Genomic DNA, 72,089 nt, shown 5'->3' with positions numbered 1-72,089 from the left:
AAACACTTAAATCTGAATCTTTAGATGTCTCACGTAAGTTTCAGACTCAATTTTCTGAGTCTGTACTAGACTTATTTATCAACCTGAAAGGACATTAAGAACTCTGAACTCATATCTGCAACTATATTATTGATAGACATTCTAATTATTAAGACTGTTACTTCTATTTTCTTTAAATATCTTAACGACATCATCTTGTACCTAGACACTTAAACTTAAATTCTGAAAAACAAACGTAGCAACTTTCCTTTTCAAACCCTCCAGATTTAATCAGTCGCTAAATCCTGTTGAGTCTACCAAATCCCTCTCCTAATATTTCCACAGCTCTTGCTGTAATTTATTTGACACATTTTATTATACGAATTGTTGGTCAAGGTATTGTGCTAAGCCATGTTAAATGCCTAGAAAGAACTTAGTCTCATATAAGATGTAAATATTAAGATATTGATAAAGTACTAAATAGTGTCCAGAGTATGGAGGGACAATTTTTAGCAGAGTAAGTCAGGGACAATATAATGTTCTAACTAGCTTTTGAGTCATATTATACAAGATGGGTAGGACTTAGATATATAAAGAATGCAAGATAGGGAAAAAAAGAATATTCAAGATAAATTAAACTAATGAATGTAATTATAAAAGAAAATTGGAGTATTTAAAAATTAAATCACAGGAAGATTTGAATGTAACTAATATTTGGCCTTCCTCCAATTGCATGGGTCCAATTTTTAAAATAAAGCAGGCATACATTTCTTATTCTTCCTTTCTGAGAGGGTAGGCACAGTTGTATTAGTTTCTGTTGCATATAACAAAATACTCAGATCTGGGTTATGTATAAGAAAATGAAATCTATCACTTACAATTTTAGACGCAGGATTGTCCGAAGTCCAGGGAACACATCTGGTGAGAGCTGTCTTTGGTGGTGACTTCAGTGATGCAAGGTGTTACATTGTGAAATGGCAGAGCACAGAGAGGGCAACAGAGTAACCTCCTCACACATGCTCCTTTTAAAGCCCTCAGAACAATGACCCTGACCACCATTATTAATCCATTCACTATGGCATGGTCCTACGATCTAATCACCTCTTCAAGGCCCCACCTTTCAATTACCGTAATTCCCTACCCTCAACAGTTACAGTGGGAATTAAACTTCTAATATATGGACTTTGGGGGACACAGTTCAATCAATCCACAGCAACAGTTTATACTGAAAGTTTTAGGGTTGAGAGTCTATTGTCAAGGCCAGTGCCTGCTGCTGGTAGTGTTAGTGGTGAGTTTTTAGTAGCAGGGATGCCAATGTGTGTAAACTATAGAATTATGCATTTTATGGCATCGTGCTGCTTATGTTATTGGATTTTCAGTCACTTCGTTTCTTACTGCTTTTCTGCACCAGTTTTTAAACTTCCTAATGGTTTCATGAGCTGTTCAACATGCCTCCAATGTATCATTTTTCTACTTAAGTTAATCAGTAACAGTATTGTTTGCCTTTACTAGGTCCCTGTCCTTGGTCAGGTTCTCTAGCAGATACTGAAGTGAATGAAGGTTTCTGTGCTAGAGATTTATTAAGGAATAGACATCAAGATTTAGAGATGTGTTAAGCAGGAAAAGGAAAGGAGAGAGCAAGCATGGACATGATTTCAGGCAAAGTTCTATGGTGGGTAAGTTCAGCCGCCTCCCCAAAGGAAACTCTGGACTAAGTTACTCCTTAGAGATTGTCCTCTTCAGGGTAATGGTGTGGGCATTCTACCTCTGTGGATGTCAGTTATTGGAAAAGGCCTGCCTCATGGGTATGTATATCTCAAGGCACTTTGTCGCTTATTTAGTCAAAGTGGTCCCAGTAGTCCAATGGCAATCTTTAAGGAGAGGTATAGGTATAGGCTATAAGCAAAAATACAAAGATTCCAGAAAAGAGAGAGGCCCACAGAAATGACAAGAGAGAGAGAAGGCTTCTAGATGGAGTAATGATAAGACTTGCTATAGGGTACAACTGGTAAAAAAATAAATTATTGGGGTTTCAGATAACATATTCATGGAAAGGTTAATGCATCTTCAGTTGGCTATCTGTCCTACTTGGGAGTGCAAACAACGAAAATCTGTTAGTATCTTGCTTTGTAATTTAGAAATTGTCATATGGGAGACTATGGCTTGCACCAAGAAACAACATGGAATAATGGTTGAAACTGTGGACTATGAAACCCAATTGCTTTGATCGAATACTACCTCTGCTTCTTTCTAGAGGGTAACATTTGGTAAGTTATGTAACCATGTCTCAGTTCCTTCAGGAGTAAAATCAGGGTTAATCTTTATACCTACATCTAAGAGTTTTTGTGAGTATTGAATCAGTTAAAATTTCTAAATATTTTCCGCGATAATGCCTGGCTCATGGTAAATAGTAAAAAGAGTTTAATAAATAAACACAGTGGTGAAATAGCTAATTTAATTATTATCTGCAACTTCCTAACAATTTCTTTGCTATAGAATATGGAACAAAGCATGGATCCAAGACAGGTAGATCTAAATTCTGGGAGCTGAAGATTTTGACCATATAGAAATATATTATTTTTTAACTACCTTGCATTAAACTTTTTTTTTCCTGTTGGGGAGGAGGACACGCATTATATGGGTATTGAAGGAAGGAAGAACCTCGCCTTCTTTTTCCTTCTTTCTAATGGCTAAGATGCAGGTATATTAGCCAGGCTTACCAAACAGACACTTCCTTTCCACAACTTTAATTCTGGAGGGAGTGACTAACACTGCTGGGATAGGCAAGATCACTCATGAAGGCAGAGGTGATGTTAAAAGTCGGGGTACACCAGAAGCAGTGTTTGGAGCAGACTGCTCCCTTAAAAGGCCTTGGCTATGTTTTTAGCATCCAGATTCCCTTGATTCTTGCTCATTTTCTCATCCTGGTTCTCCAGTCTTCCCATCTGGCCTGTAATCTGCCTAAGACTCTGCAAATAAATTCCTTTTATGTTTCAGTTAGTCAGCCTTGATTCTGTTGCTGTAACCAAAAACCCACGTGTTTCACAAGCTTCGACCTGGAGAAGTATGTGGAGAGGGAAAGAATGTGAAATAAAACACAGAGACACCATGTAAGGAAAATACTTTGTCTTTGCCAGAGCTGTGTCTATGTGCATTGTTGGAATTGGGTCTTGGAATTTCTAAATTAACTCTGCTCATCAGATTCATTTTTGTAATTGCTCAATTCTTCCCTTCATAGTTGCCAATAACCAAGACAGCTCTCGGGAAAAGGTATGCATTAAATTCAATTTTTCTTTTATTACTACAAAAAAATCTAGCAGAATATTAACTCCAGGTAATTTTTTTTTCTAATCATTGGCCATAGTGAGTCATGAATTCTTGGCCATACTGCCCAGATTTAAAAGCTGGGCCATTTACTATTTCGTTAATTTTGCTAAGTCTCTGTTTGGTTTTTGGAAAAAAAAAATTATAATTGTAAATTCTTTACAGAGATGTTGGAAAGCTTAAATGAGTTATATGGAAAGAGCTTAGAATAAGGCCTGACACATAGTAAATATTATAGAAGGGGAGGATAGAAAGGGAGGTTGTTGTTACCACTTGTTAGCTAACTTCTAGCACTATATAGCAATGTCTTAAATACCTTTCCACAAACATTTTCACCAAAACTTGTGTTGCTTTATAATCTACAAGCCAGATCTCTCATTAACTTGCTATATATTTAACATAATCTTCTTGGCCTTCATATGTCGTTTTCAAAAAATCTTATGCTATACATGCAATAGTTAATATCTGGAAAATAGGCTCATATGAGTTGGGGTTAAAAATGAGCCACACACACACTCCTGCTGTATTTTTTAATACTTAAATCTGAAGCCTCATTTTTATTATGCTTAAAAATATGCCTAAATTAGTTAATGTTTAGGTATTAAGTACAGAAATGACTTGTACAATTAAATGGGATAACTCATTTTTTATTTTAGAAGTATTACATATAGCATTCTAAATTTAATAATACTTTGAGATAGGCTTTTAAGAAATTTCACTGTATTCCATTTTATAACACTGAATGTCAGGTTAACATTGCAATGTGATGTAGTTAATGTAGAGACTATTTTGACTGAGGCTGTATTATATGAAACAAGATGGAAAACTCCACATGAAATAAATTAAGTACTTTATCCAGTTGCAAGAAAGTGTCTAGGAAAACTTTAAGGTCAGAATTTACACTATTTTCCACTTCCAGCTGTCAAGTAACATTTTTAAAAACACACTCAACACCTTTTATCTGCAAGGAAACACAAATCCTAGAGAAAAAAAATATTTTCAATTTATAATTCTCTCTCAACTTCCAGGATGAACTGTTCTGGAGACTTCAGGAAATGCAAGAGTGAAATGAGAGTAGGCTCCTCAGAAATATGAACAAAATATTGTGCTTCATAAATGTGTCCTGTACCTAAAAACCCAAGAAGCAGCATTCCTCACATCTGGAGTTACTGTCATATGACTATGAGGTTTTCCATTTTGTATCTGGTGGTAGCACCAGGTTGACCTATATCATGCAAACCAAATTCAGTTTAATTTTCTAGTTACTAATGTGTGTTCAGTGGAGGAAGGGCAAAAGGTAGTAGACAACAGTATAAAGAAACTGTGACATAGTTGCTATTTCTGAATTATTTTAATACTTTCATATTTAATAAAATATATATCTGAGATTAAATTTTTACATTCAATAAAATAGAAAATTTAAAATAGGAAATGTTTTAATAGTTTCACATTGCACAACTATACAAAGAAACTGAGACATGATTTGTGTCTCTGACACATTTTAATATTTTCTCATTTACTTTCAATGCTTCTTTGAAACTTAATGGTACAGAAAGATGAACCTCAAGGGCCAGATTCAATTGAGGTTGAAGTGCCGTAACTCACATGAGTTTTGTTAGTAGCATTTTCCAAACCGCAATAATGAAATTTCAATATTAACTAAAATGTTACCATGCACATCATAGTTCTATAGACTCTGGTGATCATTATAAAAACAGCTTCTATTTAGATTACAGTGTCTAGGGTAGTGGTAGTAGATGTGATCACCCAGATCTGAGTTCAAATTTGAACTCCACCATTTCTTAGCTGATTCAATTTGCGCATATATTTAAATTTTATAATCCATAAGAATGACTATTGAAATATTGTACTGTCTGCAAATACAGATGTATATAAAACATCTATAGTACTATTCACATATGAGTCACATAATAATTTGTAGCTGCTATTATTATCATCATAATTATTGTAGAATGATTTCTGAAGAGCCTACTGGTATTTTCTTAGCATGTATATCTGATGTGAGTTTCTCCTGTTACAAAATAGATGAACTGTTTTATTATTACAAAACTGTTAAGTCAAAAATTTTTTGAAGGAAGATAATTTCCTTAGCTTGGGGAAGGAATTTTCAGTAAGCTTTTATTTAATAGTGACATAGTAAAAGCATGCCTATTGATATTTGATAAAAACAAAAATATCCACTGAAACCTTTAGTATTTTACATTTTTCTGAGGCTTCTATTAAATACATAAAGTCAACAAAAATAGATGAACTATAAAGTTGAGAAAGGAAGAAGGGACACACAGTACTTGTAGGCAATATTATTTCTGGACATTTGTTTAGGAGGGCAAGAGAATTAACTGGCAAGTGTTAGGACTTGAATTCTATCTGTCCTCACTGAGCTTGTGTTGGTTCAAAGATTGGCAAGAATTATAACCCAGCCCATGATCAATTCATCTTGATATAAATGAATGAATAGATGAAGTTCTGTTGTTCCTTACCGAGGAAATATGTTCAGAAAATAATAATTATAAAATGAAATAAATATTGCTTCATCAGAAAAACAAAAACCATAGACTTTCTAGAATAATCCTTTAAAAAAGTGCAATACCTTTTTTTTTAATACGCATTTATTCATGGGCATAAAAAGTCTATATAAGTAAAAAGATATGCCATGTTAGTATAAGGGACACTTAAATATCATCAAGAAGACAATAATTAGTTTATAAATCAAGTTAAGTTCCAGTCAAAATTCTAACAGGTTTTTGGCAGAACTTGACAAACTGGTCTTAAATCCATATGGAAAAGAGCCAATAGCTGACACCCTGCTGAAGAAGAAACAGGCAGTGGGAATTGTCCTATCATAGGTCAAGATATTACGAAGATATCATTTTTTAATAAACATATAGCATTGGCACAAGAACAGATACTGGCTCACTAGAACAGACTAGAGAGTTCATATACAGAATCATGATATGATTTATGATAAATATGGCATCTCAGGTCAGTGGAGAAAAAGTGATTCATTTAATAAATGACATTTGTATAATTTACACTAGAAAGATAAATCAATCCCTATTTCCCGTCACTCAGAAGATAGTTTTCAAATGAATTATAAACCTAAATATAAAAATGGCAAACTTATAAAAAAATTAGAAAGAACTGTAATTAATATGCATATTAATTTGGGAGCATAGAAGGGCCCTGTTTAAGTAAAACATAAAAAATCAAAGGCCAATGTTAACATAAAGAATAAAAGGCATAAAGAACAAAAGGAAACTAATGATAATTGGGACTATATAAAAATTAAAAACCAGAAACAACATCCTAAATGATGCTAAAAGACAGGTATCTAAGTGAAAGAAAAATATACATACAAATATCCAAATTTTAAAATTATAAAGAAAATTGATAAAAATATCAATCTCTGATAGAAATCTCAGAGATAGAAATATCCCTGAGAGAAAAGGGGTAGACGATATAACTGGATATTCAGAGAAAAGGAAACAAAAATGGCAAATAAATGTATGCAAGGATGTTTAATCTCACTAACAAGGACATACAAATAGTAACAATGCTATTATTTTCTCATATTAGAGTAGCAAAAATTGAAGTTTGATGATATCAAGATCTGGCAAAAAATGATAAAATGGATATTCATTGATAATTAGCTTGTACAAATGATACCGTCATATGTAACGCCAATCAATCATCATTATCTCTTTTTTAAATTTGTATTTTTGATTGACACAACAATAGCACACATTTATGCAGTACAGAATGATATTTTGATACATGTATATACTGTGTAATGGTCAATTTAGCATATCCATTACCTCAAACTTTTATTATTTCTTTGTGTTGGGAACATTCAAAACCCTCCTTTCTAGCTATTTGAAAATATACAATAAATTATTTTTAACTATAGTCACTCTACAGTGCCATAGAACACTAGAATTTATTCGTCTTATCTAGCCATAATTCTGTTTTCATTAACCAACACTTTCCTATCTTGCTGTCACCTTTACCCTTCCCAGCCTCTAATAATCACAATTCTACTCTCTTCTCTTATGAGCTCCCACGGATGAGTGAGAAGATGTAATATTTATCTTTCTGTGCTCGACTTATTTCATTTAACAGGAAGTACTCCAGGCTCATTCATGTTGCTGCAAATTACAGGATTTTATTCCTTTTATAGCTGAATAGTATTTCATATATATATCACATTTTCTTTTTCCATTTTACTGTTGATGGCCACTGAAGTTGATTCTATATCCTGGCTATTGTGAATAGTACTATAACAAATATGGGCTGCAGATAGCTCTTCAATATATTGATTTCTTTTTCTTTAGATCAATAAATACCCAGTAGTGCTGGACTGCTGAATCCTATGGTAATTCTTATTTTTAGGTTTTGAGGAGCTTCCAATCTGTTTTCCATAGTGGGTGTGCTAATTCACATTCCCACCCATGTAAGAGTTTCCTTTTGTCCACTTCCTCACCAGCATTTATTTATTTTCTTTTTGATACTATCAATACTAACTGGGGTGAGATAGTATCTCATTGTGGTTTTGATTTGCATTTCCATTACGATTAGTGATGTTGAGTATTTTTCACTATTTGTTGGCCATTTGTATGTCTTCTTTTGAGAAATGTCTGTTCAGATTCCTTGTCCATTTTTTAACTGAATTGTTTCTGGGGTTTTTTTTTTCTGTTGATTTGTTTGAGTTTCTTGTATATTCTGGATATTAAGCCCTTGTTGTATGAATTGTATGCAAATATCCATCATTATCTTTTAACACCCAAAGTACATGCATTCTATTACTCAGCAATTCCTCTTCTCAGCATATACCTTAAAGGAACACTTGCTGTTTTCGGCAAGAAGGAAGTTCATTGCAGTATTGTTTCCACAAAATGAGGTTAATAGCAAAACCTGGAAATGACTTGAAAGACATCAATATGGAAATGGCCAAATAAATTATGGTTTATCCATTCTGTGGATTACTATGCACAAACTTAGAAGAATGATGAAAGTCTCTATATACCAATGTAGATGAATAGCAAAAGCACATAATTTAAAAGAATTAAGCAAAAGATGGATATACATAGTATGATGGATCTTATACAAAACAATTCAAACAAACAAAAGCCACAAAAGGTACTATATATTTTTTGTAGTGAAATGTGTGTGTGTGTGTGTGTGTGTGTGTGTGTGTGTGTGTGTGTGTGTACGTGTGTGTGTCTGAAGAGAACTTAGAGCTTTTTGAAATTATTTGTATTATTTCAATGAAAATAATCATGTATTATTTAGGTCAAGTTAAGTTATTATTTTTTTTTTTTAATTTTATTTTGTCGATATACATTGTAGCTGATTAATGCTCCCCATCACCAAAACCTCCCTCCCTTCTCCCTCCCCCCCTCCCCCCCAACAATGTCCTTTCTGTTTGTTTGTTGTATCAACTTCAAATAATTGTGGTTGTTATTTCTTCTTCCCCCCCCCCCGGTTTGTGTGTGTGTGTGTGTATGTGTGTGTGTGAATTTATATATTAATTTTTAGCTCCCTCCAATAAGTGAGAACATGTGGTATTTCTCTTTCTGTGCCTGACTTGTTTCACTTAATATAATTCTCTCAAGGTCCATCCATGTTGTTGCAAATGGCAGTATTTCATTCGTTTTTATAGCTGAGTAGTATTCCATTGTGTAGATGTACCACATTTTCCGTATCCACTCATCTGATGATGGGCATTTGGGCTGGTTCCAACTCTTGGCTATTGTAAAGAGTGCTGCGATGAACATTGGGGAACAGGTATACCTTCGACTTGATGATTTCCATTCCTCTGGGTATATTCCCAACAGTGGGATGGCTGGGTCGTATGGTAGATCTATTTGCAATTGTTTAAGGAACCTCCATACCATTTTCCATAGAGGCTGCACCATTTTGCAGTCCCACCAACAATGCATGAGAGTTCCTTTTTCTCCGCAGCCTCGCCAGCATTTATCGTTCATAGTCTTTTGGATTTTAGCCATCCTAACTGGGGTTAGATGGTATCTCAATGTGGTTTTGATTTGCATTTCCCGGATGCTGAGTGATGTTGAGCATTTTTTCATATGTCTGTTGGCCATTTGGATATCTTCCTTAGAGAAATGCCTACTTAGCTCTTTTGCCCATTTTTTAATTGGGTTGCTTGTTTTCTTCTTGTAAAGTTGTTTGAGTTCCTTATATATTCTGGATATTAATCCTTTGTCAGATGTATATTTTGCAAATATTTTCTCCCACTCTGTTGGTTGTCTTTTAACTCTTTTAATTGTTTCTTTTGCTGTGCAGAAGCTTTTTAGTTTGATATAATCCCATTTGTTTATTTTTCCTTTGGTTGCCCGTGCTTTTGGGGTCGTATTCATGAAGTCTGTGTCCAGTCCTATTTCCTGAAGTGTTTCCCCTATGTTTTCTTTAAGAAGTTTTATTGTCTCAGGGTGTATATTTAAATCCTTAATCCATTTTGAGTTGATTTTAGTATACGGCGAGAGGTATGGATCTAGTTTCATTCTCCTGCATATCGATATCCAGTTATCCCAGCACCACTTGCTGAAGAGGCAATCCCTTCCCCAGTGAATAGGCTTGGTGCCTTTGTCAAAGATCAGATGGCAGTAAGTGTGTGGGTTGATTTCTGGATTCTCTATTCTATTCCATTGGTCAGTGTGTCTGTTTTTATGCCAGTACCATACTGTTTTGGTTATTATAGCTTTGTAGTATAGCTTAAAGTCAGGTAGTGTTATGCCTCCAGCTTTATTTTTTTTGCTGAGCATTGCTTTGGCTATTCGTGGTCTTTTATTGTTCCATATAAATGTCTGAATAGTTTTTTCCATTTCTGAGAAAAATGTCTTTGGAATTTTGATGGGGATTGCATTGAATTTGTATATCACTTTGGGTAGTATGGACATTTTCACTATGTTGATTCTTCCAATCCAAGAGCATGGAATATCTTTCCATCTTCTTGTATCCTCTCTAATTTCTCTCAGCAGTGGTTTGTAGTTCTCATTATAGAGATTTTTAACCTCCTTGGTTAACTCAATTCCTAAGTATTTTATTTTTTTGGTGGCTATTGTAAATGGGCAGGCTTTCTTGATTTCTCCTTCTGCATGTTCACTATTGGAGAAAAGAAATGCTACTGATTTTTGTGTGTTGATTTTGTATCCTGCTACTGTGCTGAAATCATTTATCAATTCCAACAGTTTTTTTGTAGAGGTTTTAGGCTGTTCGATATATAGGATCATGTCATCTGCAAACAGGGACAGTTTGACTTCATCTTTTCCAATCTGAATGCCCTTTATTTCCTTCTCTTCTCTGATTGCTCTGGCTAGTACTTCCAACACTATGTTGAATAGGAGTGGTGAGAGTGGGCATCCTTGTCTAGTGCCTGTTCTTAAAGGAAAAGCTTTCAGCTTTTCCCCATTGAGGATGATATTGGCAGTGGGTTTGTCATATATGGCTTTAATTATGTTGAGATACTTTCCTTCTATACCTAACTTATAGAGGGTCTTTGTCATGAATGAGTGCTGAACTTTATCAAATGCTTTTTCAGCATCTATAGAGATGATCATATGGTCCTTGTGTTTGAGTTTATTAATATGGTGTATCACATTTATTGATTTGCGTATGTTGAACCAACCTTGCATCCCTGGGATGAATCCCACTTGATCATGATGAATAATTTTTCGTATGTGTTGCTGTATTCTGTTTGCTAGTATTTTAGTGAGGATTTTTGCATCTATATTCATCAAGGATATCGGCCTGTAGTTTTCTTTTTTGGTTATATCTTTACCTGGTTTTGGTATCAGGATGATGTTTGCTTCATAGAATGAGTTTGGGAGATTTGCGTCCGTTTCAATCTTTTGGAATAGTTTGTAAAGAATCGGTGTCAATTCCTCTTTGAATGTTTGGTAAAATTCTGCTGTGAATCCATCTGGTCCTGGGCTTTTCTTTGTTGGGAGCCTTCTGATAACAGCTTCAATCTCCTTTATTGTTATTGGTCTGTTCAAATTTTCTACGTCTTCACGGTTCAGTTTTGGGAGCTTGTGTGTGTCCAGAAATTTATCCATTTCCTCCAGATTTTCAAATTTGTTGGCGTATAGTTGTTTATAGTAGTCTCGAATGATTCCTTGTATTTCAGATGAATCAGTTGTAATATCGCCTTTTTCATTTCTAATTTTTGTTATTTGAGTCTTCTCTCTTCTTTTTTTTGTTAGCCATGCTAATGGTTTGTCAATTTTATTTATCTTTTCAAAAAACCAACTTTTTGATTCGTTGATCTTTTGAATTGTTTTTTGGTTGTCAATTTCATTCAGTTCTGCTCTGATCTTAATGATTTCTTTCCGTCTGCTAACTTTAGGATTGGATTGTTCTTGTTTTTCTAGTTCTTTAAGGTGAAGTGTTAGGTTTTTCACTTGCCATCTTTCCATTCTTCTGAAGTGAGCATTTAATGCAATAAATTTTCCCCTCAATACTGCTTTTGCAGTATCCCACAGGTTTTGGTATGATGTATCATTGTTTTCATTAGTTTCAATAAACTTTTTGATTTCCTGCTTGATTTCTTCTTGGACCCATATGTCATTAAGTAGAATGCTGTTTAATTTCCATGTGTTTGTATAGTTTCCAGAGTTTTGTTTGTTATTAATTTCTAGTTTTAATCCATTATGGTCTGAGAAGATACATGGGATAATTCCAATTTTTTTGAATTTATTGAGACTTGATTTGTGACCTAATATGTGATCTATCCTGGAGAATGATCCATGTGCTGATGAGAAGAATGAATATTCTGAGGTTGTTGGGTGGAATGTTCTGTAGATATCTGCCAATTCCAATTGGTCTAGAGTCTTGTTTAGATCTTGTGTTTCTCTACTGATTCTTTGCCTAGATGATCTGTCTAATATTGACAGTGGGGTGTTCAGGTCCCCTGCTATAATGGTATTAGTGTCTATTTCCTTCTTTAGGTCTAATAGAGTTTGTTTTATAAATCTGGCTGCTCCAACATTGGGTGCGTACATATTTATGATTGTTATGTCTTCTTGATGGATCAGTCCTTTTATCATTAAGTAGTGTCCCTCATTGTCTCTTTTTATGGTTTTTAGTTTAAAGTCTATTTTGTCAGTTATAAGAATAGCCACTCCAGCTCGTTTTTCTTTTCTGTTTGCATGGTAAATCTTTTTCCATCCTTTCACTCTTAGTCTGTGTGAATCTTTATGGGTGAGGTGGGTCTCTTGTAGGCAGCATATAGTTGGGTCCTGCTTTTTGATCCAGTCAGCCAGTCTGTGTCTTTTAATTGGGAAATTTAAGCCTTTAACATTAAGAGTTGTTATTGAAAGGTGTTGATTTATTCCTAGCATTTTATTGGTTGTTTGGTTGTCTTAGGTGTCTTTTGTTCCTTGCTTTCTGATTTACTGTTTGGTTTCTTTGTTTGTTGGTTCCTTAGGTTGTAGATAGTTTTTTTGTTAGCTTGTTTTCTCTTCATGAATGCCATTTTTATTGTACTAGCGGGTTTAGATTTTTCTTAGGTTTTTATGGCAGTGGTAGTTATTTTTCAGGAACCAAACCCAGTACTCCCTTGAGGATTTCTTGTAAGGGTGGTCTTGTGGTAGTGAACTCCCGCAGTTTTTGTTTGTCTGAGAAATATACTATTTGCCCCTCATTTCAGAAGGATAGCCTTGCAGGGTAGAGTATTCTTGGCTGGCAATCTTTGTCTTTTAGTATTTTGAAAATATCATCCCATTCCTTTCTAGCTTTTAGGGTTTGTGATGAAAAGTCTGATGTTAACCTGATTGGGGCTCCCTTATAGGTGATTTGACGCTTCTCTCTTGCAGCTTTTAAGATTCTCTCTTTGTCTCTGAGTTTTGCCAATTTGACTATGACATGTCTTGGAGAAGGCCTTTTTGGGTTGAATACGTTTGGAGATCGTTGAGCTTCCTGGATCTGAAGATCTGTGATTTTTCCTATACCTGGGAAGTTTTCTGCCACTATTTTGTTGAATATGTTTTCAATGGAATCTCCATTTTCCTCCCCTTCTGGAATACCCATGACTCGTATATTTGAGCGCTTGAGGTTGTCTGATATCTCTCTCAGATTTTCTTCCATGACCTTGATTCTTTTTTCTTTCTTTTTGTCTGCTTGTGTTATTTCAAACAGCCCATCTTCAAGTTCAGAGGTTCTCTCTTCAACTTCGACAAGCCTGCTGGTTAAACTCTCCGTTGTGTTTTTTATTTCGCTGAATAACTTCTTCAGTTCAGCAAGTTCTGCTACATTTTTTTTCAGGACATTGATTTCCTTGTATATTTCCTCTTTCAGATCCTGTATACTTTTCCTCATTTCATCATGATGTCTAGCTGAGTTTTCTTGTATCTCATTCAGTTTCCTTAGAATTATCACTCGAAATTCCTTGTCAGTTATTTCAAGGGCTTCTTGTTCTATAGGATCTAGAGTATGAAATTTATTATCTTTTGGTGGTGTACTTTCTTGATTTTTTGTATTTCTGGTGTCTTTTTTTTGGTGTTTATTCATTGTGGCAGGGGGTTTCACAGTCCACTGGTTTGAGACTAATGACTAACTAGGATGTTGCTGTGGTTGCCAATTTGGTATGGCTCCCGCCGTGACTGCTCAGTTGGCCTCTAGTGTCTTGTGTGTGTGGTTGCCTCGGGTCTTGGGCTTCTCCGGGGATCCACCTTTCTGGTCTGCTTGTACTCTGCTGGGCTGGTGGATCACGTACCACAGGGTGTGTGATCTCTGTTGAGCTTTCACTTTCTGTACAGGACTTCTCCCCGTTCCGTGTGCTCTGGCCCAGGCTGTTAGATCGTGCAGTGGCGACCCCACTGGGTGTGTGGTTTCTGTCGAGTCTCCGCCTCCCTGGCCGCACGTCTCCCCCCTCTGTGCACACTGTGCTGGGCTGGGGCGTGTCTTCTGCACCCCTCGTCTATCAGCTGGGCCTTCAAGACCCTGCTCAGCACCGCCTCGCCCAGGAAGTCTACCAGGTTTCTGCTAGGCACAGACGACCGGTCTCTCTGGGTGCCTTTGTAGCACTGTGTAGATCTTTCTCGGGTCTTGTTCACCTTTGTATCCCCCCGGTATAAACCGAGTCTATTGCCCGCCTGCAGCCTGCTCTCCGGCAGGTTCAAGCGGACCTGGGAACTCTCCTACCACACTATTCCCAACCAGAAATTCGTTAGGCTTTTTTCCAAACTGGTGGTCGCAGAGATGTTATCTGCCTCCCAGTAACAGGAAGTTTACCGGGGCCGGAGTCCAGGGTGTGGTGGAGTGACAGTCGGCCCGCCCATACTTTCTAGCCCTCCCAACACTGGTCGGGACGCCCCACACCCCCAGCCCCGCCAGAGAACCGCGGAGGGAGTGGGAGAGGAGGCCGGCCCGCAGGGTCCGGAAAGCCCCGCGCCAGGCCAAGCAAATGGGCTCAATGATGGCCGAGCAGGGCGGAGCTGCCCGCACCTGGGAAAATGGGGGCAGCACCGTGGCAGTGAGTGGCCTGGTGGTGCAGGCGGGAGCCGCGTGGTCATCCACCCCCCGAACAGAGCTGTGCCAGGGATCACTCACAGTGCTGTGCCAGGTCGGGCGCTCACTCTGTCTCTGGTTTGTTGCCTTCCGTGTTCTCGGCGCTGCCGCCTCGGGCTGTTCAGTCGCGGCGCCGCTCGGGCGCTCCCAGGAATCTTCTTTAATGCCGGCCTGAAACCTCGAATCCTGAATAGGGCAGCTGGCCGCCTTCAGTGCGGCCCCAGCCTCCGGGATCCTGGCTGCATCCACAGCAGCCCTGGCGCCGTGTTCCCTGTTTCGAGACTCGCTTTTGCAGCTAAGAATCAGTTCTTTTCCTGCTCCACACTTCAAAGCTGTTGCCTGTAAATGAGGCAGCCTCTCCTGCCGGGGGCAAAGTGGCGTTGAGTCCCCACGACCGGCCAGCAGCAGCAGTCCTCCCTTAAGAGATGGCCAGAGGAAGGTCCACAAGTTTCCCGGCTGCCTGAGGCCCAGTGGCCACCTTTTCCACCTCAGCTACTCCGCGCTAGCCGCCGCAGCCGCCGCCATCTTGTTCCCCCCAAGTTAAGTTATTTTTAAAAGAACATAAAATGATAACATCCTACCTCAAAGGGTAGTTTTTAAGATTAAATTAGCCATAGTAATTATCATAGTCATGAGTACAGAGTGTTGGTTGTTTATTCAATGGCAACTCCTTTCACCCATATACGAGTATAACTGAATACATAAAAGTTCTTTAAATTCTTATTTTTTATGACATTTATCATTTGACAGAAATTAAGCCAATAGTGATTATAATGGAGAACATGGATTTAGGAAATATTCCCATGTCTGCCATTAATTGATTTGGTTTTGACTATTTGCCTAGGTCTAAAAATCTTACCTAATTTGAAGAACTGTGGTAATTAAAAATAATTAATTGGCTGAGAGAAAAAAAGGAAAATTGTTTTCAGTATTAATTACAATTTTACAGTACATATAAATTATATGCAGTTACATATAATGTAAAATTATATGTTTTTATATGCATGGAATTAGTGTACTATGAATAATCTTCAATGAATTGGATGCATATTCAGTTCCTAAGTGCTGGTAACTGCAGGTGACTATGCAGTACAGTTTCAGGTTGTCATTCATCATTATTTGCAATAGTTCTCAACCTAGATTGCACAAAGAATTATTTGGTGACTTTAAAAAAGAAAAAACACTGATGCCCCTATTTCACACCCAATAATCTGACTCATGCCCACAAAAATGATAGTTTGAAAAGATACAAGAGGTTTCTTTTGTTTGTTTTTGGCTGCTGGCCATTTTGGGGATCTGAACCAGAAGATTTTACTGTGGGGCCAGTGTGAAGAATCAAGAAATCTGTGCAGGATTTTAAAGAGTATATACATGTTAACCTATTGTAAACTCTTTCCTTAATGAGGGCACTTTAATTAAATGTGTGACTAAAGCCTCCATTTTTTTAGTTGATTATCTCTGAGTCATCAATAATAATAAATTCATTTGGTTTCCAGTTGATCTTTTCCTCAGGATCATTGAATGACAATATATCATATAAAAATGACTTTATCTAAAATTTAAGAATGAAATAAAGCTTTAAAAGTTGTCTGATTGCCAAGCATGAATACAATTATAATGAATGTATACTACTAAATCTGATGTGAAAAATTTTTATTTCTTAGCATAGAAATATCATTATTTCCTAATCGCAAATTTAAATTTCCATCTTAAGGTGAAAATATTTTCAATCAATTGGCTTTATAATTATTTTAATTGAATAAATTAAACACATTTGCACAAATGACTATGAGGTATTATGTATGTTTTACAGCAAATGAACTCTAAGGTAACATATAAAATAACTATAGTAGAAATATTAAGTTGGAATATTTTAATGTCTTTTTAAGTGTAGCAATGTACTATAAGCACAAAGTGGCTAATACTATCACCATTATTTCCAATTAAAATATAAAGTTAGCTACAGCCAATAAAATAATACTTAAAGTTTAAAAGGAAATTTTTTCTTATTGTTTTTAAAGGGTGTCAGCAATACAGCTGAGATTACAGAAACAAGAAACAGAATGCTGATTTGATTTTAAGAGACCACTTATGCTTGTTCTGTGGTGCTCAAATAATTACCTGAATTCATATATTCCATATAGACACAATTTGAGTTTCCAGTGGCAATGTCTTTTAAAATCCCTGTTATTCTCATAATCAAATTATTTCTTTACCACAGACAAATCTTATATCTAAGACAACAAACTTGTAAAAAATAATTTTATCTTTGTAGAGCTTTTTATTCCACAATAAAACCCCATATGGCTGTTATATAGATAGAATAATGGTGCCACAAAGATACCAATATCCTAATCTTCAGAATCTATGAATATGTTGTCTTACGTGGCAAAAGGGATTTTGCTGATGTGATTAAGTAAAGGGTCTTTAGACAAGAAGATTATTCTGGGGCTTCCAGGTGGGTTCAGTATAACTGCAAGGGTTCCTGAAAGGAAGAAGCAAGGTCAAAGTCTAGGAAGGAGATAACAGAAGGAGAAGTTGGAGTGTTGCTCTTTGAAAACTTACGTTGCCTAAATTGCACTTTGTATTTTATTATTGTCCAACAGAAAATTAACCTAATAGTATCAAAAATTTGGAAACTAGAAAAAAGTAGAAAATGTTTGTTTTCTCTAAGTTTTTAGAAATCAGTATAATGCCTCATATATTAATTAGAATATTTCTATGTGCTTATAATCATATTGTATATATAATTTTGTTTTTTTAAAGGTCAGTAATGATTTATTTTTATTTATTTATTTTTTGTTTAAGTTTTTTTTTCTTTTTTAAGACTAAGGTCATAGAAAATATGTTTTCTGACTACAATAACAGAAGGGAATTTAGAAAACTCACAAATGTGTGGAAATTAAACAACTCTCTCCTAAATAAACAATGGGTAAAAAGAAACATCACAGGGAAATTAGAGAGTACTTTGAGACAAAGATCAAAGCACAACATATCCAAATTTGTGAATCCAGTGCTCGTACAGTGCTTAGAGGAAAATTTATACTTGTAAACATCTATATTAAAAATAAGAAAACTCTCAAATCACTAAACTTCTACCTTAAGAAAATAGAAAAAGTAGAGCAAACTAAATCAAAAGCTAATATAAGTAGGAAATAAAGATTACAACAGAAATATATGAAATAGGAAATTAAAAAGCAATAGAGAAAATCAACAAAACTAAAAGTTGATTCTCTGAAAAGATCAACGAAATTTGCAAACCTTTATCTAGACTGACCAAGAAAAAGGAGAGAAGAACGAAGTTACTAAAATCAGATATAAAGCAGGGGCTTCATTACATTGTCACTATGGCTTCTTGTGGTGGTAAGATTTTGTTTCTTTTCATTTGCATTTTTGTTCTTCCAGTGGATTTTGTTCTTTCTTGTGTATTCATGGTAGTGACTATCGTTTTTCAGATTCTAGATGCAGGACTTCCTTGAGGATTTCTTGTAGGTTTCGGTGTGTGGTAGTGACCACCCACAGGTTTAATTAGTCTGGAAAATACACTATGTTTTCCTTCTTTTCTGAAGTATAGTCTTGCTGGGTGTAGTATTCTTGGCTAGCCATTTTTTTTTAGTGTTTTGAATATATCATCCCAATTTCTTCTAGCCTGTAGAGTTTCTGTTGAAAAGAGGCTCACTTATAGGTGACTTGATGTTTTTATCTTGCTTCTTTTAAGATCTTCTCTTTGTCTCTGAGCTTTGCCAGTTTGACTATAACGTGTCTTGGAAAGGGTCTTTTTGGGTTGAATCTGTGGGGATCTTTGAGCCTCCTGGATGTGAAGGTCCATGTCTCTCCCTAAAACTGGGAAGTTTCCTGTTATTATTTCAGTGAATAGGTTTTCCATGTCTTTTCCTTTTTCCTTACCTTCCAGAACGCTCATGACTCAAATGTTTATGAGCTTGTCTGCTAGCTCTCTTACATTTTCTTCATTTTTAAAAATCTTTTTTCCTTTTTTTGGTCTGCCTGGGTTATTTCAAAAAGACTATCTTTAAGATCAGAAATTCTCTTGTCTGCTTGTTGTAGCCTGCTGCTTAAGCTATTGGTTGTGTTTTTTATTTGCTTGAGTGAATCTTTCAGTTCCATGAATTATGCTACATTCTTTTTAAAGATATTAATCTTTTTGTACATTTTCTCCTTCATATCCTGGATTGTTTTTCACATTTCATTGTGTTGTGTAACTGAGTCTTCTTGTAGCTCAGTGGGTTTCCTTGAGATGATTGCTCAGAATTCCTTTTCAGTCATTTAAAGATTTCTTGCTGTATAGGGTGGTATTTGAGAATTACTGTATTCTTTTGGAGGTGTCATATTTTCTTGTGTTTTAATATTTCTAGTATCTCTATGTTGATATTTGGTCATCTGTAGAACAGTTGCTTCTCCTATTTCTCTAAAGTGGGCTTTGAGGAGAGAGACATGCTCTTCTTTTTCCAGTCTCTGCTGGTGACTCCTTCTGTCAACGCAGTCACATGTCTAGGGGAGCCACCTTCATGGTGGCTGTGGCTGCTGCTGTGGCATCAAGCCACTTTTAAGGCAGCCATGGCTGTGACAGTGGCTGGGGTGGGTTTTGGTGTGTTTGGAAACACAGAAGTGTTGTTTTCGGTGTGCTCTCTTGCCTGCTTTCAGGTAGGGGGTACTACCCTAGGCTCCTATCTAGGACCCTGGGCATGGGCATCCTCTGTTGCCTCCTTCTGAGCAGAGGGGGCTGCAACCTTCAGTTCCTTGCTTAGGACCCCAGGTATGCTCTCTTGCCTCTGTATATATAATTTCATATTCCACTTTTAGCACTTAATATTTTCATAGTTGTTGTATAGTATCCATAACTATTATTTAAAATTCCCACATAATATATTCTTGAATGGATACAATATCTTAACTATTTTTCTTCTATTGGGCATTTACATGGTATCCAAGTTTTAACTATTATTAAAAATGCCAAAATGCCTATGAGGCTACTTCAAAAAGTTCATGGAAGAATTCATATTATATTTTAATTTGATTGTTCCACAAACTTTTTGAAGTATCTTCATATTTGCCTTTGATTTCTGTATAAAAAAAGTGATTTAAATTCTGTAAGACCTTTTGGTAAAATAAGATGTCTGGGTCAAACAAAAATATTAATACTATAATTGTTTCTTCATAAACTCAATAAATATGTATTAATATGTATATAATTAATATAAAGCATAATGTACCAAACAGTGTGCAAGGTGATAGGTACAGATTTATGAACAAAACAGGCATATTCTCTGCTTCCCTTGAATATTCAAGCTATGGCAGATCACATGATAATTAAACATAATTAAGCACCTAAGACATATTTTAATATGTTATTATTTAACATATATGACTTATATTACTTGGCTTTTCTAATAGAGTATGACTCTGAAATAGGTCCAAAAACTATTCACTTCAGTCTTTGAGTGTTTACTATATACTAAAAGCATAGTACATCTAATTAATATGTATTTACATTGGCTATTTAAATTCATCATCTGTTAGACAGATGTTACTATACACATTATTTAGATCAGAAAGTTTAGGATCAGTAGTGTCAAGCAAATTACTCAAGGTCACATAGTTATTAGGTAGAAAGCTTAAATTTAAATCCAGTGCCTGGCTCTAAATCCATGTTGTCTATACCTGGCACTACTATGTATCAGGAGTTTTGATAATTTTACATACCTATTTACTGATGACTCCCTCCAGGTTTTGCCTCCCTACCCCCAGCTCTTGGTGTAAAATTCTTGCCTGCAAGAAGAAAAGGGTGGCACTATATTTCAAACCTGTGACTATAAACTTGACTTCATTAGCTCCAGATCTTGCCTTCTGACCAACTGATTTAATAAATCTAGAAAATGATGATTTTAAGTTTGTACACTACTTACTCATAAAAATCAGAGCACTTTTAGGTCCTGGAAAGCTTTTACCTAACTTCCAATCAGTCTAGGAAGATTTTGTGGCAGAGATTGGATTTCAGTAAATCAAAAGGAGCACCTTGGTGCCGTGAATGGACAAGTGGAGTAGGAAGGGAATGCCAGGACAAGAAGGCTTTTTGATATTTGTCTGAAGGCAGAGGTAGAATAACCAAAGAAGATGAAAATTCAGGGTGAGGTAAAGAGCTTTGAAAAGGAGAAAATTTTACATCTCATCCCCAGTGCACTTGGAAATTATCATAAGTTCTCAAGTCTATGGAAAGAGCAATTAACAAATTAAGTTATTGAGTTAGGCAGCAGCAATCTTGAGTGTATGGTGCCTGAGAGAGGGTGGCCCCCCAGAAAGCATTTGTAGAAATTTTGATTAAACTAGTATATGAATCACAGTAATAAGTAAATACAAAAAGCCATTTTGATAAACAGGTATAAATATTTGACAATGCATATGCATGAGGAATAAGATACTGTAGATGAGGAGTAAGATACAGTTATTTTAAGGGGTATGGCTTAATGAGTCACATTCATGGTGATGTAGAATATTTGAATAAGGCTGAATGTTAGAGAAAATTTCTCATCAGTGCTGTTGTGAATTAGCAATTGTCAAGTACCCTGAAGCTAGGTAGGGAAGAGAGTTCCAGTAAATATGGTTTTAATACAAATCCTTCACAGAAAATAAAAGTATCAGGGGACTCCAGATGCCTCAGATAGTGAATATCTCATGTCTTTTTTTCTTAAGGAGGCTAAAGACTTAAAATAATAATTAATGTTCTGAATAGCAAGCAAAAGAATCAACAAGGTTAGAAGCTCCAAAGTGCTGACCTGGTTCTTTGATAACACAACTGCTCACTGGCCAGTTCAGACTCTATACACTCAACAGGGACACACAGCTTAATCTGTAGTGGTAACCTACACTGATGGCTTACAATGATCTCGGTCTTCTGATATTCACACCCTAGTGTAGTCTCCTTCTACACTGTACCAGGGTTGGTGTGACTAACCAGTAGAATATGGTGGAAGTGATGGGATACAATTCCCAAGTTTAGGTTATAAAAGACTGTGGCCTCCCTCTTGGATGCTCTCTTGCTCCTTTGTGATCACTCTTGGATCACTCACTTTGGGGGAAGCCAGCTGTCATGTCATGTGAACACTCAAGCAGAATAGAGAGAGCACACTTGGCAAAAAATGGTGGTATCTGGCTAATGGCTAGCAATGGCCTGCCAACAAACATGTGAATAAGTGTGGAAGTGGATTCTCCAGCCTAATCAAGCCTTGAGACAACTGTAGCCCTGGTCAACAGCTCAACTGCAACTTTGTGAGAGAACCTAAGTCAGAACTACCCAGCAATGCTACTAAAAGATTCCCGAGCCATAGAAACTGTGCAGATAATAAACGGTTTTATTTCATGCTGCTAAGTTTTACTATAATTTGTTAGGCAGCTATAAATTACTAATACACCTGCTGTCACTGCTGTCTCTGGTACCCAGATACTAAGGGAAGAATAAACTGGACTCTGCATCGGAGGAGCTGGAGAGTCGAAGAGTAGGGTTTTATCAGGTAAGGAAAGGAAAAGGAAGAAAGATAGGTTTTCAGCCAGTGGTGGCATTTTCACATGTGTCTTCTACTCTCTTTAACCTAATTTGTGTTTAAGCAAATGAAATAATATAACTTTTTCCCAAATAGACCTGCTGTGTTCTTGCTCATACTGTGCTTTTCGTTAGAGTTTCACTGTCCCACATAGATGCCTCTTCATTCTTAAACCTTTCTTCTGCTACTTTCTGCTCAGAGACCCACTTATTCTGTGAATCAATGATTCATGTATAACATCTCCATTGGAAGTCATGTTTTTTTCATTTTTTCTATCAAAGCACTCTATCACATCTTCTCTTTTCATCTTTGGCCTTGTTTTATCATGATTGAGTGCAGTTTTTCTCAGTCAGATTTTAAACTCTCTGAGAAGCATCTATGAATGGCTTGCTTATTTTCTCATACCCATGACTTGTGTTGTGTGGAGTTGAAGTAAAACAATCTCTGGACATAAAAAATCATATAGTTTTCTATGCTAAAATGTTGTTACACTATTGTATTTCATCATGTTTAATATAATGTAGAGGAGAAACTCACACTTGGCTTTGGAATCAAAAGGACATAATCTCACTTGGAATGATCAGATGGTAAATTATATAGTCTTGGGATCATTTTTCTTTTCTTTTTTTTTTATACTTAAAAAAACTCCCTGACCTATTTTTTTCATACACAAGATAATATTAAACTCTCTTGAGCAGAATTGTAAATATTAAGTAATTTAGATATAAAATCATCTTGTTCAATTTATGCATGTTTTAGAGAGTCAATGCAATATAGGAAAAAGAATCAGCATTCTAGTCTAATTTCAGAATTGTAGATATAAACAAGATAGGATAACTCTTTGGGATTGTCATATTAGAATCCTGTCTGGAATCTGCACCAAGTCAGCCAGTCAGTTAGCATTTAATTCTTAGGCAAAACAAAATTTAGCACTTATTCATTTTCAAGTACGTATTAGAGCATAAGAAAAAGTCACATTTCATGTGGTATTCACAGGCTGAATTGCTAGGGTTTGAGGTTAATAGACCTACTGATTCACTAAGTGGAACTTATAGACAATGAAAGATAAATGCTTAAAATGGCCAATGAGTTCTGGCTTGTATCAATTAATTTCTCAGATGACATTTTTTTTCCCTTAAACAAAACATCATGAATGCACAGCTGCAGAATATGTGAAAAACAATTTAATGATACACTCTTCAATCAATGAGGCATTTAAAAATGTACATAGCATTGTTTCAGCAAATGGTCTGCACATAAAATTTTAGAATTTGGATTAATTTCAGTAGTCTCAGAGATTGAAAGAAAACCAGCCATACCTATGGGAGTTTGTTTACAGACACTCACATAATGAAGGGCAATCTGCCCTATTCTTGGGGTCTGTGGGCCACTATGAAAGAAAAAGGCAATGTTCTGAGTATCTAAACAAAAGCCCTTGTAGATACGTCAAAATTTACATTTGGAGCAAAATAAATAGTGATATATTATAATACTCATTTTTTAAAAAATAAAGTGCTCTACAAGGAGATACAGAGCAAGCTATGCATCTTTAGAAATACTAATTGTTAATGAATATTCATCTCTTAGAGGAGCTTATATTATGTGGAAATTAAATTCAAAGCATGCTTGTACGTACCTTGAGAGTCTGTTAAAAAGAAAAAAAAAGAAGCAACATGGTGATATAAATTATGTTGGCAGCATTTTTTTTTTGGTTTATATTGTTCTTTAGACTATATCAGCTTTGCCACTTTCTCTTTTTCTAAGTGATCTTTTCTCTTCCTTTCTGAAAATGAAACACATCTGAAATAAGACGATTCCACAAAGTCTTGCATTGCAGCCAACTGCCAAACGTAGTCTTTGTCTCTGTCCACAGCACAGAGAGGGCCCCTGCTGAGGGGAGAGCAACATGCTAGACTTGACTTGCTACTTCTAAGCCCAGCAAGTCCATTTTTACACATCTTCTGGTTTTGGCTCTGACTTTTGGGAGCTCTCTGACCCTCTGACCCAGATATTCACTTTTTCTGTCAGAGTCTCTTTACATATATGGTGACAATAATATCAGAAATATTTAGGGGCTGGCCAGGTAGCTCAGTTGGTTAGAGTGTGGTGCTGCTAATCAGCACCAAGGTCTAGAGCTCAATCCCTGTACTGGCCCACCACCAAACAACAGCCACCACCACCACAACAAAAATACTTGTTGGAATACAACGTGCAGGCACCCTGCTCGGTGCTTATTCAAACCAAGTTTGAATAAAACAGGCTTAAAAGCCACCCATGTGGGGCATATGGACTAATGGGTAAGTGAGACGATTCAATACAATCTAGCTGTAATTGCAATATAACAACCACTAGAGAATTACGTGTTACTCTGGGCACACAGGCTTAACACAAAGCCAAACGAAAGGGAGGCCATCCCACAGGGAGTGCCACTTAAGCTGCGACCGGAGGTACGAGATAATATGAGTAAAGTGAAATGCAGACATAAACCATTATTGTTATTTGGCAAATTGGCTTCATTTTAGAAGCCAAAAAATGACCATTTAATCCACAGGTCTGTTTTTTGGGCTGAATTATTTGCACCAGCAGTTAGAAATGGTTAAATCTATTTGATTTTATAGGAGGAAACTTTACTATTACTGGTGAAAGAGCATTTTCCCACCTACCTAAGTGCAATGGGGACAGGTTAGACGCCTCTTTTGTTCTATACAGTGAATACATTTCTCTTATTTTGTTAATCCAAATTTACATAATAATAATTTGTAAGGTATTTGAAATTATTTCTAACTGGGAAATCCTTGATAAAGAAAACAATGGTTTTAACGAAGCTTTAATGTATCATTTGTTAAAGTAGTATTTGTGGTCTTCTCTTTTAATATGCAAAATCCAGTGTTGTTGCATATTTTAACTTTAAGCAATAACTTCACTGGAAAACTAATAACTCTCCTTCTCCCCTCTCTCTCATACCTTATCAACAGACAGAGATATCAGAGGCTTTCTGAAGAGAAAATAGAAATGTTGCATCTTGTACCACAGTACTACAGTGAAATGAAGATCTCACACAACCATAACAGTTTAAATTTGTAACAAATAAGCAGAGAGGAAAAAAAAAAGGAAATGCATTGTGAGGACAATAGTCCCAGGATAACTGTCTTTTGGACGCAGTGGAGTAGAGGGACAGGGCTGCCCCAGGAGAGAAAATTCTTAAATTAAGACTCCCTGAGAGACTTGAGAACGTGTATGATTAGTTCAGCATGGCTTTCATTCTCCACTTCCCCCTTCCATGATAGACCTCAGTTTTAATAATGATTAAAGAATAATGCCTGAATCCCATCTGAATGGCTTTTGAGATTTAACTCACTGAATCTATTCACAGCACTGAGTTTGTAAGGGGGACCGAACGGATCTGCACAACTAATCATGGAATATTACACTGATACTTCATCTCCCACATCAATACCAATTATGGATGCACAGAAAGCATTGCATATTATTTTAATAGGATAGGAATTTTTAATCAAGTCAGGTAGTTCTAGATGAATGTCTTTGTATGTCTGTCATTAAAATTTGGTGGCTCATGCTGCTCCAGACAGACACATTTTGAATGTTTAAAATTTCCACAGATGTTATTTATCCATCAGAATGGAAAATTTCCTGCTCTCTACCATATAGATTCTGCTCATTAACATAAATAAAAAATAAAGCATAACAACACCAATCTTGCTTAATGTGTACACACAGAAATATTGTCATAGGCATCTGGCAATCAGTAGGAAACGGTGAAAACTGCTAAATGAAAGTGGCAGAATTAGCAGGAGTATGAGATCCCTTTCTGGAGAAGAAGCTCACTGTTAAAGATTTCATCTCATTCTTTTGCTTTTTATTTTCAAGGCATTGAATTCATCATGGACATTCAGATAAAAGATACCTTTACTAATTATTTGAGCTACCAACATTAAAAAAAATCCTTCTCTTAATTGAGAAGTAAAGATGAATTTCTCTTAAAGCCATTCAATTAAACAAAATCATAAAGAATGTTAACTTTCTAACATCAGGATCAAAGTACCACAATATCTCACAGGCGTGGCTTGAGATCGTGATCATAAAAAAAATCTGGTTTATTGGATGATGCCAGCATATTGCAAGCCATATATCCTTTGCTACATTCAAGAAATTATCATTATAGAAGTCTGATTATTATTTCTGAAATTCCTTTTTCTGTCCAGTAAGCGATATTTTCTGAATTTCAAAAATGTCAGGAATGTCATAGTAAGACAGTTTTGGTTTGGACCTGAAGACGAGTGTGTAAAAAAAACTAATGGGGAGCATCTTCCACTATCTTTCTTTAGACATTGTTTGCCAACTTGCTGCTTCATGTTAACATTTTTATGTCTGTCTTTCCAGCTAGGCAGAAAGCTTTCTTGAGGGCAAAGACCATGCCTTACTTATCATAGCATGTGATAAGACATGTAGTGATGGACACAGAGGAGGCATGCTATGTATTTTGTTTTGTTTTGTTTTTTTGAATGAGTAAATGAAAACTCTGTTTTTTGACCTGGGGTAAATTATATCTAAATTATATCTTCGAATTGGAAAGAAGTATCCTGTGCTTTTTCTGTGGGACCATTCCATTCAGGAACAAAGTGCCATGATTCCAATCTTGTGTGTATTTACTAACTCTTCCCTGAGGTTTGTGTGTGTTGGGTATTGTGGTGTTTTAGATCACTGAGTGTACAGAAGAGAGAGAATTCAAGTGCAATATTGCTGTTCTTCAATTTTGTTTGTGGAATTTGAAATTACTAAAATTTAAAGGATATTACTGGACTGTGGAATAAAAGATTAAAATCAAGATATGAAATCTGTTACAAAATCTATGATTCTAAAAGCATTATGTCACACAAACATGGGATAGTTTTCTATCCAAAAAACTAAAATGTCAAATATATTAGCAATGAACAAGCAGAATTTGAAATGAAAAACACATTAACATTTACATTAGTACTTCCAAAAATGAAATACTAAGGTATAAATCTAACAAAATACATACAAGGTCTGTATGAGGAAAACTAAAAAACTCTGATAAAAGATATCTAAGAATGAATAAATAAAAAGAGCTACTCCATGTTCATGGATAGAGAGACTCAAAATTTTGAAAATGTCAGTTCTTCCCAACTTGATCTATGGATTTGATGCAGTCCCAGTTAAAATCCCAGCAAATAATTTTGTGGATATCAACCAAACCAATTCTCAAGTTTATGTGGAGAGGCAAAAGACCCATCATAGCCAACTCAAGGAGAAAAAAGTGAGAGAACTAACACTACCTGACTTGAAAACATTTTATAAAGTTACAGTAATAATGACAGTGTGGTATTGGCAAAATAATAGACAAATCAATGAAACAGAATAGAGAGCCCAGAAATAGACCTGCATTTAAACAAAGGAAAAAAGGCAATGAAATGGAACAAAGACAGTCTTTTTAATAAACAATGATGGAACAACTGGATATTCAAATACAAAGATAAATAAATGAATAAATAGATAAGGAATCTAGACACAGACCTTATTCCCCTCATGAAAATTAACTCAACATACATCATAGACCTAAATGTAAAATTCAAAACTATAAAACTCCTAGAAGATAACATAGGAGAAAATCTAGATGACCTTGGATATGATGACCTTTCAAATGCAACACCAGAGGCACAATCAATGAAAGAAATAATTGATAAGCTGGACTTCACTGAAAATAAAAACTTCTGCTCTGTGAGAGACAACGTCAAGAGAATAAGACAAGCTACAGATGCGGAAAATATTTGCAAAAGACATATCTAACAAAGGACTATTATTCAAAATATATAAAGAAATCTTAAAGATCAATAATAAAAAAGTGAACAAACTGATTAAAACATGGGCAAGAGACCTGAAACATGGGCACACACTTCAACAAAGAGATAGACAGATGGCAAGTCGACATATTTAAAGATACTCAACATCCTTTGTCATTAGGTGATTGCAAATTAAAACAACAATAAGATACAGCTACACACCTATTATAATGGCCCAAATCCAGACTGCTGACAACACGAAATGCTGGCCTAGGTGAGGAACAACAGAAACTCTCATTCTTAGCCAGTGGAATGAGAAATGGTACAGCTTCTTTGGAAAACAGTTCGGTAGTTTCTTATAAAACGAAGCATTCTCTTACCATACAATTCAGGAACGGAGGATGAGTTGAAAACGTATGTCCACACAAAAACCTGCACACAAATGCTTATATTAGCTTTATTCATAATTGCTGAAAGTTGGAAGCCACTAAGATGTGGGATGTGTATAGCGGAAAGGTTGTACATGTGTGGGGATGGAGTTATATGGAAACTCTATGGTTTTTGTTCAATTTTTTGGTGAACTTAAAACTTCTTTGAAATAATGTTATTAAAGAAATGAAATAAATTTGTCAAGTCAGAAAAATAAATTGGAACATCAACCAAGTCATAAAAATTAATATTTTACATCACTCACTCATTTTTATTTTTCCTGATAGTTAAAGATTCAAGTTTTGATTGAAAAAGAAAGTGACTTTGGTAAGTATTTCAGTTTTTTGTTGTATTGTGTAGTGTTATGTCAAGGCATCTTTAATTCTTTCTTTGCTTTATAAAGGATATATGGCAGACTTTCTTTATTTGCATGTAATCTTAAGTGCTGACTGCATCATTCAGGGTGCTGTTTCCAAACAATAGAAACCAGCTCTTGGTAGTGTAAGGAGAAAATGAACTTCTGAAAAAAGTATTACGAAGCTCACAGAATTTTTGAGAGTTCTAAAAATCTGGATGTGGAAGCTACACAGCCAGAAGTAGTGCCTCAGATCTTTCTGTGGACCTGGTTCTGCAAATACACCCTGGCAACTGCCTCTGGCTGTAGACCCTACAATTTGCATTTCCAATACCGCCAGCTTTGGACACACAGGTCCTGTTCTTAAATGGCAGCCTTCGATGCCTCTAGAAATTGGATGAACTGTACTTGTTCTCACATCTGCCATTCCTGCAAGAATTGGTCCTGCTCAGATTCCGCTGCTTTTTTTTATCATTAGTTTTCATTTGAGTTCTTGGAGAAGTAAGCCCCAGAGGATATGTTTGTGGAGGCTATGACATACTTTTCCCAGATGCAAGAAAGTTTAGGAAAGTGACGCTCTTGCATTTTCTATTTCTCTTTGGAAAGCAGTTCACATCCTGGCCACTCAAAAAGCAAAACACAAATCTCCTACACAATTACATGTATATATACTGTCAGTTAAGTAAATAATACATGAATTTTTAACTGTGAAAATATATTGCTACATCCTTGGTTCCCTTTGTGTTGCTATGCTGACCTACTTTTTTTTTTTATGATGATATTGATGTTGTGGTTTCATCCTCATTTTGTTTTAATGGGCAAATGAGTGATGACAAAGGGCTGCTTTGTCAGTAGTGTATACTACACATTGTAGGAATGAGAAACTGATGGCTGGAGAAATAGAATTAGATTGTTAATAGTGAGAACAGATGTAATGTCTCAGACACTTATTTAGTTAGTTAGTTCAGAACCCCTCGAGAATTTGTGGAATGCTTGGACATTGATTCCAGAGAATGTACATGCTTACAAAATTATGCAAACCATGTTAGGGAAATAGCCTGAATCAGAAGAACTTGAGTTTGTCAACTACTTAGATGTGGAAAGTGAGAAAACTGGAAAAGTCACTGATGTATTTGAATGTTTCAAACCTGGGTGATGAGAGTAAGTAAGAAAGTGATAAAGAGGTTTTTACTGAGTGGATGATATATTTAGTTTAAAATATTATTGATAGTTTTCTTTAAATTAAAATCTAAAATATATGTCTTTAATTTTATTGTGCTGAGAAGTTGGAGGCTGCAAAAATGCCTGTTTGGGGGCAAAGCATTTTAACTTTTGGATGGAATATTGTGCAGAGCAGACTTTGGAAGGATATGGCAAGGCATTGGGGCATTGGTCATTAGCCTTTTAGAGTGAAGAGAATAAAAGGAAAAGCATATGAAATATGCTGAAGCTTTCATCACTTACAGTCTTGGTTGTACTATAGTCAACCCTGATTTTTAGTAAAAGTGGTATCTCTTTGGCCTTTAAAGTGTTTCAATGTTATTTCCTAGAAGCAAATTAAGCACTATTGAAAATGTGATTTTTTTTTTCTATGTAGAAATAACCTCTCTCATTGTTGAAGGAGGGTAAATTTGCATAGTTCCAGCCATGACTAGATTTTTATCATACTGGTTATCAAGAAAAGAAATGGAATAATCTTGTCTCAAGGTCATTTACAATAGGACAAGATACCATCAATTTAGATAGTTTAGTTGCCAGTCTTATTATAAGTTGAAAGAGACAAGCTGACCTCTCAAGCTACTCCTCAAGATAAATTCATAAGCTGTTATGAGCTAGCCATCCCCCAAACTCATTACCTAGGACTGATGCCCTAGTCTTACTTTGTTTCTTATTAGAATATGGTAGAAAACTAGCCACCTACATATTATTTTCTCCCTTCTGCTGAGATTGGAATTGGAAAATGACACAGAGAAATGAAAACTGAAAATCACAGTATGTTCACAAATAAGATGGGACCATAATTTGATTGATATCTGTATAATTTTGCATCTCCAGCTTCATTCGTGTTTAGAGCCAAATAGATTGAATTCAAGATATGCAATTCATCTATTATGTTTTCTTGAGATAAAGATGATTATTTATTGTGTTACTTCAGATTTATTTAAAATTTAGTTAGATGTACCATTAGCAACCATTTTGAAATATGTAGTATGAATACAATTTTTTTTGGCATTATCTAGAATTTGTTAATTATAGAAAAATCAAAATTTTCAAGTTAATATTAGTTTATATATTTATAAGAAGCATTAATAATTGATCTTAAATATATAAATAAAAATAATAATATAATAGATTATACATATATGTGCACATATTATCTTTATAATCTATACATTATCTATATTCATGCATATATATTAAACTTTACATATCTATTTATATTTTGTACACTCCAAATGATGTGTTTATATTTAGTAACAAAGCCCATTTCTGTAACATAGGTTTTTTTGAAAGAAAAATATTAATCACTTTATTGAATTATTGAATTTTAAGTCAATTCTTTCATACATGAAGTATACAGTGAAGTCCTCAAACCCTACTTGTTTTAGTCCATTTCTGTTGCTTATAACAAAATACTTGGAACTGATGCCAGAGGAGAAGGGGTCTGGGAAGGCCCAAGAGTTGGCCTTAACCCACCTCATCCTCTTACCTAGTTTTTGATTCTGCCACAGGAAAAAATTCAAGAGCAGAGTCACAGTAGAAAGGGAGAGCAGGTTTAATGTGACGAATAAGAGATACAGATTTCACAGAGATAGTGTGGCCTAGCTATAGATACCCAAGATTTAATACAAAAGTAAGAAATACCTGCTTAGAGTCTAGTACAGAGTGCGGGCTGGTTCAAGAGAATGAATAGCTGCTTAAAGAAAGTAAGTTTGATATGAAAGAAAGCATACACACCTCAGCCAGGGAATGAGTGACAACCCAGCCTTCTGCGGGGATTTGGGTTTTATAGTTTTATTATCTAATACATATTTATGATATCTAGTGAATATAAATTCCACTTTACTGAGCAAGCTTGACTATGATTATATAATCCTTTTCTACTGAGCATGCCCAGCCACTGGAATTGCATTAAGTCAGACACTTGAGGTCTCATGTTGTTGCCAAAAATAGATTCATCCTGCCACAGTAACTCTTAGAGGAAGGGCCTGAGTCCTTGGGGTGTGGCCTGAAACTCAGCAGTGTGGCCTGAAACCTGAACCCAGGGAAAGTGAGCACCTGCTATCTTAGAACTGGGTGATTTAGAAAGAAAGCAACATGTATGGCTTACACTTTCTGAGGCTGGGAAGTCCAAAGTCCAGGGAGCACATCTGGTGAGGGCCTTCTTTGGTGGTGGCTTTACACAATGCAGGGGTCTTACATGGTAGAAAATGGCAGAGCAGAGAGAGATAGCTCCTCATGCACACTCCTTTTAAAGCCCTCAGAACCATGCCATGACCATCATTTTTAATTCATTCACTATGGCATGGTCCTACAATCTAATCACCTCTTCAAGGTCCTACTTTTCAATTACCGTAACAGGATTTCCCACCCTCAGCAGTTACAGTGGGGATTAAGCCTCAGTGAGGGGCATCCAATCTATAGCACTACTTTTTACAGATGATATCAAGAGAAATAAAAAGACTTGCCCAATGTCATAAAGTTGGTGACCAGAAGGGGATCAAACTCATTTTCTGGTTCAGAGTTCAGTCTGTTTCCCACTATAGCGGCTGAAACGATCTGTTTTTATCTCTCAAGAAAAGAAGAGAAATCAGCTGTTGTGGTCTAGGAAATTCTTGCCTATTTTCTACTCTGGAGTTCTTTGATTAATAGAAACCATGATGGTAGTAATCTACATTAACCCATGGACCATTACAGTAGAGTCTTAATTTACATGGAAGTTGGATGCAAATTTCTGTTGTTCTAGTCGTTTATTAAATAAGCATAATAATAATTTCAGTTTGTCACTTTTCTTTCTCTGGTTGTGTTCACTTCAATTCGTAGATATCTTCTATTGGACCAGAGTAGGAAGTCTCAGTCTCCACAGGTATTAAGTTTCTTAGCCATAGAAACTTTACATAACAATGTGTTCTCTCTATACATGTATTCTACTGAGGTTTCATGATGTACCTCTACACGGACTACCTTCACTATCCTCATCCTACTCACTGTCCTTGAACTTGTCGTAGCCCTAATTCAAGCCTACATATTCACTCTCCTAGTAAGCCTTTACTTACATGACAACACCTGATGACTCAACAAACCCACGCTGATCATATAGTAAACCCTAGCCCCTTACAACTCACAGGAGCCCTATCCACCCTACTCATACCATCCGGCCTAACAATATGATTTCACTTCAACTCAAATACTCTACTAACACGAGGCCTACTAACGAACCTACTAACCATGTATCGATGGTGATGAGATGTGGCACGAGAAAGTACCTATCAAGGCCATCATACAACCGTTGTTCAAATAGGCCTGCGATATGGAATAATCCTGTTCATCGTATCAGAAGTTTTCTTCTTTGCTGGATTCTTCTGAGCCATTTACCACTTGAGCCTGGCCCCAACTCCTGAACTAGGAGGCTGCTGACCACCAACAGGACTAATGACATAGGCTTTCGAAGTGGTCATGTTTCTCTTTTTGGCATCAAAACCAAACACCAAATGTCTCACTGGCCTCTTGTTTATATTATGCACTTTAATAGTTAATTGCATAATAGTGTTTCTGGAATTGCTATAGAATCATGTACTATTAACTACTTAAAGGCTTAAATACAGCCTTGTTCAAATAAATATATCCTTATGTTCCTGAGATGGTTGTTAAAACAATTTAATTCCCCTACCTAGTGACTTTTATAGAAGTTAGTAAGTCTGGACAGGACTATTAAGTTATAAAAGTTACTCATCACACTGATTTACTTTCATTTAATAGCTATTTCTAAAAAATTGAAATGACTATATTGCACTTATTAAAAATGAGAAAAATATTTTACTATAAAAAGTCATTTATCAAAGGACTAGTCCATTGGGTTAAGTCCAGATCCACAAAGAGGTAATGTTTGTATGTGAGTCATAGCTACAACTGAAGAGAGGAAAAAAAACAAAAAAACAGGAAAAAAATACCAATTAAAGCAAATTGCTATTTGGAAAAATAGAATGATTCATCTAATTTAGAACATAATTGACATGTATTAAAACATAAAAGTGATTTTTGAATTGGTGGAAAACCAAAATACAAAAATAAGTAATACAATCTAGCATTAGAAAAAATTTTATTTTCAATTTCTGTATTAACTTTTTGTGTTCAACTTTATATTTTTCCTATATGTTGTCTGAATATACTATTTTAAATGTGTATTAATTACAAGGTGAAAATTCCAAAATTTTTATTGAATCAAGAGAAAGCCTGTGACATTAATTTTTTTCAGCTAGTACAAATAATTCTTTTTTATACATTTAAAGTTATCACAGTGTTCAGTGTTGTTGAGATGGATACAGAAGCACCCACTGTTTTTTTTTTCCCAAGAAATAAAACAAAACTAGTTAAAATATTATTTAACATTTTCCCATTCTCTGATCTTACATTACCTCATCTTTTTAGCATTCTGATTTAAAAAGTCTGAGATTCTTGGTATTTATGGATCAAATCATCTTTAAATGTATTGAGAGGTTCTGATGTAAAATATTATTTTTTCAAGAAGACAACATAAAGATTAATATTCCAGCTCTGATGCCAGAATGCTAGAGTGCTAATCCCTGCCCCATTTCTTACAATGTGAAAGAACTTAAACCAGTTTCTAAACTCTCCCTGACTGTTTCCTTAACTAAAAATTGGGAATGAACATAGACCCTACCTCCTTGGCTTTATGTGTAAGGGTTAAATCTGACAAAGCACGTATAGCATGTTGGTTTGTATTGATATCTAGGAAACACTCAGTAAATATACATTCTCTTATCAGGCAAGTCTAGTTCTATTTTTATGAGAAGGAATCCCCCTTGAAAATGGGCAGTCAAGTGTATTTTATTTTATTCTGTGCATTTTATTAATATTGTAGTCTCTATTTGGAAGGGAGCAGAAATTTGAATAAAATAATTTATATTCAACATATAGTTTATTTCTGAGGAATCCTATGGATTCTACAAGGACCAGAAATTAATTCTGACCTGAAACAATTGACTCATTTATTAGAGAATATATCTTCTCTGAAGTGCATGGGATCTTTTAATCTCTATGAGAGCTATATATTAAATTGAAGACATAAAAATCTATTGAAGATTCCATTATTAAACTCAAATTATAAGTCCAAATCCTAGTGAAATTATCCTCCTCACTCTAGATTTTCTGGAAACTATGATTCATGGAATAGAGACATGATTCTCATCCTCATTTTGAAGGGAAATTAGACTTAAAAATACAAGCTCTCAGTGGTGTCTTTGCATGGCCACCATTTAATGACTGCCTGGGCAAAGGCATTCTTTCTTTGTTGCATACACACCCTGCAGCAATATTTGGTCTATCTTCCTTATTCACACTAGTACCAGTTACACACACCACACATATGTATAGAAATAGTCTATAGTTAATTTTAAGGCTTCTAAATAGGTGAAAAACTGGGTGAAGAATATCTCCAGATGTAGAAATGAGAATGGAGACAAAGTTTTTTCCGTCAGTGTCTGAGAAACACCCATTTCTTGATGTGGAAGGGTTATTTCAAATTTTTGCATCTTTCAATCAATAAAACAACGATGTCTTCACATTGCTTGAAGACATCAGATACCACTAAATCTATAGTAGATGCTGTTATTCATCAATTTCTTTAATCTGGGGAATATTCCTGGAGAAAGAATAGACAGTGAGTGTGACATCAAGACTGAAAGAAGTGAGATTCTGCTAACCCACACAGTTTAGTACTGGTTAAAATGAAAATGTTAATGTTTTATGCCACATGTTCTCTTCAAATTCCAGCTGCTTTGCTTGTTGAAACAGCTGAACGTATGAAGTAAAAATGTTTACAAATATTCAAGAAATATATCTGCTTGAAATGTAACTGTATGGATTACTCATAGGTTTTGTGTGATTTGTTACCTTCAGAAAATTCATTAATGAGTGATGAGTGTTCATGACTGTTCTTTATAGGTTAGATAAAAATCTAAAATTTAAATTCTCACACAGTAAAAACAAAATGACCCACCCCAACCTGTAGAAAGATCTCTAGCGAGATAATATCCCAGTTCTTAGGATTCATTTTATGAGACAGAGGCTGTGTCTCTGAGAGTTTAACATTTCAACACATTGTTCAGAAAAATAAAAATACCCTAAGATTTATCTCCCATTCCAAATGTGACAATAAAATTTACAGTTCTGTGATTATTTGCAATTTCTTATTAGTATATACTTTTTCCATAATCACTTTAAAGTGAATTAATAAATTCTTGATCTTATTTTGTATATGATTAAGTATATCAATATATACTTGGAGTTGTCGTTCAGTTCCTACAGGTAAACAAAACAGCATTGCCTGCAATTGAAATGGGGAAATTTTCTCTAATATTTGATAAATATTTTGACACAGTTCTCCATAAGTAGAAGGGATACCAGATTTTCAGCAACACTCTTATTTTATAGATGATACTTAAAATACGACCTACTTACAATCACATACATAGTTAATGGCCTAACTGAGACTAGATCCCAAGTCTCTAGTCCTAATTCACTTGTCTACTTACCACAAAAATTGCAATGAAAGTTCGTAAATGGATAGAGGTTTTATGTACTTCAGTTTATAAATAACTGGTCTGTAACTCTCTAAGTTTTAAAATTGCCAAAATTTGATTTGGTTTGAGAATATGAATATATACATATATACACACACATACGTAAACATATGATAGAAATAGAAAAAGTTCTAAGGTAATAATGTCTTAAAAAGTAAAATAGTACATCATATTAAGGCTTATTGTGTACTATTTAGAACCTCACCATTGCTTGGAGACTGTATTGACTAAGTTTAGGGAAATGGTTTAGAAATATGTTCATTGGTTTTAGTCTTTTATGGTACACATTTTTGTTGTTGTTGGAGTGCTAATTTGCCCTAATGTCTACTAAGTAAGGACCCTGTTCATTAATTAATGTGCCCTACTATAGTTACTTACAGAAAGTTAAACTTTCCTTTGTAAATGAAGAGTATATCGATTGACCTCAGTCTGAGAGTTTGATATGTGCATTTGTAAATCATCATACCAGAATTCTTAATTCAACATTTCTGGCATCATTGAAACTGATGTTTAGTCTTGAGAGGTATTTTTGTGAGTAGAAAATGAGAACACAAAACCTAGTTCAAGCTGAAAATTAAACTGCATTTTCAAATATTTTAATATAAGGAAGTCAGTTTATTGCTTTTCAAAATGTCTGGCTATTTTGCTTAATGAGGAATTCACTTAGTTTTTGTAATATACTAGATTTAAATTCTCCTGATTTAATGGGAATAAGTACATGATGCCAGTGCAATGTCTTTTGTTTTCCTTTACATTTGAAAGATCTCCTTAGAGATGATAAAACTATGCCAGGATGGATTTCTGCTGTTCTTCTGATTCTCAATAAATGTAGGAGATTGAATGTAAATTGAACAGGAAATGGTGAACATTGTGGTTTTCAGAGTGTATGTGTGTCCTCTGAATCTGAATTTTGGAAAAGAGGCACTGAAGTTTGCATACCTCTTGATTCACATTTTGTTTTTTAAATTTTAAAATCCAAATCATAGAGCTTTTTCTATAGGGACAACGTGATAATTGGTGGGTTCAGATTCCTAATTTAATTACGCTAATTAATCCTGGTAGTATGATGCTGAGTGTGGTTTATTTCATAATAAATACATTTTTAAACTCTTTGATATCTTGAAGACAATTTTTCTTAGAGCTATAGACGATGGTTTACAGCAACACTACCCAAGCTTTGACTATGAGAATAGAATATTTTTAATAGTTTGGTTGCATATATTAAACTGCAAGACATTCTAACACCATCTCAAGAGTCAGAGATATTGTGACAAATTCATCAGAATATGGAGAAAACTTTATTTGCAAAATCTTCTGCAATTGAATATGATTCTCTGTTTATAAAAATCTGCATCATATTAGAAAATGAAAGTGGTCACCACTAACAAATAGTCAAATTCAAGAGGCTCCATGAACTGAGAAAATGAGAATGTTGATGGAGAACTAGGTTTAATCAAACTAAGGCTAAGGCAATGTTAGAGGCGAGTGGGAAAAAAGAGGAGTTAAATTATTTGTTTTCCTGTTCCTTGCAAGCATTATTATATTAACTAATGGTTGTGATTTTAAATGGGGGAGAATAGGCTTTATGAATTAGATCTCAAAAGCACAGGCAACAAAAGGAAAAATACACAAATGGAATTATATCAAACTAAAAAGCTTCTGCCCAGCAAAGGACACAATCAATAGGGTGAAAAGACAACCTACAGAATGAGAGAAAATATTTGCCAACTATACAACTGACAAAGGTTTAATGTCCAGAATGAACAAAGAACTCAAAACAACTTAACAGTAAAAGACACTAATAATCTGATTAAAAAATGGGGAAAGGAGCTGAATAGACATTTCTCAAAAAAAGACATACAAATGGCCAACAAGTATATGAAAAATGCTCAACATCACTAATCCTCAGGGAAATGCAGATCAAAACCACATTGAGATATGATCTCACTGCACTTAGAATGGCTATTATAAAAAAGACAGAGAATAACAAATTCTGGTGAGGATGTGGAGAAAGGAGAACCCTTCTATACTATTGGTGGGACTATAAATTAGTACAACCATTATGGAGAACAATATGGAAGTTCCTCAAACAAGTACAGACAGAACTGCCATATGACCCACTACTGGGTATTTACCCAAAGGAATGGAAATCGTTATGTTGAAGGGATGTTTACTACACTCCCATGTTTACTTCAGCTCTATTAACAATAGTCAAGATATGGAACTAACATAAGTGTCCATTGATGGATACTGGATAAGGAAAATGTGGTGTATATGCACAATGGAATACTACTTAGCCATAAAAAAAAAAAAATGAAATTCTGCCATTTGCAGCAACATGGATGAGCTTTGAGAAAATTATGTTAAGTGAAACAAGCCAGACAGAGAAAGAGAAATACTATAATATCCTCACTCAAAACTAGGAGAAGAAAGAAAGAAAGAAAGAGAGAGAGAGAGAGAGAGAGAGAGAGAGAGAGAGAGAGAGAGACAAAGAAAGAAAGAAAGAAAGAAAGAAAGAAAGAAAGAAAGAAAGAAAGAAAGAAAGAAAGAAAGAAAGAAAGAAAGAAAGAAAGAAAGAAAGAAAGAAAGAAAGAAAAAGAAAGAAAGAATCAAAATAATGCATTGAACTTTCAGGAGAGAACAGAACTGTGGTTACTAGAGGTGGGAAAGGGGGAGGAGGAGGGAAATTAACAAGAAATTCGTTAATGGACACAAGGAATATTTACATTTTATACTGATGAACATGCTAACTATCCTGATTTGATCATCGTATACTGTCCACAGGTATTGATACTCAACTGTGTACCCAATAAATATGTTTAATCAATTATTTTTCAATAAAACAATGAAAAATAAAAAGGGCTTTGAATCTGCTTCAAGGAGAGGATTAGGATTGCTCTCACTATAATGTTTCATGGACAGAGAACCTCAAATAACCAGCGAGCAGCACAAATCTACACCTTTTAAAATGACAGCTGTAGAGGATGCCAAGTCTTCTCCTTCAGGGCCTCCCCAACCCACATGTGCCATATATTATCACCCCCCCCCACCATATATTCTAAATCAGTGTAGTGGGTTGAATATGCCCTCAAAAGACATTCGCACATCAAATTCCTGGAACTTGAAAATACCTTATATTTGGAAAAAGAGTCTTCACAGATTTAATTAAATTAAGGATCTTTAAGTGAAGAGATGATCCTGGATTATCTGTGGGGGCCCTAAATGCAGCAAGTGTCTTTGAAAGAGACACACCAGGGAGATTGTCCAGAGAGAAGAGGAGAAAGAGATGTGGAGAGAGAGAAAAGATTAGAGTGATGTGGCCACAGTCAAGGCAGCCAAGGAATGCCAGCAGCTACCAGAATCTGGAAGCGACAAAGGGGGATTTCAGACTTCTGGCCTCCAGAACTCCAAAGGAATGGAAATCGTCATGTATGGATAGCCTCCAGATTTTAGACTTCTGGCCTCCAGAATAAATTTATGTTGTTTTAAGCTACCCAGTTTGTGCTACTTTGTTAACGGCAGCCCTAGGAAACTAGTACAATCAGTGAGTAAACCCAACAAAATATTTTTTTTTTTTTTGTCGTTTTTTCGTGACCGGCACTCAGCCAGTGAGTGCACCGGTCATTCCTATATAGGATCCGAACCCACGGCGGGAGCGTCGCTGCACTCCCAGCGCAGCACTCTACCGAGTGCGCCACGGGCTCGGCCCCCAACAAAATATTTTGAACAACTCTTTCCCTTTCAAATAAAATGGACAAGGGATTAATAAATGCAACCATTAGAATGCTGACGCTTCATCTCAGAGCTAACGAATTAGTTCCAGCAGAACCTCCTGATTGGACTAACTCAATCACTGTAGGACCAGGTCTTTCATGTTCCTGAACATATTCCATGATTTTAAAGTAATCTCTGTCTCCTTTCACAAAAATTAAACATTGTCTTTTTGAACATGATGAGAAAGAGAAGCAAATATGACACACCTTAAGATACATTTGGCTTTGGCTTTGCTTATAAGAATGGCTATTATCAAACTATTTCCTCCATATCCAGATTTGCACACTCTTTTTGTGATTCAGATGCAAATTAGTAACTGCTAGTGGTTAGAATCATGTCTTCAGTAACCTAGAAGACATACCCATTTTTATTTACTAATCATCACAATGACAGTTGCATAGCTAATTCACAAGTGTATGTCTCTATGTATGTGTGTACATGTATGCATATTATTATGTATATAAACCCTATCATCCCTATGTACCAAATCTACCTGTCTACCTATCATCATCTATCTATGCATATATGTGTAATTCCTATGTACCAAGGCATATTATGAATCTGATGTAATTTCTATCACATTTGACAGTGTCTAAAAAGAGATAAGAAAAGGAAGCAAATGCAAAATATATATATGGCTTTTCTTTCCCAAGGCATTATCAACCTTCATTCTCCTTAAGCATTGGGGGGAAAAAGTGGCAGTAGCCTTGGTCACCTAGCCACCCAGTTACGTCCTGGCAATCACTCCACCCATCTCCCCTTCCAGTGGGTGTGCACTATTACAAAGTACCTGTTCTGACCATTGCTCCCCCAGAGTTTGGTGTAGCCTTGTCTTAATTGTTGTTTAAGGGTGTTCTGGCTGTTTATTAGGTAATACTGGAATCTTTTACAATTTATCTTAGGAGTAGGCTGACATCTTGATATTCTTGAAGCAGGCAAGGAACAGGCCTGAATGATGCCTTTTTTTACGGGTGTTTATCCTCACTACAATGGGATGCCAGTGATATTTTCTCAAACTAAAGAGTTAAAGAGCTTGTCAAGATCATCTGTTACAAGAGTACTATGGAACGAGATCATTCTATCTGTGATTATCAACACAGTTAATCTTCTAACAGATTTCCTGCTATTTTTTTTTAAGTAAAATAGTGAAAATATGTAGTCTATTAGGTAATGGAGAAGTCATATAATAAGGTGATGGTCTGGAGGCAGACTGAAAGGGTTCACAATCTAATTGGACTATTTATTAACAGTGTGACCATGGAAACATTACTTAACCTCTATCAGCCACCTACAAAAAGGTGATATTGATTTCATAAGATTGCTGTGCAGATTACATGAGATAATCAACATCAGGTACTGAACATAGTGTCTATCACCTAGGAAGGGTTCAATAAACCAATATTACAGTCATACAAAGGAAAGTTTCTCTGAGTAAATCACGTGAGATGCAATGGAAGTGTATAAATCTTATAAATATAGAATAATATATGAGACTGTGTATGACTATATGTATGTCTTTCTAAATTGTTCAATTTCTTGCATTCATAAGTAAGCTATTCAATTTTTTCTTTTACTTTTTCTAAACAATTTGGGATTTCAAGTCTTTTTTTCAACATTGAACCACTGTCTTGAAATTATCTTGCATTACAAATGAAAGAGGCCTGAAAAGAAGGATTATTGTATACTTTCTATTATGAAGATTAACAATGGACAGTTTCCACATGTCAATTTGTTTTCATTGTATAAAGAATTTTCTTCAGAAGTATTCTCAGTAACCAGCCACAAGCCTTATAGTTAAGCTTGTTTTCTTTTCATTATGTTTTTACTGTGTCCTCTAATTTTATTCTTCTAGAACATTTATAGTTTTCTCACAATAAATATTAGTTCTTTAGGACTGCAATAGGAGAATATGCAAGTGTTAATAATGAATTGCCAGTGGCTAATCTTAAGTCTTCCTTAGTTTGCAACAAGCATTGGATACCTGCCGGGGAGGTGCCAGTGGAGGCTGTGCTGAGACAACGGCTTGCTGACAGTCCTTTCAGATATACACTAATTCCACTGTGCCATGTGATTAAGGAAAGAAAAGACAGGTTCATGACTCAAAAAATTTAGGTAAAGCCTTTTTCCTCTTCTGCTTAAAAACAAGTAACAAAGCTCATAAAAATGACTCACTTGAACACTATTACTCTCCTATTTAGATTTTAGTAATATGCACCTCTGCAGCCAGGAGGGAAACAGAGCTCTGACATGACTTAGCTTGTATAAATCTTTTGAGCATTTCTGCAAATACTTGAAGGCATATATTAGTGAAAATAAATCATTTGGGTTGGTGAGTAAGGTGCAATAACAACTGCAAGAAAAATTAACTAAACAGCCTGGGAAGTAATAAAAGAGAAATGGACATGGTAGGAATCCAGTGGATGGAGCTGACAGAGCCACCCTACTTCAAGTAGGAGAAACTATATGAACCCTAGTGCTAGTTTAACATCTGTGCATAAATTCTGATCTGTAAACTGGAAAGTCTAGCTTGCTGTTCATTTAATGATGTTTAATACACGAATGCCAAACAAGTACCTAGTCCTGGGACTCCCCAGTACCAACCAAATTCCTTTTGATTATCAAACATTTCGGGTATTTTGGATGTATTTCTAAACTGTTCATACAAACTTACCAAGGTGAAAAGAACTAAGAAAAATACCGAGATAAGCAAAGGCATCTCAGGAAAGCAAGCCCACTCCAGCAGTGATATATGACATGTATTAGATATGCCACTGACCTCTCGTTAAAAGGCTAAAAACTAGCACACATGAACTAATGGCTTAATAATTGAGAGTCAGTAAGGATGGGATCTTTTCAGCTAGCTCTGTAATGAAGAAAGATGCTGTAGCACTAAAACAAAAACAAGAATAAATATTATCACCCATTTCACAGTGTATCTGTGAGAATTTCTCATTCAACAATTTGGAAAAACCAATTTTCATAGATTTTTATGGGGAACTGGAAATGCTTTGAAGATAGATAACTGATAGTTTGAGGTTGACATCATGGAGGAAAGGAGAGTGTTTCTACAAACCTTATGCTGGTACCAAACATACACATTGTATACAGAGATGTAAAGCACACATTTGACTAGATTATAACTTTTCTTATTATGGTTACAGCTTGGGGAATTTGAAAAGTACAGGTAATATAGGTGGAAAGGGTAAGGTCTGAAAATAAATATTGTTGCCTGAAAATTTTAGTTTTGTCAGCTATCTGTCAATAGTTTTCATAGGCTCACTCCCATTCCCTTCCTTCATCCTCTATCTTTCCATCCTCTGTCCCTCCCTCCACACATCCTCCTTTCTTTTTGATTAGATCTACATCTCCATTCAGTTATTTAAACCTGGAATGCCTTAATTAAATTTTGAGCTGGGTTTTACCGCTGAAGCATCAAGTTGCTTGGTTTCTCTATAAATGATTAAAAGATGACTGGTCCAGAGCATCATGGTTCCAAAGACTGAATCTGAAGAGAACAGCAAATGCTGTGCTTCTCATGTCACTTTCTATCACTGCAGTATGCACGGTAGATGCTTCATTACTAGCATTCTCTTCTCTTTTTCACTGATGAAGTTGAGCAGCAGTAGCCAAGCATGACATATTAGCTCTCTTTAAACAAACACATCAATCTCGTATTTTCATGTTCTCAGTTCGTTATTGGAGTGACGGAGTGAAATCACAGCTTTATTGTGGGGTTAGGATTCAAATGAGACCCAAAGTGAATGACATTTTGTTGCTGCAACTATTTTTGGAGAATGAATAATTACAGAGATATGTAGAGCTAGAGTTCCTAGTTGAAAATTAAAATTGTTATGCTTCTAAATAGGGTATAAAATAAAATATTATTAGTTGTAACAATTCTGGACATTGAATTGTCATTATTGTCATTCTGTTGGTTTTTTTTCCTAATGTTTTTATCATAATAAAATACACACATATCTTTTAAAAGAGAGCCGGTAATTTTAAAAATTCAGAATGGATTAAAGAGGAGAATAAAAACTACTCATCATTTTTTAATTTAGAGATAACTATTGTTATCATTTTGATACTTACTCCTTTTGTAACTTCCTTTTTATAGTACAGTATTTGTCATGCTACATAGCATGCTATGTAGCATGATGTATACTCTATTTCAAAAATTCATGGAAAAATTGAATTAAAAGATAATACAAAGCCTTTCGTAAACTTTTTGAAGACCCTTGTATATAATTTAGCATTTTCATATATTTGGTTTTCATTTGAGGTCATAGTGTATTTTTACTGTTATTAAAAACTCATAAAAATTTATATACTTGCATAATTTAAAAAAATATATCTACAGATAATTAGCTTACTAAATTTTATATTCTTAACATTCAGTTAATACTGATTTTGATATTATAATGGCTATAATCATGCATACAAATATATTTATGATTATTTTCTTAAATAAATTTTCAAGCTTTTCATACATATTATTGAATTGCTTTCTCTCTCTCACACACACACATGCACACAAATGCATCAATTAACTCTCCTACAGGTAATGTATATTGCATGATGCACATGCCTGGATTTAAAATTACCATTAAAAAGTAAAACAAAAAAGGAAGAAATATAACAACAACTAAAAAAACTTTTCGTAATTTGATAACTCACAAAACCACATTTTAATACACCTATTTTAATTTTTTATATTAAACTTTTACTAATCTTTCTTTCAACTGGATTTACTTCTCTTTTTAAAAAATAAGAACCTGGAATGCCTTAATCAGAGTTTGGGTTGGGTTCTGGTACTGGGGAATCCAAGCCACAAATACACAATTTTCATGTTGTGAATAATTGTGCTCACTACACATAGGACATTGTGAAGCTGTAGAGCAACTATGATAAAAATGTATAAAGGGAAAAATCTTGCATTACAGTTCATTCTCATGGTCATTACAGAAGTCACTCAAGAGTTTTCTGTGTGGTAAAAATAAAGGCATGGCAAAGTCCTTTAATGAGATCCATCTCATAAATTTGCATTCCCAGATGCTTAAGTAGTTCCTTTTCTGGCAAACTGATTAATTCCTCTGAAGACATCTTTAAATAGAATTATTGTTACAAAAATTTGCTATGAAATTATACATGGAAGTCCTAAAGGAATGCTAATTTTGATGGCACCTGTCAAGACAGTGTGACCATAACTTGAAATAAAGCATATATCCAGAAAGTCATGAAAGAGGAATATGAAAGCCAAGATGAAATAATTAAAACAAAGCTTAAGCAAATAAAGTTTACAATTATATCTTAGGGCACTGTGAGTACATTTAAATAAGATTAGTGAAGCACTGACAATGACTTTAGAGGGATATAGGGACTGGGACAGATTCCAGAAGATGGGCAATAAACCAAGTTGAATAACCAGAAAACAGAGTTCACTATAGAAAATCACAGGCTGATGAGCTTGAAGTCAATATAAGAGAAGAATTTAGAAGACATTGTTAAAAGAATGCTTTAGGATAATGTAAAAAATGAATCAGTGATAAGAACGCTCCATGTGTGTGTTTGCAAAGAACAAGCCATTTTAGTCTCATTGTCTTAATATCATATACAATTTATATATTATTTGATTTACATATTAGTAGATTAGAAATGTGGTAAGAAAATAATGTCTCAACACTAGTCAGGGATTTGAGACAACTTCTTAAAATATGTATATGGACAATATGGAAAAAAAAGCAAACAGATGGTATAAAAATTAGATCATTGCATAAATCCATGCTCACTACATGTGAGGTGTTTTAAAGCAACATGGGAAATGTGATGGGACTATCTAAAGGGAAGACCGTGTTTTAAATTTTATTAGATAAGTGTTAATGTGATGGAAAAAGAAGGAGCCTTACAAAAGATAGTCATAAATATCAATATTTTGTCTGTGATGTGGACTGCAACATGTTAGGCAGATAATACTGACGGATGGAAGTACTTTAAAAGTATGGTCATCAAACATGCTGATTATGTGCAAGTGAAAATGATATTCATTTATTGGTTGAAAAATTATGAACTAGAGGATAATGATAGGCTAAAGAAAGGATTAATCCCAAAATAATGATTTTTTAAATTAAACTGTTGCTATTGGTTAAGCTGTCTGGTAGGCCAAGACTGGTCTTACTTGGCTTAATTCATTAAAGTTTTTAATTTTATTCCAAAACTTGCCTTAAGCTAATCCTCTAGAAGCTAATCTGCCAAAATAAAGTTAATCAGTTTCTCCACATTACCTTGAGCACGTTATTGGTGTAATGGTTTCAGTTTCATTTGATTTATAAATAAATTGTGGAGAAATTGACAGCTTTATAATATTAAGTCCAGAACATGTCGTATTTTTCTCTTTATGAAAGTTGTTTTGTGCATAAGTACAATTTTGTAGTTCTTTTGATATAAATTTTTGTATTTTAAAATTTCTTTCTAAACTAACTATATTCTTCATTCATATAATGAGTGAGATATTCTTTCATTGTATTTCACAATCAATTTTTTTATGATATAGGGAAATATATTGGGCTTGAGTATTATCCAATTGGCTTATCATCTAATTAGTCCAAACACATTTTAAGTTGATTATCTTAGATTTTTTTAAGTCCTAATTCTATATTCAAGATGAAACTCCACAATGTCCTGCAATTAAACCTAGTTTAGCAGTTGAAAGAACTATATAGGTTACAAATAGCAGCAATTATAAAAAGGAATTTATTACTTTAGTCACTATTAATTATCATTTACTAAGCATTACTAATAAAGGGCACCATTCTAACAGTTAGAGATACAGCCGTGAACAAACTGACAAACATTTTCACCCGCATAGAGCTTATATTTTAATGGCAATGGATAATCCAAATCCACACTCAAGTGAGAAGAAAAGCCATTGGAAGGATTGAAGCAGATGAGGGACATGATATGCCCTTTTTTAAAAGGCTCACTTTAACACTTTAGCATCATATGGAGAATTGACTATGATGGGCAAGATTTTAAACAAAGAGGTGAGTTGGAAGATAATTATAATGGTCTGGGTGACCGATGATGGTAGTTTGAACCAATATGAGAGGTTCAGTTTCTCACCATTAAACCATAGTGAGTAATTGCTGTGGATTTTGGATTTATTTGAAGGAAAAGCTAATAGGACTTGTTGATTAGGTGAATATAGGTGTCAAAAATATAATAAAGAGGTCTGATATAAATTTGAGAGTCTGACATATGTAAGTAAAAGGTAACCACTCTTACTTAGATTGCATTCTAACACATCTTCAGTGTGAGGGTCATACTAACACCTGGAATATTACATTCATTTTTGGACATCATAATTTAGAAGGATTGTAGACTAATTGAAATCTGCTCAGGGGAGTCTCTTCATGATGGTGGAAGGCACTGGAATCATATAAAGTACACTTTAAGAAGTGATTGATGTTTAACTTAATGACTAGAAGAGTCAGGCGAGAAATACTAGCTTTTTCAAATATATTGTGACATGCAGAAGAAACATTTAGCTTTTTAAAAATGGTCCCCAAGGGGAGAAATAGTATTTGATGAGTGGAAGTTAGAAGGGCAAAGATTTTTGTTCACTGTATATTTGAATTGTTAATGTCAGGCTTGGTTTAAATGTAATCACCTGTCTTGGGACATGAAATTTGTCAGTTCAAGGTATTCAGGCTCAGTTTAGAAGACAGCTTGGTAGAGATACTATGGAAGGATTCTAAAGTTAATTGAATGACTCTTTCAATCTGAAAGTATAGATTATTCTACAAAATTGTTTGCTTATTCCATTTTCATTTCTAGAATAGTTAGAGTAGGCTTCTAAAATAATTATTTAGGGGTATTTTGAAAGTTAGTTATCTTGACAAACTCTAGATAAACTAATCATTCTAAATTGCCTTTTTTTCTTTAAAAAGTAGAACTAGCAGTACAATTGCCTCAGGTAATATTTATTATGCTTTACTCCAAATATTTATTTTGTTCCCCCCTCCCAGATACTGAGGCTTATCTAAACTAGGCCTCGTTTTAAAATTATTATGTGCAACAGTAGTCTGCCTCCAAATAAGAATAGTGATAATTTCTAGTGTGTTCATCTCACTCCAATCAAAATAAAAAATGCCTACAGACTTTTTATTTTCTTTTACTTTTCTTTTAGTAGTTGGATTCAACTATAATATTTATTAGATTATAGCAATGGAAGTGATATAGTAATTATCTAAGACAAAAAAATTTATAAATCAAATTTTAAATGTTGGTTTTATGAAGTACTCAAATATCCAACTTGATTTTAAAAAGTTAAAAGTTCTTGTCAAACTTGAAGAATTTTGATATTTACAGTGTTTTATAAAATTAATATATTATATGAATATTAATATGAAACTTAGTTCTAGATTGCATTTGAAAAATATCATGCCTTTATTTTGGAAGAGAAGAAAAAGGCTGCATCTATTGCAGTAAGTGCATAGTTTAGTGGGTTAATCATTTATGGTTCAAATAATCTTAAGGCTCCAATTCATTCATTTTCTGAAACTAAAAATTGGTTTGACTGAATCCCAAAGTGCATACTTAGTTCTAACAGTGATTGAGAAAAATATTTGACTAAAACACTACTGCCTCAAGTATTCTACTATTTGTTTTGCTTTGCCTAGTGTTCCTGTCTGAAACAGTATCAGGTTTCTGCCTCCAAGCTTTTCCCCCTCGAATCCTATTTTTTTGTTGTTGTTAATAAGCCCTCCTTTGGGGATGGAGTAAAGTTTAGGCATATCAACTATTTACGTTTGAAGCAGTGATACCCAGCAGAGACCAATCCTAATGGATCAAGATTTCAATCTGCAGAAGGAGAAGGAAGGCATAATTATGGAGATGTGTTATTAGTGGGGATTATAGGAGCTCTATTTTATAGAGAACTGGATCCATGAGGCTCAAGGGAGAGAGAGAGAAAGGGAAATGTGAGAATGTGGAGAAAAAATGAATAAGTGGAAATTCTGCCTATCTATATGGTGTGTTAATTTTTGTGGGAGCGAAGATTACAGGTAATGGGATCTAATTTAATATAATTTAATATAATCACCTTTTGTCCTGAAAAGCGGAGTGAGTCATCAACTAGTATACAGGTTCTCAGGGAGGAGTAAACTATTCTTAAGGGTCTTTATGTTGAAAAGGCAAGGTCAAACCAATGATTACAGGTGACAAGTCACATCTTATGAAAATATACTGCTTGCTTCTGAGAAAGGTTAATCCGCATCTTTACCATGTACTTGTTTTCTATATAAATTAATGAAAATTAGCCAAAGTTCTTCTTGTACTGGAATTTGAGAAGGCTCATTAGTCTCTTTCATGGAAGTCTGAGGCACTCAAGTGTACAAAGTGTAGACAAAGAATAAAATAAGGACTGGGGAAAGGACTGGATGGGAAGGATCTCTATGTTTTGGGGGTAGGGACACCGTACTGGCACACTTAGAGTAAAATGTTTCAATAAAAGGAGAGGGCACTAAAATGAGAAAGATGGAATTAAAAGCCACATCTTACTTTCTCAGATGTGTATCCCTCGTAAAAGATAAACATTACAAAAATCTGTTGTTCCTACCTTTTATGTATTGTTCTTTTGAAATTCACAATACCCTTAAATCTATAAAAGAGTTTTGATTCATGGAAGACCAGGAAATGTCCTAATTTCCAGTCTTATTGTGGGGGATCGTTTGTTTCTGTTGCAATTTACTTTTATGTTTAATTGGCATTTTTTATTGATATAATCGTAGGTTATATTAGTTGCAAAGAATAATGCAGAGATATCCTGCACACTCTGCACTTGGTTTACCCCAATGTTAAAATTTTGCAAAATTATGGTACAATATCAAAACCGGAATATTAACATTGATGGAGTGCACATCTTATCCACATCTCCCCTGCTTATGTGTATATAAGTGATAACAGTTTTATATCAATTTGGGTTTGTGCATCCATTGCCACAATCAAGAAACTGAACAGTTTCATCACCACAAGGATCCTTCCTGTGGCCCATTTACAACCACACCCACCTCCCTCCATCCTGTACCCATCTCTGGCCTAACCACTGACAACTAATAATATGTTCTCCATTTCTAATATTTTGTCACTTCAATATACTACATAAATAGAAAAATATACTATAACCCTTGCAGATTAGCTTTTTTTCCCACTCAGAATAATCTCTGGAGATTCAACAGTCTTTGCATGTCACATGTATCAATAGTTTGTTCCTTTTTATTGTTGAACAGTATTCTATGGTATGGATGCCTCAGAGTTTGATTTTTCACCTACTGAAGGACTTCTAGGCTGTCTGCAGTTTGGTACCTTTATAAATAAAACTGCTATGAATAGTCATGTATAAGTTTTTGTGTGAACATAAATTTGTATTTCTCAGAGATAAGTGCAAGAGTGCAACTGTTGGGTCATGTTGTAATTAACATGTTTAATTTCTAAAGAAACTGCCATATTGTTTTCCAAAGTGACTATGTCATTTGCATTCCAACTAGCAGTGCAGAAAGTGTCCAGTTTCTCTACATCCTCAATAACATTAAGTGTTGTCACTATTTTTTACTTTACTCATTCTGATTGGTGTATATTGGTTGCTCATTGTGGTTTTAGTTTGTATTACTCTGATGACTAGTAAAACTAAACATCTTTTCAAGTGCTCATTTGCCATCGTATATCCTCTTCAATGAAATTAATGTTTATGTCTTTTGCCTATTTTCTTATGGAATTTACTTTTTTACTACTGAATTTTGAGAGTTATTTATATATTCCAGATACTAGTCACTTGTAAGATATGTGATTGAAATATTTTCTTTCAATCTGTAGCTTGTGTTTCCAGGTGTTTATGAGGTGTTGCAGAACAAAAGATTTTAATTTTGATTAGATCCAATTTGTCAAGTTATCATTTTATGGACCATGCTTTTTGCATCAAGTCTCAAAACACATTGCTGAAAAATCCTGAAGATTTTCTTTCTTTTTTTCCTAAAAGTTTTATAGTTTTATTTTTTACCTGTAAAATCGTGATCCATTTTGAATTTTTTTTTTTAACTAAGTTATAAGGTTTAAATTGAGGCCCATTTATTGACTGTGTATGCCCAGCTGTCGCAGTACCATTTATTGAAAAGACGATCTTTCCTTCATTGAATTGCCTTTTATCATTGTAAAAAAATCAGTTAAGCCTGTCTATGTGGGCCTATTTCTGGGTTTTCAATTCTATTAAATGGATCTATATATTTATTCTTCTTTCAGAAGCAGAATGTCTTGATTACTATAGCTACATAGGAGTCCATAATTATTAAGTAAAGTGACTGCTCCATTTTATTATTTCAAGATTATTAGAGCTATTCTAGAACCTTTAATTTTCCATATAAGTTTTAGATTTGTCTATATCTACAAAAATCTTTGTAGGCATTTTTTAAGATTGCATTAAGTGGATAGATCCATTTGGGGAGAACCTTTATATACTGAGTCTCTCAATTCATGAACATGTTATCTCTCTCCATTTATTCAGGTTTTATTTTTTATCAACATTTTGTAATTTTTTTTTTTTTTTGTCATTTTCGTGACCGGCACTCAGCCAGTGAGTGCACAGACCATTCCTATATAGGATCCGAACCCGCGACGGAAGCGTTGCCGCGCTCCCAGCGCCGCACTCTCCCGAGTGCGCCACGGTCTCGGCCCGACATTTTGTAATTTTAATATAGATATTCTGTACATAATTTATTAAATGTATACCTACATTTTCCATTATGTTTGGAATAACTGTAACTGCTATTGTGCTTTTAATTGCTGTTTTCCCATATTCTTTGTGAACATATAGAAATTTAATTGATTTTCAGCACATTAATTTTACATACTGTGATGTTTCTTATTCTAGGAATATTTTTATAGATTCCTTGTGGTTTTCTACATAAACAATTATGCCACCTATAATTAAACAGATAATTTTATTTCTGTCTTTCCAATAGGTAGGCTTTTTATTACTTTTTTCTTGCCTTCAGTGACTACAACTTCAGTATTATATTGAAAAAGAGGATTGAGGTTGACATCTTTGCCTTGTTCCTGATTTTAGGGAGACAGCATTTCTACTTTCACCAGTAAGTATGTTGTCAGTTGTAGGTTTTTAATGTCTTTATCAAGTTGAGGGTTTATCATGAATGGGTGTTAGATGGGTTAAGAATATTGTACAGTCTTCTCTGCTCTTACTTAAGCATCCATTTCTCTGATTTCAGCTTTTGAGATCTTCGTCCCACTGATAATGAGTGGAACACCCTACTCCCTGTCCTGATTACAGAGATACTGTGCCTGCTCTGGGAGTGTTATTTTCCTTGATCTCTCATTTAAGGGCCCTGTGAAAGTACCTAGTCATGAGAGAAAAAACTTCAAAATTGTGGAAAAAGTTTGGGACTGTTTTTATGCATCTTTTGTAATAAATGTTCGTATTTAGCAGGAAGTTGTCAAATATTTATTTTTATTGTAGTATTTCTCTTTATTGTTGGGATAAGACGTAAAGCCCTCACTTATTTCTAACCTCTGAAGGCCACCCGAATTTTTCAAAACTTTTTTGGCTGAATAGTGGCATAGCACTCACACACATGGCTTTGCAGAGATGGGACTGTGAATTACTTGGCAGATGATACCCCACTGATCTCCATTCTTGTGAAACCAGAGGAAGAAGTCATATCCAAACTCAGGACCAAATAAGAGCCAATTTCCGTGGTCAACATCTCACCATGGGTAAACGTTTTGGAAAGAAGGAAGTTTCCTTGCCACAATAAGGCAGCCTCTTTTGTGGTTCCCCTTAAGTTCTGGTGAGAGGGCTGAAGCAATACTGAAAATATGTTGCGTGAGTTTCTGTAAGAATATGATCCATAGCAAATAAATCTACGTGTCGTCATAGTCACAATAAAGACTGAGAGGAAGGAGAGGATAGATATGCTGAGTGAAAACAAATGATCCATGTTCCTCCCGACAGTCCTAATGCACAAGTCACCTCCACCTTCTTCTTTCTGTAGTCACCAACTCTTCTCTTGCCCTCAGAAGGAATGTGGAGAACCCTAGTGGTTTATTAAAAAAAAAGAGTGTGCTTCAAACTCCTTTGGGGTGAATTGTTAATAGCTACCCTAAGAAATTCATTTCTGGACTAAAGCTAAGGCCTTTAGTTGAAAACCTTAGTCATTTCTCAGGTTTAATGTCTACTTGGAAGCAAACTAAAAATAATTGGTTTTGTCATACATTCAGCAGATATTTATTGAATACTTAATATATGTAATAATTATGACTGAGTAAAATTGAGCTACTAACCAACCCTGTCACAAATATTATCAAAAAGTACTCAATTCTGAATATTTCTTTAAGGAAAAAAATTGCTATTGAGTATATTTGAAAAAAAAACCTCTCTGAGCATTTTAGAAGTTCGACTAAGTTTTTTTCTGAGTAAACTCTTTCCATTTATATCACTGTGAATAACTATATGATCTCAGCTTATCCTTGAATTTATCAAGTGTCTTGAAATCCACTAGAACGAACCTGACCAATGACCATAGTTAGAAAAGAAGACTGATGGCAACTTCTTAGAATAGAACCATTTGCTTAACAACTTCCTTCCACTAATCTATTTCCATCTGATCCGTGGCCACATATAGTTCTTTCTTTCTTTAACTCTTCTTCATCTTGAGTTTTGGAACAAATGCAGTATATTTATATCTCTCTCAGATTGTCAGCATTATTTTCAACATTCCAGTTGATAAGGTATTTACTTTATGAACTTTGTGTTTACTTATTTATTTTAAACCAATTTGGTATGCTTATGTAGCCTCAAGATCACAAGGCTCATTAACCAAGAGATATAAATAGGGTCATATTAATGTTAATATGGAAATTCTGCTGAGTGGTTCTCTTCCACTTGCACAACTGCAGAATCCTCTGAAAAGATTCTAGATACTGGGGATCCTCCTTATAGGGTGTTTTACATTTGTTCAGTACTGATTTTACACATCTAGGTATTATATTATTGCTTTCCCCCCAACCCATGTCTCCACTGTTTATCAACTGGTCTTTCATCATAACTGCTATATTTTCTCTGATTGTGGCATCACAATGCAACCTAAAACCAGCCAGAATGTAAAAATCATTGCTTTTCTTCCCAACATTAAAATGACCTTCATGAAGAAACCAGACTCAAAGGTCTACTATATAATTCAATTTATATGACATTCTAGAAAAGGCAAAACTATAGGGACAGAGAACAGATAAATAATTGCCAGGGCCTCAGGGTGAGGAGAGGGCTGTTTACGAAGGACCCCAAAGGACATTTCTGGTAGCAATGGAACTATATCTTGATTGTGGCTGTGAATACTCAACTGCAGGTATTTGTCAAAAATCAGATAACTGTATAGTATAATGGGTCCACTTTACGGCATGTGATTTATACCTCAACTTGAAAAATATTTGTCATAAAAAGATTTTCCGTTATCTTCTGCCTACCTCCATAGTGGAGTACCAACAATCCTTATAGCTAAATTGGATGCTGGAGAATGGCACATATCATGATCTCTTCCTCATCTTTTTGGCCTCACTGCATGCACCTCTTGCCCTCTTCTTTAGCCAAAACAAAAGTCTTTCTGTAAATTTATTTATAGCAGTAGACTGCTAGACACAACAATTCCAACTCTAAATATACAATAAAAACAAGTACTCAAATTTTCATAAATTCAATTGAAAATAACCCTAGCTTTCACTGCAAAAATTGTTGACTAACAATGTCAACTTTTAACCAGTGGGCTGTGTAATAATTTTATGTTTGAAAAAGACACATTTGATGACTCAATGTATGAATTTTGCAACAGATGGATAGTCCAAAACTAAACAAATGCCTGCATTCCACAGTAACATTTCTTCCATCTTCATCATACAGTCTTTGCTTTGAACACTCCTCAAGAGATACTTTTTCCATCTTTATGGAGTTATGAACATTAAAATGGTCTTTATATACAACAGAAATCCCTCCAGTTGAACCCACTTACTCTGGTTCTCCTCTTTCTACAGTTTCAAACAGTCCTTATCTCCTTCCATAAGAAAAGTGTGAAACAACTAATATGTCTTTCCTGAATCTTTTCTCATTCAGCCTATCTCCCTAATATAATATGATTTTTATTTTCCTCTAGCAACTTGATTCTCTTTTCTGGTCCAGTTTATTATTATCGCCATTATTATTATTACTTGTATTTATTTATTTTTAATGTTTTCTTAAATTTTACTGATCAAAACTGAACACAGTTCGTCAGATGAAAAGAGATTAGATTACCTTTCATTGTAGATATTATGTTTCTATTTATGTAATCCGTGTTCTGATTGGCTTTTTTTGACACTTGTGTGGTTTAATTTTTGGTAGATTCTAGTTTAATTTGTCCTTTTATCCCAGCTTCATATTACTTAGAAATTTCATTAACATGCATTAAAGATTCTCATTTAAGTCACTGAATAAAGTGTTGTCTTAAAGCTCATGATGAAAGATAATACTCCCTAAGATCGATGTGATCCATTAATTGGAAACCTCTGGGTGTAGCTGTCCAATCAGATATGAATTCACCAAATTGTGTAATTATTCAACTCTCATTTGTCCACCTTACTTATAAAGATAACGTGAGGACTTTTAAATATCCTATTGAAATCTACTTTTAAGTATTGTACTGAAGTCTTGATATTACTTGTCTGCTGCATTTTCCTGATTTTCTAGAGTAGTAAGCCTGTCCAAAAAAAAAAAAAAAAAAAAAAAAGTTAGCCAAACAGGGCTTACTCTTAATCAACCCATGGTAGTAATTACTACTTTCTTTTATAGTTGCTTGCATCCCATCCTTGTAACAATCAATTCTGAATTCTTACCTGAAATTAATATGAAACTTTCTGATTTTCAACATTTAAATATTTTTTCTTTTCAAAAATCAAAATTGTAATTTTACAGCTACAGTCTTATGGAATCTTTTGCTGTAGTCAATGAATCCTGAAACATTTCTCTCTCTTCAAGCAATATTCCACAGTGAAAATAAGTTTAATAAGGAAATGAGCATTACTTCACCAGTCTAATAATTCCTATTAAATAAGTCATAAAAATCAATAAGAAAGTGACAAATGCCCACTGAAAAAAATATGCAAAGAATGTGAACATTTCCCAAATAAAATAAAAATAAATGTTTTTAATTAATATGAAATCACACTTTTAAACAACAAACTAGAGTTTCTTACCTATAAAGTTGCCAAAGATTCATTTATTTCTTTCAATTGTCAAAAAAGTTTGATGTATATACTTTATACTAGGTTCTATTCTAGATATTGGGGATTCAGTGGTATGAAATATAGACATTTTCTTGCCTTCCTGGCATTCAAATTATCATTCAAAGCTGAGGAAAAATGAAACCATGGATTTTATATATTAGGTTATTTATAATAGTGATACGAGCTATGGAAAAGTCACAGTGTGAGACAGAGAGACTGGAAAGGCTGATTTACTTTTCTTAGGCCTTTCCTAGAAATGCATAATTTAGGGCCGGGCCCGTGGCGCACTTGGTAGAGTGCTGCGCTGGGAGCGCGGCGACGCTCCCGCCGCGGGTTCGGATCCTATATAGGGCTGACCCGTGCACTCCCTGGCTGAGTGCCGGTCACGAAAAAACGACAAAAAAAAAAAAAAAAAAAAAGAAATGCATAATTTAGCTAAGATTCCAGTGATGTGAAGGAGGCAAACACATGGAGATTCAGGGGAAGGAACCATACTAGTATTGTCAGAAAGAAATGGTTAAAAGCCCTCGAGCCCAGAAGATATCTACAGATTCAATGCAATCCCTACCAAAATACCAATGATATTCTTCACAGAAAGAAAAAGAAATTCTAACATTCATATGGAAAAACAAAAAACCCACAAATAATCAAAACAATCCTGAGCAAAAAATAAATAAAGCTGAAGGCATAACACTACCTGGTTTCAAATTATTCTACAAAACTATAGTAACCAAAACAGCATGGTTGGTACTGGCATAAAAACAGACACTGAGACTGATGGAACAGAATAGAGAACCCAGAAATCAACCCACGTACTTGCAGCCAACTAATCTTTCACAAAGGCAACAAGAACATACATTGGAGAAAAGACTGCCTCTTCAATAAAGGGTGCTGGGAAAACTAGACATCCATATGGAGAAGAATGAAACTAGACCTGTACCTCTCTATGGTATATGATTGGTTTATGATTTTGCTGTATATCAAAATCAATTCAAAATAGATTAAAGACTTAGGTATAAGACCCCAAACCATAAAATTACTAAGAGAAAACATAGAGGAAATACTTCAGGAAGTAGGACTGGGCAAAGATTTTATGAATAAGACCCTAAATTTATAAGCAACAAAAGAAAAAATAAACAAAAAGGACTATATGAAACTAAACATCTTCTGCCCAGCAAAGGAAACAGTCAACAGAGTGGAAAGACAACCTTCAGAATGGGAGAAAATATTTGCAAATGATATACCTGACAGGGGATTAATATCCAGAATATGTAAGGAACTCAAACATATTCACAGTAAAAAATCAAATAATCCAATTAAAAAATGGGCAAAGGAGATGAATAGACATTTTTCAAAGGAATACATACAAATGGCCAACAGGTACATGAAAAAATGCTCAACATCACTAATCATCAGGGAAATACAAATCAAAACCACACTGAGATATCATCTCACCCTAGTTAGACTGATCATTATTAAAAAGAGTGAGAGTAACAAATGTAGGTAAGGATGTGGAGAAAGGGGAATACTGCTACACTGTTGGTGGGATTTTAAAATGGTATAGCCATTATGGAAAACAGTATGGAGGTTTCTCAGACAATTATAGGTAGAACTACCATATGATCCTCAATCCCACCTGTGGGTATATACCAGAAGGTATGGAAATCATCATGTCTAAGGGATACCTGTACTCCCATGTTCATCACAGATCTATTTACAATAGCCAAGCTATAGAACCAACATAAATGTCCATTGACTGATGACTGCATAAGGAAAATGTGGTGTGTATATATATATATATATATATATATATATATATATATATATACACAAAATAGAATTCCACTCATTCATAAAAAAGAGTGAAATTCTGCCATTAGCAGCAACCTGGATGAGCTAGGAGAAAATTATGTTAAGTGAAATAAGCCAGGCAAAAAAAGAGAAATAAAGCCAGGTACAGAAAGAGAAATAGTGCATGTCCTCACTCATAAGTGGGTGCTAAGAAAGAAGGAAAGAAAAAAGACTACAATAATACATTAACTTTCGGAAGGAGAGAACAAATCTGTGGTTACTAGATGTGGGAAAGGGAGAGTACCAGGGGGGTTAGGGAGAAATTGGGTAAGACGCACAAAGAATAATTACAATTTGTAATAATGATTATGCTGATAATATTGATTTGATCATCATATATTGTACACAAGTAATGACAGTAAACACTGTACCCCCAAAATATGTATAATCAATTATTCTTCAGTAAATAAAATAAATAAATAAATAAAATAAAGCCTTTGAGACAAGGGACCGGAAGAAGATCACAGTGACTGATGCACAGTGAATGCTGAGGAGAGGGGTAAGGACAAATTCTGAAAGAGGCAGGGACCATCTTCTAAGGTCACTATAATGATGAAGCATAGGAGGATGCCATTTGAGTGTAAACAGCTGGGGAGTTGTGTTAGTCCATTTCCGTTGCTTATAACAAAATACTTGGAACTGGGTAACTTATAAAGAAAATCAAATTTATTGCTTACAGTTTCTGAGGCTGGAAAGTCTGAAGTCCATCTGGTGGTGGTGACAGTGACCCAGGGGTCTCACATTGCAAGAGGGTGGCAACAGTGAGAGCAGAGAGAGAGAAAAATACAGGCTCTCCTCTCTTTTTAAAGTCCTCAGAACCACACCCCTGTAGAGTTAGGGCTAGAGCTCACAGACCCCTCCAGCCCCTTGTACACACTGGGTCACAAACCGTCCACATGGAGGTCTTCGAGCCAGGTAACAGGAAAAGATTCTGGGAGCCGTGGGTGAAGAAGTAATAGGCTTTATTCAGAGCTAGGAGCAGCCGCCCTAGTGGCCACGGGGTGGGCCCAAGAAGCTTTTCTTTTCAGAGCCGTTAGTCCTTTTTACTCAAGTCCACAATCCAAAACACTGGAAATTTATTCATCTTTTGTTGCCCTTGTAAACCAACAGCACACACTGGCAGCATAGCTTCAGGAATGCGCAATCCAGCCTCCAGATCTGAGGAGCAGCCTGGAATCGTCCCACCGTCTGAAATTTCCACACAGAAGGCGGCAGACTGAGTGGAACTGCACATGCGCAATCACATTAGGCAAGAAAAAGGAACACCTGGGAGCACGTGCATACTCACATCAGACATTCTGCAAGATTCCAAACATAGGAGGGGCTCTGACCATTTTTCTATATATTCCCAACAACCCCTGACCACCATTTTCAATCCATTCACTCCTGCAGGATCCTACAATCCAATCACCTCTTCAAGGCTCCACCTTTCAATTACCATAATAGGATTTCCCACCCTCTTCACAGTCACAGTGGGGGCTAAGTTTCTAATACATAGAACTTGGGAGACAATTCAAGCCTCAGTGAGTATTGGGGTGACATGATTCAATCTGCCTGAGAAGTGTTATGATCTGATTTACCCTTTGAAAAACAATCACTTTACTGCTCTGTTGAGAATTGACAGTAGTAGTCAAGTGTAGAAACAGGGAGAATAGCAGGATGCTCTTGTAGTAACCAAGGCAGGAGATCATATGTTGTCCTGGACTATTGTGATAACATTGGAAGTAGTGCTAAATGGCTGGATCTTGATACATTTTGGAGGAAGAGCCAACAGCTCTTTTCTGAAGGACTGGATGTGGACTGTGAGGTAAACAAAAGAATGAAGCCATGAGCTACTGGGTAGATGGTAGGGACATTAACTTAGAAAGGAGTGGGCCTACCCGGTGGCGCACTCAGAATGTTGCGGGGCTGGGAGCGCAGTAATGGGTGCGGCGCTGGGAGCGCAGTAGCGCTCCCGCCGCGGTTTCCGCCGGTCACAAAAAAGACAAAAAAAAAAAAAAAAGGAGTGATTAGCTAGGTCATATGGTAAATCTATCTGTAATTGTTTGAGGAACCTCCAAACCATTTTCCATAAAGCCTGCACCATTTTGCAGTCCAACACACAGTGTAGTAGGGTTCCTTTTTCTCCACAGTCTCACCAACATTTATCATTCTCAGTCTTTTTTGAGTATTAGCCATCCTAACTGATGTGAGATGGTATCTCAGTGTGGTTTTGATTTGCATTTCCCAAATGCTGAGTGGTGTTGAGCATTTTTTCATGTGTCTGTTGGCCATTGGTACATGTTTCTTTGAGAAATGCCTATTCATCTCTTTTACCCGTTTTTTAATTGGGTTACTTGTTTTTTTGCTGTAAAGTTGTTTGAGTTCCTTGTGTGTTTTGGATATTAATCCTTTGTCAGTTGTATATTTTGCAAATATTTTCTTCAATTCTATTGGTTGTCTTTTTCTCTGTTAATTGTTTCTTTTGCTGTGCAGAAGCTTTTTAGTTTGATATAATCCCATTTGTTTATTTTTCCTTTGGTTGCCTATGCTTTGGGGGTCATATTCATGAAGTCTGTGTCCAGTCCTACTTCCTGGAGTGTTTCCCCTATGTTTTCTTTAAGGAGTTTTATTGTTTCAGGGTGTATATTTAATTCTTTAATCCATTTTGAGTTGAATTTGGTATATGGTGAGAAGTGAATGTCCATCATCAGATGAGCGGATACGGAAAGTGTGGTACATCTACGCAATGGAATTCTACTCTGCTTTAAAAAAGAATGAAATACTGCCATTTGCACCAACATGAATGGACTTAGGAAAAATTATGTTAAGTGAAATAAGTCAGTCACAGAAAGAGGAGTACCACATGTTCTCACTTATTTGTGGGAGCTAAAATAAATAAATAAATACACAAATGGAGGCGGGGTGGGGAAGAAGATACAACAGTCACAGTTCCTTGACTTTGTCAAGACAAGTGAATAGATATGATGTTGTTGGGTGGAAGGGAGGAAAAGGAGGGGGGAGGGAGGAATTGGTAAAGGGACACAAAAATCAAATATATTGTATATTAATGAAGTTAAAAAAAAAAAAAGAAAGGAGTGATTAGGGCAATGTCGGATCAATTTTCCATGTCTTTTTGTTTTAATTTTTGCTTTTTGTTTCTGAATGGTTTCATTTGTGTAACAGCCTATTATTGTTTTTTAAAAGAAATATTCTCCAATTCTGAGATATTAATTATAGTGCTTTTAAAGTTTTCTTCTCTTTGTACTATTAACCCTGATGCCTTTGGTCTTTTTTCTATAATGTGCTGTGCTTAGCGTTGTCATGACTCAAATGTTTAGTGATTCTTGATTGTAGGATCTTTATGTAATATTGAGATTTTCTATTGACCTACGAATTACACCAATAGTGACTGTGAATGAAGAAAGACCCTGCTTGTGGGAAATGTGGATCAGTGGTCTCCTAGGAATGAGGGTTCCTGGAATTTGCAAGCAACTCGCGGCTCTGCCCTCATATGTGTTATGATTGTCCATACTTAACACCTTTGCCTGTGAGCAGTTGCCGCTGCTGCTTAAAACCTGATCTAGTCATCCCAGGTTTTGGTTTTGTTTTCCAACAACATTGGTTGGTTTCCCTAAGTCTGGCATAACCCACTGTGCCAAGGAGAAGCACTGTCCAATTCTCAGCTTTCTGTGGTATCCTCAGCATGAGCGTGGACCTTCTATTTCATCTCTAATTTTTGAGCATGTTGGTTTTTAGATGCAAAATGAAAATAAGGAAACCCAAAGGTTTAACAATATGTGGTTTCCATCCATCTTTTATCCTCCCTTTATCCTCTAGGCCATGCTGAAAGGTCTTCTTTCTCTAATTATAGGTTGCAAGTGGAGTTATAACTGAGGTGCTAAGATTTCTCTACTTAGTTGAAAAAAGCTTGTGCTAATCATCTTTGTCATTTTTCGTTTTAGTCTTGGAGTTGAAATTCAGGGCATATAAATGTAGGCAGTCTCTAGCACTCACTCCGATTGTTTCCTTTTTGGTTATTTGGAAGTTCTTAGAGAAAGAGAGGAAGAGGAGAAACAGCAACACTTTGTGCCTTGATCATTGTATAGGGACGGCACCTATAATGCTTAAAAATCTTATGCTTGGAGGTTTTCACATTTTAACATGCAATTTTGTTACATTCTTTTCTTCTTTGTTGTAATAATTTTTAAACACAGAGTTAGGATTCTTTTTTTGGAGCTTTGAAATCTCTTTGGAAAATTTTCTTTCTGATGTATTATGAAAAAATTATTTGTTTTATCCACAATTGTTAATTTTTAACATAATAAAGTTTTTATCTTAAAATTTATTTTTAATTATAAAACATAACATACTAATTACAAAATGCTTGGAGAATATGTATACATATATATGTCTATATATATATGTCTGTCTCTATACATGTTTGTATGTATATATGTCCACAATATCCATTATAAAGAAAATCAAAAGTACAGGAACTTCTGATAAGCCAGCCACTTTCTTTTTTCCTTCTACCTTTTATTTTGCTTATTTAAGAAAGATGCCAATTTGTCTTAGAATTAAATTAAAATATTAACAAATCAAAATCAAAATTTTTCCAGTTTCATCATATTAATATTTTACTTTATGCCTGTTACATTGTGAGTGAGCATATTCAATTCTTACACATTTAAAATACTATTACTATTAGACATTTATATTTTGCATTTTCGATTGAAATTATGCCGTATATATTATCCCATATTGCTTTTCTTTTCTTTAAATTCCTGTACTCTGTCTTCTCTCTCCTCTTCCAGTTAAATCAATGTTAGTAGTCTGGTACACATTACACTTCTGATTTTTCAAATCTTTTAAAAATATTACAAACATGGAAGCATACATTTCTCTGAAATTCGCTTTTTCTTGCTAAAATATATCACATCCTTCTATCTAAATTGATGCATACAACCCTAACTTATTCTTTTTAATAGCTGCAGAATATGACATAGTAATGTATACATACCTATGTATTTTATCCTTTCCTTATTTGTGAAGAAGCAGACAGTACTGCAATAAATATCTTTGTAGATATGCTGATACGTTCATTTCCATAAGACAGATTCCCAGAAGTGGGGTGGCTAGATCAAAGTGTAAGTGCATTGAAAATATATTACTAAATATTTCCTGATTATTTTTTCTTTCACTCCAACAGTGTATGAAAGGATCCTTCTCTCTACATCCACTACAAACACTATTACATTTTTCACAATCTAATGAAAATGGTTATATCACATGTACTCTACTTTTACCCTGAATATTAAAGGAAGCAGAATTTTCTTTATTTAGTTTTCATTTGGAGTTCTGTTTTAGAATTGTTTCTTTATACCTTTGTTTGTTTATTTTATTATGCTGATTATGCATTTTGGTGATAAAACATTTTGTGTATTACATGTGCTAAATTAGCCAGAATTTTTTTTTAATTAAAAAGTTGAAATCATATATTATATACTATACACTTTTTGTTATTTAGGATTAGGACTGTGATGTTGTTAATTAAGCACAAGTAGAGTGTTGGAAAATGCTGTATTTAACAGAGGCATAAGAGTTGTTAACATAGCTTTACCATGATTTACTTATCTATTTACCTTATACTGGCCAGAGAGCTTGTTAAATTTTTTCTTATGAAAAATAATGTCTATCATACAGCATTCACTGTTTTTTGTTTGTTTGTTTGTTTGGTTTTTTAACATTCATTATATTTTTAGTTTAGGATCTTAGAATAATAATTAGCAAATTCAAACATATGAACATTTTAAACTTACTAATTAGCATTCCTAATAAATAAGTTATTTCTTTTCACTTTCCTCTTTAATTGTATTACCACGGGAAATAATTTCATTGGAAAATTAATATTTTACATGTTACAGTACTTTAAAATATGTCTTATTTTACTTAATCTTTGTATAAAATTAATTACTCCTCTTTTGCTTAGTGAATAACTTCTCAAAATTTCCTATGTCTGTCATATTTATGCTATTTTTTTCCTTCTGTGTGATAACTCCCCATATGCTAATTTTGTGAAAATGGTGCTGTTTAATAAATCCCCAGCTTAGAAGCATAAAAAAAGAGAGTGATTTATGTTCCCATGTTAAGTATTTAAGTATATAAATTAAAGATGATTCTCCAAGGTTTCTCTTGGATAAGGGAATTTGTGTTTGTGGTTCTTCTCTTTTCTCCCATCCCCAACTTCCTCACTTATTTCAGGTCTCTGCTCATATATCACCTCCTCTGAAGGGGCTTTTCTTAGCACTCTTTATAAGATAGCCATCTCTCCCCATCCCTCTCTATCCACTTACTTTGTTTTTATTTACATTTTATACTATATTTCATTTAGTAAAAATTGTTTTGTGTGAAAGTTTTTATTTTGATTTCTGGCACTAAAGTATCTGCACCATGGAAATGGGGCCCTTGTTGGATGTGTTTATTGCTGTATTCTCAATACCTAAAATATTTTCTGGAAATTATAGGTGTTCAATAGGTATTTGTTAAGTTAGTAAATTGGCTAATTAATGGTTTGATTTTTGCTCAAGCATTTATTATTTAAAAGTAAAATGTACTCTTATTTATTTTAATGTCAATATGGATTATATTGACAGAGAGAGTCAATCTTTTTTTTCTTGTACTTCTAGGCATTAAAGTTTCTTTAATCTGAAATAACAACAATTGGAAAAATAAACTTACTTTGAAACAGAGATGTATTTCCTTTTGATTGGGGATATTAAAATGTTTAATGCATGGAAAGGATGATCTGGCATCTTCCAGTGCCATTGCTTTAAGATCTTGTTGAGCAGCTTGTCTTAGTTTGGACAACCACACACTATGTGATACTGTGGTATTGCCATGTTGAGATGGTTGTAGTTGTCAAATAGGGAGACTAAAGGCAATTCACATGTTTTAAAGAAAGGTTTCAAAAAGATTCTAAAGCCATGCGTAAACCCACCAGCTACAATCTGTTATTCATTATATAAATCTTAAAAGCTGCTCAGAGCTGTTGTGATTGGTTGGCATGCTGGCATTTAATGCTCTGCATGAGCCACAAGGCACAGCAGGAAGTGCTGTTTAATGTTTTGAATCACTACTTTTATTACCCAAACAAAAAAAAAAGGCCTATACAATAAGTGCTTTTGATATATATTAAAATGCAAAAGGAATCTAATATAAGATAATCATAGCCTCATAATACACTAGTTCTGGACAACCACTCCATCACACTGAAATATTTTATGGTTTACACAACTTATACACATAAGTATTATTATATGTAGATACTACCATGCTTCCTAATTCTTAATAGGGAGATATTTTCCTTTGTTACTGGTTTATAATTCAATTTATTTTGTTTTTCTTTATTTCAAATGTCATATCTATCTATCTCTCTATATATATCATCTATCTTCTATCATCTATCTACAGTAACTATCAGTATTGGGAGGTAGTGGGTGTATCCATATATTAAAATATTGTAACTAACTAATAGTAATCATCAAAGTATTTCTTAATTGACTCACTGGATCTCACTGATTTATAGCTTAGATGCCCAAGGAAGTCAGACATTCTCCTGTATTCATTCAGTGTAAACTCCTTTCATATCAACATTAGCCAGGATCAAATCATATTAGCTGTCAGTGATGAACACAGCTTTGAATTACAATAGGGCGAAACAATACAAAAAAAGAGTGATAATTCAAGGATGTTGCTGTTAGAGATGGGCTACAAATTGTACTGCTAGCTTTCAGTCAGCCAACGTGAAGAGAAGAGCACAGTTCCAAGATTTATGGTCCCTGGGTTAATTTTTTTTAGCCTTTTGTCAAGTTTTAGAAGTGTACTTCCTTAGTTACTGTTGTTTCCTAAAGAGAGATCATCATTTTTTAAACCCTTATAGAATAACTGGAAAAATCAAAACAAAACAACAAAAAGCTTGAGTGTAGCTAACATATTGCAAAAATAATACACGTGTGTGTGTGTATCAATTGCACAAAAAGCTGTCTTGATACTTATCTACGCTTGGAAGTGGAAGAGAAAATATGTGTAGACTCTCATGTGTGTAGATGGGTTTTACAGAATTATTTTAGTTTGTTGAAAACCTTATTAATGATGAAAAATTCCAGGGGTTCTCCTGAAGTACTATCTGCAATGCTATATTGTTTCCCAGGAAATTTACTGATTATGTTAACCTCAACTTTACTTACCTTTCAGGGAATTCTTAAAAACAAAGTATGCCATAAATAGGTAGGTTCAGAAGAATATCTATTTGTCTTTCTTTTTTAAAGTTGGGTATGATGGAACAAGCTAAATAAATATTCTTTGGTATTTAGAGATGGCAATTACGCAACTATTCTTAGCAAAATAATTCTCCTTAGCTTTGTAAAAAAATTCTCTCTTTGGGCTAACTTGGTATAAGTTAAGCTAATTACTGCTTGTTTGGGGTTTTGTTTTCTGGGCATATGGAAAAGCTTGTCAGTGTTGTTGGGCTTCTGTTGCTTTTATGACATAGTGCTCCAAAGTCATTAATACTGCATTACAATTGTAAATTTAGTGATTAAATATGGCTTTAAAATGTAAACCTCTTGTAATAAGATTTTTTTATTCATACATGTTAAGATTAAAAACTATATATGACATTTTCTAAATGTATGCATTTTATTTGCTGTTTGTCTTAAAATTTCCATAAAAATTAGTGGGTTTTTGTTTGAAAAGATGGAAAAGACCACATGATCTTAGACTTTGCTGCGAACTGAGAAAGTTATAACTCTCTTGTGACCACAATTCTGAATGCAAAGTTTTTTTTAACAAAATCATTTTTGTGTCCTTTCAGTCTCAAGCACATAATGTTTATGTATTTGTATGGCTTTATTTTATTGTAGATGATAGTAAAAGTTTAGACAGATAATCCAGCTATTTTGAAATCATTGCAGGCAATTTTCAATTCTGTCTTTAAGAGTCTATCAATCTGTTAAGATTTTAAAAATTATCGGCACACATCTGGTTAATTGTGGCCATACAACAAGAACGAAACAACAAAACATATTAGATCACTGTTCAGTTACTGATCAGTGTCTCAGCATTTGTCCATCATGATTAGTGAAAAAAGCTGAATCAAACTGAAATGGTAAATCTCACAGCACCTTTAAGGTATGAGTTTTCTATAAATCTTACAAGAATACAAAATGCTAGTGTTCTGTGGGTTAAAATACATTAATTCCACGTAAAGCACTCTACAAAAGGAAGGGATATTTGATTTGTATGGCTTTAAAGTTTTAACAGATGAGTCTATCCCTGTGAGACCACAGACCATTTACCATTACTAGATTGATTTCTTTCAATGCTAAAGGCTTGATGGTACTTTTCAGCACAGTTCATTGTGAGTGGAATGATACTTCAAATACACATTAACTAAAGAGTCTTCAGAGGGTGTATTAAAGAGATGAAACTCTGTGTGGCCGAGGGGATAGTAGCATTCAATATGAAGCAAAATTCTTTATAAGGTTTATATAAATAAAACTATGATCATGTTTGTTTCTTTATAGTCACTGAAATAATTAAACAGCCTTGTGATTAGTGCAGTATTAATTTGTTTTCTGAAAAAGTAATTTATGAAATTTTTTTAGTGTTGTTTTTCATTTTTTTAAATGTTCTGTAACTTTTTTCTGAAGTTATTTTGTTTGTAAGATAGATATGTTTGCAAGATGGGAACTCCAAATGATGACTGGTATCAATTAAAATGAACATGCATTAAGAAATTAAAATCTAATTTTTATTAAAGGAAATTTTTATTTTACAGATCTTCAGTTAAGTTTTAAATGACATGAGAAAATCAGAAGAACACTGATGCAAGATAAGGACACACAATTAAACACAATCATTATCTTTAGATGATTTTAATTTTATGTTTTTTATTTAATTTATCTTCTTTAATGCTTTTATATATTTTCCACATATTTACTTTTGAAATCTGAAAAATCTGTGAAAACTTGACCATTTTCCAAGGAGGAAAACCAGTTAGGGAAGTTGTCTAACAGAAGTTCTGACTATCTTAAATGGTGACTTCCAAGGGAAAGGGCTGAAGAGCATGAAATTTTTTTTGAACAGAACCAAGTGGAGCCAATGATTGTGAGTGTGAAGTTAGTTTTTCATGATAACCATTTCCAAATTTGTTTATATCAATCAAGTTATTTCTGGATCAAAAATTAATTTAAACTTCAATAGCTATATTTATTGTACTCACCAAAATTTGGTATTCTCCATGTCACTTGGGGTTGTAAAGAGTATATATATATGCTGTGTGTGTGTGTGTGTGTGTGTAGTCCTGGGGTGGGGCAGAGCTAAATTTTCACCCTTGAATTTATTTTCCATTTCCAAGCTACCTCATTCATTGAGAGTTCTCATATGGATTTTGTTCTCTTCCAAACTTCTTATGGTATGACCTGCCCAAGTAGATAATTTGTGTGTAGAGTTTATGTTTCAGATTCTTTGCAAAGATATAAATTCTTTGAGGTTCTGAAGTACATTTGTTTTTCCCGTCTCCCTACTATGGTAGACACTCAAAAAATATTAATCGATAGATTGATTTGAAAGAATGTTCGGAAGTCATGTTGGTTTATTATCATAATTTGCATTGTGGCCCACTCTCCAATTTAAAGATAAAAACCTTTTCCAATTCCTCGTGAACACTCATTGCTTTAGTGTAAGTCCTGTAAAAAATACTCATCATATTATACAATTAAACGTTTTGATTCTTAAAATCTGAGTTAGTTTATTTTGGCTTAAAATTAATCTTGAATAACTGTGTTATCTTCTCTCAATTTATCACAAAAATCCATACAAGAGAGAATGAGAAATGAAAACAAACAACTTGAGCGTAAATGCCTTAGCTAACCTACTGTCAAATTATGTGAGGAGTTAGCCCTAATTATCAAATCAATGGCACTATTTCATATCAAACAAGAAAACATATCAATAAACCCAAACAAACTAGATCTCACTTTTATGATACCTTGGCTTTGCCTCATGAAGAGAGTAGCCTTGCTATTTCATTCTTGCTCCAGTGTCTGCCTCCTGTTTTAAAGACCCAATTTCTTTTCAAAGTAAGTTAGATGCAAATGCTGCTTTGGGGGGGGTGACTGAAAAATTGACCTCTCTCAATCAATAGCTTTCTACATTTCCTGAGAGTTTTGAACTCCTAGGAAACAAAAAGACAGAAAATTGTCAAACACTGATTGCAAAACATTTCATTATGAGCCATTCCTAGTAACAAACAATCTTTTTTGGAGCAGAGGAGGAGGAGATACTTGGTGGCAATGCGTGCTGGGGCATATATTTTTGTTTTGTTTTTGTGTTTTACTGAGCCAGAGACTCAATATTAAGGAGGTGGTTATACAATAAGAACTTTGCATGGACAGCTGAGCTACAAGCATTGGATCCATGCTAGGAATGGGACCATTCCTGGGACTGTGAAAATAAGGAGAAATCCTGAGATCCAACACTGAGCAGGGGATAGGGTTTCACCTGAATGGTGAGTGAGGGAAGTCGAGGCACTTCCACATGTCTGAGCTCATAAGGAGAGTGCTCATAGAGATCTTGCCTGCTTGGAGAAAGAGGAAAATGAGAAAAGTAAACTAACTTAGGGCTCATAAAACATACTACAGAAGGCACAGAGGAATTTAATAATTTTGAAATTCATTATTTCAGGTTCACTTTATAATTTAAGAAAATTCATTTTTAACAAAATACAAGAATAATTTACCTCCAAGAAGCAAAAAAGAAAACTATAAGAAGTTGAAGGGGGCAATTAAAAGACAATAGGAGGAGATGAAAGTTTTCAGCCTATCTAAATATTAATAGTAATAGTATTTAATTGGAAGATTAAAATTTATACGGGGAGAGGGCAATAACAGAAGCACAAAGTCTCAAAAGTACAACATTCAACTTCAAAATTACAATCAAATAGAGAAAAAAATCAAAGTAAAGAGTTCAAGAATAGAAAAGGAAAACCATGACCTGAAAGTCCAGATAAATCCAGAAATACTGGAAGAGTATTATTAAGTGTATGTGTGTTGGGAACTAGATAGGTGGGGACTGTGATAAAACTGACCTGAGTTATAGGAATAATAATTAAAGAGTTTTTATTTCTTTTATGTTGAAATGAAATACAGATTCAACAGATATAAATAACAACATATTAAGAAAATAGAAAGAAATCAGTGGAGAAATAAAAAAAGAGGTAATAAAAAATAAAAACCTACAAGGAAGTACCAAAAAATTATAAAGATTCTAGGATGAACCATGTTACAGACTGAATTCTCCTCCAGAGCTTCCAGAAAGGAACACAATCCAGTTACCACCCTGATTTCAACCTTATAGGATTCTGAGTAGAGAATCCAACCATGTTGGAATTCTGGCCTACATATCTGTGAGTAAACAAATGGGTGTTTTTCTTTTTTCTTTCTTTTTTTTTTTTTAAGTAGCTAAGTTTGTGATAATTTGTTGCATAGGAATAGAAAGTCTATATGCATAGAAATAAAGTGTGTTAAATTATTGAATTCAGGAAAACTGTACAAGGTCAGCAAGATTCTGTGCAGAAACAAATAAGATGAGGGGAATTCTGAGTGCTTGTGCTACAAAATAATGGTGTAAGATCTCGGTTGAAACACAAAAAATAGAACTTACCAGCAGTAAAACTTGTACTGCTCATGGGCACTCCTGCTTGATTGGTCCTATGGTCCTTCTTCAAGCTAATGGTGTTAGAATTGGAAAAGTACCAGCCTAATAGTGAGAACAGCATATGGTCTGGCATTTTGGGCGTAGGTTCTGGAAATGTTTTGGAGGGGTTTTCACCATAAAAAGACAAAAAAAGATGAGATTAAAGGTGATGGTTTTCAATTATTGGGATCCATAAATATTTCATATCTTCTAGAACTAGGTCATAGCATCTCTAAAAGTAAATATGTATTTGTGTTCCCTGTTGTCTCTTCCTCTTATGTAGTGCCATGTCTCATGTAATGAAACCCTAGAAGCAGCAATGATTAATACTGTATTAAGGTATCTACTGAAAAATTCTATTAGAAAAAATTCGAAGCCACAATCATAGCTACATACTTTAGAACACAGTTTTCAGATTTTGATAGAGCACTTCAAAAAAAAAAAGGCATATATTGAAGAAGATTAATAAGAAGGCTTTTGTTAAGAAACAACTCACATGTTACAAGCCTATAAACAAAGACAATAGACTATCTAGAATGTTAAAAGATATATTGAAATATTGAAGCCACTGTAG

The sequence above is a fragment of the Cynocephalus volans genome, chromosome 2 (assembly GCF_027409185.1).
Source record: "Cynocephalus volans isolate mCynVol1 chromosome 2, mCynVol1.pri, whole genome shotgun sequence".
Taxonomy (NCBI): Eukaryota; Metazoa; Chordata; class Mammalia; order Dermoptera; family Cynocephalidae; genus Cynocephalus; species Cynocephalus volans.
This window is presented reverse-complemented; position numbering follows the sequence as displayed.